This window comes from Globicephala melas, chromosome 5 (genome assembly GCF_963455315.2).
Source record: "Globicephala melas chromosome 5, mGloMel1.2, whole genome shotgun sequence".
In the NCBI taxonomy this organism is placed as follows: domain Eukaryota; kingdom Metazoa; phylum Chordata; class Mammalia; order Artiodactyla; family Delphinidae; genus Globicephala; species Globicephala melas.
The window spans coordinates 73,668,180-73,740,268 of NC_083318.1; positions in this window are offsets into that span (position 1 = coordinate 73,668,180).

The window sequence follows — 72,089 nt, forward strand, 5'->3', positions numbered from 1 at the left end:
TTTTTACTTTATTTCTTTTAAGTAAATATAATAACAAAAACTAAACTGATAAAAATTCTTTAAGTAGAAGTCCTGCTGGAATACTCTTTAATAAGTGTGAGAATGTGTACACATTCTCACATATATAACGTGCACATATATATAACGTGTGCACACAGATAGTGTGTGCACATTATCGCTAAAGTGCTTTTAAAAAACATTGTGCAAAGAGAATTTTTTTGAGAGTGTCTATGTTATTAACTAAATTGGTACATGGAAAAACCGCAGTTTCACAAAGTCTGTGTTAGCGGGTTACAATCAATGATGGTGATTTTCCCTCGGTGTTACAAGGCTTGCCCGCTTGTCTAATTGAGGTGATCCCTGTGACAGGGGATGATATTTTAAACATTTTAAACATTTTAAACATAAATTAAGGTTAAGAATAATAGAAATAATCATAAAGGGTTTTTTAAACTTTTTTTTCAAATTTATGCTATAGGTCCATTAAATCATAAGTTTATTTTACCTTCTTAAATTCAGATAAACTAAGCATTGCTCTGCTTTTTGTTTTCTTCATCTGATCAAAGAAACACAGATAGAATTGCTTACATTATATTCAGGGTCTAAGAACTGAGGTCTTCACTTCTTTACCACATCCTTAGCAAAACCACTGCCTAGATGGCTTCCTAATTCCCCCAAACCACATCTTTATAGACATTTAGGAGACTTGTAGAACCTGTCCAATAGAACTTCCTGCAATGACAGAAATGGTCTACATCTGCTTTGTCCAGTGGTAGCCACCAGCCATATGTGGCTGTTGAGCCCATGAAATGTGACTAGTGTTGATGAACTAAATTTTTAATTTTAATTCATTTTAATCTTAATAGCTACATGTAGCTAGTGACTACTCTACTACACAGCACAGATTCTAGGCCGTGTACTAAAGAAATAGAATTCTATATAAATGTAACATCATCCTTTCCCTCCTTCTTCTCCTCTCCATCTCTGCCATCCTTCCATCCTTCCTTCCTTAAACATGCTATGATTACCTACCACATGCAGGCTCTGTGCTTGGTACCAGAGAGTAGATATTAAAGTGATTTGTCTGCCCTCAAGGAATTAACAAAGGTCGGGATGACAGTGACAGGTTGTAGGAAGAACAGGTGTATAGTCAGAGCCCAATAAGCATGCAGGTATGGTTCTCTTCTTCAACTATATCTACATCACAGGTACCCATTTTTGCTAAATGTTATTTTTTTTAATGTTGAATATTCATCAAAATATTCATCAAAAGTAGCCCAGTGAGGTTTATCAAGAAAACTAAGTGAAAGATGGATGACTTTAAGATCTTAGGAATGTGGAATAAAGAAACAGACATGGGAGCAAGAGGCACTAGGGATTAGTCAGGGAGAGAAGGGGAAGGGGAGACTCTGGCTAGAGGCATAATGTAGTGGTTTTATTATGTATGTATGTATGTATGTATGTATTTATTTTTGGCTGTGTAGGGTCTTCGTTGCTGTGCACGGGCTTTCTCTAGTTGTGGCAAGTGGTGGCTACTCTTTGTTGTGGTGTGTGGGCTTCTCATTGCAGTGGCTTCACTTGTTGCAAAGCACGGGCTCTAGAGTACAGTCTCAGTAGTTGTGGCACATGGGCTCTAGAGCACAGGCACAGTAGTTGTGGTGCATGGGCTTAGTTGCTCCGCGGCATGTGGGATCTTCCCGGACCAGGGCTCGAACCCATGTCCCCTGCATTGGCAGGTGGATTCTTAACCACTGTGCCACCAGGGAAGCCCAATGTAGTGCTTTTAAATGAGTGAGGATGAAGAAGACCAGGGAAGAACTGGTGCAGGAGGCTTCAGAGCATGAGGACGGAAGAATCTGGAGAAAAGCATGAGTGCCTGGGTCACAGTTTGTCTTGGCTTTGGAATTAAGCCTAGAAACCTAGTCAGTAAGGTCTTTGGCTCTTCTGTATACATTGTCACCAGAAGAGTGTTCTGATTGGACCCAGAATAGCCAGGAAATAAAATAGAAGCTAATGACATGTTGGCCCACCAGGCAGAAGAAAGCTTGGGTCATGTTCATGATTGTCCCTGGAATGTACTGTGGGCTCCAACTGTGATTAACTATATATATAGTCCCTGCCTCAGGACTTCCAGTGCTGTCCTTGTTCTTTATACTCCAATGGCTGTCTGAGTGTGACATTTCCAATGAGTCATCTCTGAAGAGGACAAGCAAACGATTCTGCTTTGAGCACACATTTATGGAATGAGGGAATAAAAAGAAAAGACCTGGATTCCTGTGACTGACTAAGTTAAAGATTACACTACCCAGTACTTGAGCAATGGTTATGAAAGAGGTGGAGGGCCTAAGTCAACAGATGTCCTGTTGAAGTTTTGCTGGAAACCAAGGGTTCTAGTCATCATTCATTCATTGTATTCCACATCCATGTATTCATTCAACTAACATCTGTTTAATATCTTTATGCCAGTAACATGGACACAGTAGGGAAGAAGACTTATGATATATTGGGGGAGATAGATGTTAAGCAAATAATTATAAAATCTAAAATAATTGATTTAAACTTTTAATGTCAGCTCTGAAGAAAAGTTACAGGGTACATTACAGAGAAATTGGATCTAATCTGGGAATCATGGAAGGATCTCTGAGGAGGTGACATGTTAGTTGAATAGTTGCTTAGGCCAGGTTGGAGAACAAGGCTTTTTAAGCAGAGGAAACAATGCACTGTACTCTTCCTTCTTAGCCCCTTTTGTGACTGGCATTATGTAGCCATTTATTTAATTACTTGTTTACAATTCTCTCTCCTCATCTAGACTGCCCCAGGAGATCAGGAACTGCATTGGTCTTGGTCACTGCAGCACCTTCAATGTCCAGCCCAGTGCGTGGCACATATCAGGTACAGTAAAAATTTATTATCTATAAAAATTTATTATTATAAATAAATAAAAATGTATTATCTATAAAACATGTATCACATGTGTAGAAGCTCAGAAGTAAGAAGGGATTTGGAGCATTTAAGAATCTGAAAGGAGGCTGGTGTGGGAAAGCATACAGTGAGGGATGGAGAGGTTCAGATAGGGATATAGAAGTTATTCTGGGCCCTGTAGGCTATGTGAAGGATCTGGGGACTCTGTCCAAAGACAAGTTGGGAAACTATAGAAAGGTATTAAGTAAAGAAGTGATACAATCAGATTGCACTTTAAAAATATTTGTCTGCTTGCTGTATGAGGAATAGATTGGAAGGGAGCAAGGGTGGACACAGCAAGATTAATTAGGATGCTTATGTAGTGGCTCAGGTGAAACATGATGGTGTCTTGGACTATGGAGATGGAAAGAGAAATGGATGGATACAAGAGATCAACTAAAAAGACAAATATCCTGATTGAAAAATGGTCAAAGGATCTAAATAGACATTTCTTCAAAGAAAATATGCAAATGGCCAATAAGCACATGAAAAGATGCTCAACATCATCAGCCATCAGGGCTATGCAAATCAAAACCACAATGAGATACCACTTCACAAACATTGGGGTAGCTAGAATAAAAAAGACAAATAATAACATGTATTCATGATTATATGGAGAAATTAGAACCCTCATGCACTGCTGATGAGAATGTAAAATGGTACAGTCACTTTGGAAAGTAGTCTGGCAGCTCCTCAAAAGGTTAAATATGGAATTCAATATTACCCAGAAATTTCAATCCTAAGTACAAAGTCAAGAGAAATGAAAACGTGTCCACACAAAAAGCTGTACACACATGTTCATAACTACATTATTCATAATAGTCAAAAGCGCTAATAGCTCAAATGTCCATCAACTGATGAATGGATAAATAAAATATGGTGGAATAAGAGTTTTCTATCATATTCCCGCCACAGAACACTGATTTGGACAATCAACAGGTGAGAGAGACTTTGGAAGCCCAGGAGTCCAGGAAAGAAGTTCCAGCACATCAAGATGCAAGGATGGTTCAACATTCACAAATCAATAAATGTAATACACCACATTAGTATAATGAAATATAAAAATCATATGATCATCTCAATAGATGTAGAAAAAACATTTTAAAAACCCAACATTATTTCATCTTAAAAACTCACATGGTGGGCTTCCCTGGTGGCGCAGTGGTTGAGAGTCCGCCTGCCGATGCAGGGGACGCGGGTTCGTGCCCCGGTCCGGGAGGATCCCACATGCTGTGGAGCGGCTGGGCCCGTGAGCCATGGCTGCTGAGCCTGTGCACATCCGGAGCCTGTGCTCTGCAACAGGAGAGGCCACAACAGTGAGAGGCCTGCGTACCGAAAAAAAAAAAACAAAAACAAAACTCACATGGTAACAATAGTTAATACAATTTTATTGCATATTGAAAGATGCTAAGAGATTAAATCTTAAAAGTTCTCATCACAAGAAAAAATTTGTAAGTGTGTATGTTAGCTAGACTTATTGTGGCGATCATTTCACAGTATATACATATATGTTGTTCACCTGAAACCAATAAAATGTTAAATGTCAATTGGATCTCAAAAAAGAAGATTCAAAAAATTGGGTATAGAAGGAACATACCTGAACATTATAAAGACCATATATGACAAACTCACAGCTAACACCATACTCAACAGTGACAGGTTGAAAGCTTTTTCTTTAAGTTCAGGAACAAGGCAAGGGTACTCATCCTCATCACTCCTTTTCAATATAGTACTGGAAGCCCCTAACCAAAGCAATTAGGCAAGAACAAGTAACAAAAGGCATCCAAATCAGAAAGGAGGAAGTAAAATTGTCTCTGTTTTCAGATGATATGATCTTATAGATAGAAAATCATTGATTCCACACACATCCAAAAAAAAAAAAAAAAAAACCAAAACCAAAAACCTGTTAGAATTAATCAACAAATTCAATAAACTTGCAGGATATAAAATCAACATACAAGAATCAGTTGTATTACTATACACTAACAATGAAATATTTTAAAAAGTAATACAGAAAAGAATCCCAATTCCAATAGCTTCAAGAACAATAAAAAACTTAGGAATAAATTTAACCAGTGAGGTGAAAGTTCTCTACACTGAAACTATATAACTTCAATGAACGTAATTGAATAAGACATGATTAAACGGAAAGATATCCCATTTTCATGGATCAGAAGAATCAATATTGTTAAAAATGTCCATACTAAAAATGTCCATACTACCCAAAGCTATCTATAGATTCAGTCCAATCCTCATCAAAATTCTAATGCCATTTTTCACAGGAATAGAAAAAAAATCCTAAAACTCATATAGAACCACGAAAGAACCTGAAGAGCCAAAGCAATCCTGAGAAAGAAGAACAAAGCTGGAGACAATACATGTCCAGATTTCAAACTATATCACGAAGCTATAGTAATCAAAACATATGGTATTGACTTAAAAATATACAAATAAACCTATGGAACAGAATTGAGAGCCCATGCATATATGGTCAACCAATATTTGACAAGGGAGCCAAGAATCCTCAATGGGGAAAGGATAGTCTTTTCAATAAGTGGTGTTTGGAAAACTGGATATCCACATGTGAAAGAATGAAATTGAACCTCTATCTTGTACCACTCAAAAAATTAACTCAAAATGAATTAATGACTTAAATGCAAGAACTAAAACTAAAACTCCTGGAAGAAAGAAAACATAGGGGAAAAATCTCCTTGACATTGGTCTTGGCAATGATCTTTGGATATAACACCAAAAGCACAAGCAACAAAAGCAAAAATCAGCAAGTGGGATTATATCCAGCTAAAAACCTTCTGCCCAGCAAAAGAAACAATCAACAAAATGAAAGACAACTTGCACAGAAAATATTTTCAAACCATCTCTCTGATATGAGCTTAATATCCAAAATATATAAGGAATTCATACAACCTGATTGCAAAAAACCCCAAATAATCCAATTGAAAAATGGGCAGAGGACATGAATAGACATTTTTCCAAAGAAGATTATGTACATGAAAAGATGCTCAACATCGCCAATCATGTGGGAAATGCGAATCAAAAACACAATGAGGTATCACCTCACACCAGTTATAATGACTATCATCAAAAAGATAAGAGATAATAAGTCTTGGCCAGGTTGTGGAGAAAAGGCAACCCTTGTGCACTGTTACTTGGAATATAATTGGCATAGCCACAATGGGAAATATTTTGAAGTTTCCTCAAAAAATTGAAAATAGAACTAGCATATCACCCAGCAATCCCACCTCTGGATATATATATCCAAGGAAAAAAGATATATATCCAAGGAAATGAAATCACTATCTGGAATAGCTATTTGCATCCCCATGTTCATTGCAGCATTAATTACAATAGCCAAGATATGGAAACCATCTTAGTGTTCACTGACAGATGAATGGATAAGGAAAATGTGGTATATAGATGTATATGTGGAATACCATAAAAAAGAAGAAAATCCTGCCATTTTGACAGCATGGATCAACCTTGAGGGCATTATGCTCAGTGACATAAGTCAGACTGAGAAAGACAAGTACTATATGATCTCACTTATATGTGGAATCTAAAAAAGAAAATGACAACAGGAGAGAAGGACACAGGAAGCAGAGATGGGAAAGCATAGAAGAGAAAATGAAAGTAATAAATCCAAATGCTTTGAAAGTTGTCTCTAAGAGCCCCAGGAAAGTGTATCCTCACATGAAGCCTGTAGTTTGGGCACAGAAGTTGAGGTTGTGAGGAAATCCCAGTAATAGCTACAGCTTGGTTATTTAAACTATCGTTCACTGAGGGGAACAGTTTTGAACTTTCCTGGAAGCACTTCAACTTTAAAGACACTCTTATCTGCCATGCCATTAGGGGAACCAGCATGGCAGCCACTAGATTCACTTAATAGACTTTTGTGTAACATTTATCAACATCCGTATAGCAGCAATACCATACAGAAATGCCAGCAGGGATGTACAAAGCATGTAACTAGTGAGAGTGAGATCAATGGGAAGCATCAAGGAGTTGAAGGCTCTTGATATGTATTAAGTAATAATAGCTTCCCCCAGGGTCCCCATGACATGGCAGATGAGAGGGTCTTTAAAGTTTAACTGCCCCCACCTGAGAAGCTAGACAGTTTCATCCCCAGGGCGAACAATCAGAGAAGGGACAAAAACACTCTTAGGCGGGCTCATAGATTAAAGAGACATGTCTACCTATGAGTGGCATCTGTGGTAGGTTTGCATTGGTTAATCCCTTTTCTGTCCTGAGGCCTGGGGATGCTCTGTGATGTTTACATGACTTGAGAGAGGGAAGAGTTAGAGGCTCCCAGAGAAAAGCAGCAGGAATTGGCTAAGTCAGCCCATGTCTGGATGCGTAAGTGTTGGACTCAAGGGTGAGTTATCAGGGGGCCATACTTGACCATAGATCCAGACCACATTCTCAATGGCTTTATTGGTGATAAGGGTGATATTCTGATCTCCATCTGCTCAAATGAGGTCACTATCTGAATATGGATGGAGAGCATGAGTGTTACTTCTTGGGCTTCCTAAAGCCCCACTATCTGTTGCAAGAACCCGGAACCATGAGATATTGACGAGGTTAAGCATTTGGAGAGCAAAGTAACGGTTGGAAAGTGAGGTTTCTGAAGTTGTATTGCTTTGGTAGGTGCAAGCCTTAGGCTTAGTAAGTGGGATTTCTACCCGGGTGGGGCGTTGCTCCTATGGAAACTATTCACAGGGAGTGGCTGGTTTTGTTCTGACATGGGTCTTAGTGGCCACTTGCTTTTTCAACCTCGCGGTGCTGAGCGCTGCCACTTGACTTGAAGCTTCGCATGCACTGCTTGGCATAGGGCCTGGTTTGTGGGCAAGGCTGTGTCAGAGATTAGATCATTTTAAGCATGAGCGGGCAGGATAATATTTGCTGCTTTTATTGCATTTCTCAGCTGTGTCTACAGGCAGAGTATTCAAACTGAAGAAAAGAAAAAAGCTGTTTCATGCATGCCATAGAACACTAAGATATGAGGTAATGGCTTAAATTGTTAGTTTCAGACCCAGGAAACAATGTGACAGAAGACACCCCCAAATCTGCTAACTGCCTTCGGGTCCCCAGGAGGCAACTGGAGGTGTAACTTACAACTGTCTGGCTTGTCTATTGGTTCCTAACATGTGATTTCATACTGACTCTGGACTTGTTGATTATATAAGCTCTGACCATGGCTTTAGATGGCTTCACCATAAGGTGATAGGTTTTGTTGATAAGCAGACCAAAAAAAAAAACAAAAGGAAGAAAAAAGAACTCTCATTATAAAGAGAATGTGCTATCCTCTTGAGATGAGGCGGAGAAACAATTAAATAACACTCTTGCACACTCCAAGTCCAGGAGGGCAATGAAAAGGACCCATGTCTGGAACTTTCTGTCTCTAGAAATCAGATTGCTCTGAAAATTAAGGAAGAACTAGAGTGGCATGAAAAATATGCCTCCTTCTTACCACCAGGACAGGAATATAGGTAGAATGAGAGTGAAACACAGGAGAGCAGGTTGATAAAGCTGGAGGAAGAGAAAGGTTTCCTTAGGAGGAAGGGTGCTATATTTCAAATACAGAAAGAAAGATAACCAAGAAGCCTAAGCTAGAGAAACAGGAAGAGGAGATGCATATAGGTGTGCTGACTCTTAACAAGGAGTTAGGAAGAAGGAGATGCTTCAGTTGTCATAAAATCTGAAGACATGGATCAGGGATCAATGAAATCTAACAGATGAAGAGAGGCAAGAGAAGTGTCCAGAATGGCTTCTCCAGAAGGAGCTAAAATGTAGAAAAACTGGGAGGAAGCAGTCTCTTAGAGATGTTGATAGAACCCACAGTAAGAGCAATCAGGGAGCCAACCTTGCAAATTGAGACAACTATCCAAAGTCGTTATATAATATGGGGAGGAGGGCTGACTAGAAGCATCAACATAAAACATCATAGTATTATTGGGTGTGCACCCATGATTAATGCAAAGAAGCGTGCAGGTTGTACCTGTTACCTGGGGATTCTTGACCAATAAATTTCTAGAATTACAACACTAAAGGAAGACCTAGCAAAGATGGGACTTACCTAAGGGCGGCAGACAAGCGTGGTTTAGATGTTAGTCTGATAGGTCTCCTGCATCACTCCCTGAGTAGGTCACCCATCCCTACTCAGTGAGTGACAATGGCCAGATTTGAACAATAATTGTTTTTGCCAGTCTTACAACTCTCTGACTTTATGTGTCTTACCTTGAAAGACCAGATGTGAGAAATATGTTAGAAAACATAGTAGGGGCCGTGCAAGAGAGGAAGGGAGGAAGGAGGACACTTGAATCCTGCAAATGTGCTAGGTCTTCTCAGGGAAGAGGAAAGGGGAACAGCTCCAAAAGTAGGTTAAACTGTTAGAAATTCACTTCTCTGAGAGGAGCAGGGGAATAGTAGAGGGAAATGGAACATGGTGTGTGTCCCTTGGCTGCAACTAAGGACAGAGCAGGGAGCTATGGTCCTTGAAGCCTGGAACCATTAAAGTTTGAGGAAAACTGCATCCTGGGAAGCACGCAGCAGAGGTTTGGATCCTCACTCACTGCCCCAGGGCACAGGTTCTGGATTCAGCTATGGCATGTTCAATTCAGGGATCTGCCAACGGTAGTTCTTCACTGGAAATAAACGCGAAGGCGAGGGGGACAGCTCCCCAGGAAGCAGGTTTTACCGGCCTCAGCAATTCTGATTGTCTTCTAGATGATTGAAGCACCATGGTGACCCAGTATTAACTGACTACTCACAGTTCCAAGAGAATCTGGAGCCAGTGTCCTACCCTCTGTTCATGATGGAGATGTCGACACACAGGACTCAAAGAGAAATGGACGCAAACAATATTCCTTTTTCTCCTCAGATATCAAGTCTCTGCTATGGTCTTTGGCAATATCACACACTAATTCTAGAAACCTACTTTTTCCTGGAATAGCTCAGAGTGCTTTTGTTTTTTAATTTTGTGGGTATAAAGCTAGTGTTATAATAATTATATGTCTTATTAAATCTCTGGATTCTTTAGAAAGATGACATTCATGAGAGACTTTGAGCCTTGAAGAAACTATATCCATCCTAATGAGAGGAGGATACAAGATAGTTGTAGAAAGAATCGGAACTGCCTCCCACCACACCCAATTTTTTTTTTTTTTTTTTTTTTTTTTTTTTTGCATTAAGTACTCTCTGATTTCAGCTCGAAAATTTTGGACTTTGGGCTCACAAGGACAACTTGTTTTGCTTTAAAGATGGATTCCTTTGGATTTTAATCTGCAAGAGGATTTAGTCCTTGGACTTATATTTCTCCCCAAGAGTTTGATAATAAAAAGACATTTTTATTACTGGAATATCTTTACATTGTCAATACATCTAATTTCTGAGCCTTGGATGAGCTGTATTGCATGACATGTTTTGCTATGGGAAATAGAAGAGAGAGTGAATTTTCAGCCTTCGATTGATGCACTATTTGATCCTTGGTTCAGGTACTAGTTAGATCCATCTGTGAACTTTCTGGTGGCAAAATCTGTACTCCCACCTACAGATGCAGAGGCTCCATTAAGGAATGATGGCAAGTGGTACCATTGAGGTAGACCTCAGGAAAGTGGAAAAGGACTTTCACCAGGACACAGTGTGTTCCTCCTCCCATGCCTCTGTTCTGGAAACTTCCACTGAGTAACTTTCCTGGCTCTTCTCTGTCCTATGTGAGTGGTGAATTTGGAGCAGGATCAGTTTCCTTCAGCTTCTCTGTCTTGGGCTCTACCTGCCTGCAGAGCGGGCACACTCTGGAATGGATGCCCAGCTACAAACTAAGTGTAGTGGGGCAGGCCCTGTCCAGCAGGGGATGCCGTGTGGTCCAGCACTAATTATGGCTGATGGATTAGTTGAATTCAAAGAAGCAGAATCAGTTAGTTCATTTGGCAGACATGGGGTCATATCCTCCAAAATTGCTTTTGATCAGCGATCTCCATCTGTCTGACTTTTGTGTCTACCCATTTGTTCTCTTTCCTACAGAAAAATCATAGTGTGTACATTGCACTATTGACTCTTGCATATTCGGCTCTGACTCATCAAGGAGAAGAACATGGAGATTACAGTGAAGGAGACATTTCCAAGGTTGTAGCCAGCCCAGAGGTTCTTGGTGGCAGTAGAGGCAACCCTGATGACTAAAAGAAATTCAAGACTCTCATTCTAGAACTGGTAAGCATAAGACACATGTGATATTGTGATTTATAATAAGAAATATGTAACTGGTCTTCATCCCCATTTCTGGCACAGAAATCCTTGGAATTTCACTTGAAGAGAGTGATAAATGTCTTCTTATTATGTTAATGAAACGACTTTTGGAAGGCACCTAAGGATAGGAGCTGGTTGCCAGGAGAACCAACCAAAGTGACTGGAGGGTTGGAACTTTCATTCCCACCTCCCTGACCTCTGGGGAGAAGAAAGGAGCTGGAGGTTGAATTGATTGCCAATGGCTGATGATATAATCAACCATGCCTATGTAATGAAGTCTCCATAAAAACCCCAAAGAGACTCTTTGACCTATGGGGGGTCAGAGCTGTCATGGTGGCATCTCCAGACTCTGAGTTTCCAGGGAAACACGATGAAATGACTCCCATTCCCACTCCTAATTTTGAGCAAAATGCACGTAGAAAACTCCCAAATTCTTCATTTTCGAATTGTCTTACAAAGTCTACTTTTTATGCCAGTCTCCATTCTTCCTTTCAGCAAAATTGATTAAGAGAACATTCATTTCTTGTGTAGGCTGTCTTGCGGACTGTATATGCCCTCAGGCTAGGTTATTCTAATTTTGACTAAACTGAGAAGATTGGAATCTGGGAAGGAGAATGATATACCTCCAGGTGCCCACTCCAAATATTCGTTCCTTACTGTAAAACTAGGAGATAGTATGTTCTCTCCCCCAACATGTATATGTGCTGCCCACATCCCCTCCCCAACTCAGTCTTAGGGTAGGTGGGACATTCTAGTCAGGTCCTGCAAAGATGCTCTTTGTCACAAATGCCACATCCCACACTGTGCTATTTCTGTCCTGCTCTGTAACGGGGTAATTTCTCTGTAACAGGGTGATTTCCCCGAGGAAAAAAAAAGCTTTTCTGGACCCAGGACATACATAGGATCCAGCACTGGGTTGTTGCTGTGGACTGAATTGTGTCCCCTCAAATTCACATATTGAAGCCCTAACCTCCCAATGTGATGGTATTTGGAGATGGAGTCTTTGGGAGATAATTAGGTTTAGATGAGGTCGTGAGGGTGGGACCTGCATCTTAGGATTAGTGTCCTTATAATAAGAGGAAGAGACAGAAGAGCTCATTTTCTATCCTGCCATGTACAAGCCGGGAAGAGAGCTCTCACCAGAAAACGACCATGCTGGCACCCTGATCTCTGACTTCCAGCCTCCAGAACAGTAAGAAAATACATTTCTGTTGTTTAATCCACCAAGTCTGTGGCACTTTTCTGTGACAGCTCTGGAAATCTAATATGGTCCCTCATCCAAGTACAGTTGTCCCTTGAACAACATGAGTTTGAATTGTGCAGGTCCACTTATATGAAGATTTTTTCAACAGTAAATACTATAGTACTGCATGATTCATGGGCTACAGAGGGCCTTCTGTAAGATGCTCAGATTTTCAACTGTGTGGAGGGTCTGCACCCCAAACTTGAGTTGTTCAAGGGTCAGTTGTACTTCTGAAGCCCAAGCACATTCCTGTTATTGGAGTTCATGAGACAACACATTAGCCTGATGATAAATTCTTATTTTATCCCAAGCTATTTTGAGTTGGGTTTTATCACTTGCAACCAAAGGAGTCTTGATTAATACAGTACTGATAAACAAGAAGAATCCAATCAGTAAAGGAAGGAGGGAAAACACATTCTGAAAGTGCACAGAAGACCAAGGATGGCTGGCGTTTGGGGCTTCAGAAGCAGGCAGGAGCCGGGTCACAGAGGGTCTTTTACACTATAGCATGAGATCTCTGGGGTAGGTAAGCACTCACTGAAGTAACCTAAGCAGGAAATGAGATGATCATATTCAGATTTTTGAAAAATAACTGACCCCAGGAGGATGTAAACTGGGAGGAAATAAGTTAGAATGCAATACAGGATTCTACATGAGAAATGATGTTGCCTGAACTAAGAGTCTAACCGTAGGGAGATGGCCAGATTCAAGGGCACTATTAGAAGGCAAAGCTGACAGGTCTTGGTGACCATTTAGTGCTCAAAGGTGAGAGGGAGGGAGAAATCAAGGGCGACTCCCAAGCGTCTTGCTCAGGTAATGAACGGTGCTGCCTATCGTGGGACAGAAGCTGCAGACAGAGGGCAGGTTTGAGAAGTAGATGAGATGGACTTGGTTTGGCACATGTACCTTGAGAAGGGCTTTGGGGACTTTTACTACGAAGTTGTTCAGTATGACATATGAGGCTGCAGCTGTGGAAAAGTCCAGGCTGGGGGGTAACCATGGGCACAATGAGACTGTCCAGAGGGAGGAGGAAGGAGAACAAGAATGAGAAAGAGGAGCCTTAGATGAGACAGAGAAGAAGCGGCCAGGGGGAGGAGGAAAAACAAGAAATAGAGGTTTCAATGAGGAGGAGTTGTACAGAAGTGCCAAGGACAGCAACAGAGCAAGCCAAGTAAGGATGGAGGAGTTTCCACTGGCTGTCAGAGGACCGCTGGTGACCTTGGAGAGGTAGACCCCTTTCACAGAGCACAGAAGGGTGAGACAGCAGGGGTCAAGGTATCATGGGTTGAGGAATAAACAGGGGAGTGGGGTCTTGGGATAAGACAATGGCAGAAGTGAACGTGGACAGCTCCTTGGAGAAATTTGGTTGTCAAGGGAAGGAAGGAGATGGGGGCTAGAAGGCTGTTCATATGCTGAAAGAACATTTGTTTGTTTGTTTGCTTAGCCAAGAGTATTTTAGCATATTTTTAACCTGAGAAGATAAAATTTGTATAGAGTATTTGAATGCAAGAGGACGAGGATGATGATAAATAATTTATAAATAGTTATTGCACACTTACTAAGTGCCACACAGTTGGTGAACACAACACACAGGGTCTTGAGGATTCTACATGCTAGCAGCTCAAAATTAACGAGGTGGAGTAGTGAATGGCAGAGGACATGGCAGGGAAAGATGAGACTTGTGCAAAGGGAGGAATTCCAAGTTCACTGAGGGGAAGAAGGAAATGATGGATGGGGATACAGGTAACTTCATCAGTGCAACAGCAGGAAGTTGATGGTGCCTCTGCTCTTCTGTGAAGCAGGTGCTGAAGTTATCTGTTGCATGGAGAATGTGGTGTGCAAAGTTTGAGAAAGGCAGAGTTGGAATTCTTGAGAGGTGTGGGGTAAGAAGTTGATTAAATGACACAGATCGCTAAAGAGACATTTGCAATAACGAGGGCCTGGCTGAAACAAATGACTGTAAATGTGTAATGTCCCAAACTCATGAAGTCATTTGATTTTCTCCAGCAGAGCCTCCTTACCTGGTACAGGCTCTGAGAAGGGGGTCCACTGACTTGCTGTGTGCTTGTGTTCCTAAGTTCACTCATTTTAATCACCACCTCAATGGTTCAATGGCGGATGCCTAGAATTTGGCATTGAGGATTTGGCAAGCAAGACCAGGGTCCAAGGAAGAGACTGCTGTGATGGACTAGCAATGCCTCCAGGGTTTTGGTTTTTGGAGGCAAGAATGTCACATTTATGGTGACTCTGATCCAAGTGACCCCGTAGCTCATCCAGCTGAAAAAACGATAATGCTTGTGTCAGGACCCCTGACGACATTGACGCCCTGTGAGCTTACTATTACCATGCAGCTTGGGTAATATTTTGAGATATTAATCGATGGGTTTGTTTTTCTTGCTCTACTGTCCCCTTTTTCTTTTTTCCTGTTTAAGCAAGTAGCAGGCCCTGTGCTCACTGTCTTGGGGGACATGTGTGTCTAGCAGGAGAACAGATAGCAAGCAGGTCTTTCTGCCTTTGTTTTCCAAAAGCCTAAACCCTTGGAGTAAGTGGATTGGCCTGTAAAGACAAAGCATCTTGGCCAGAAGAAGGGGAAAAACTGAATGTGTTAGTTTCCTAGGACCGCCGTAACAAAGTTCCCAAACATAAGTGAATTGAAATAGTAAAAATTTACTGTCTCACGTTTCTAGAAGCTAGGAGTCCAAAATTAAGGTGTCAGAAGGGCCAGGTTCTCCCTGGTAGCTCTAGGGAAGAAGACTTCTTTGCCTCTTCCAGCTTCTGGTGTTTGCTGGAATGCTTGGAATTTCTTAGCTTAGAGAAGCGTGACTCCAGTCATGTGACTGTCTCCTACCTGTGTGTCTTCACATAGTCTTCCTACTGTGCATGTCCATCTCTGTTTCCAAATCTCCCCTTCTTATAAGAACACCAGTCATATTGGACTAGGGCCCACCCTAATTACCTAATTTTAACTTCATTACCTCTGTCAAGACCCTATTTCTAAATAACGTTACATTCTAAGGTACTTAGAGTTAGGATTTCCACTTTCCTTTACGAGGGGGACGCAGTTCAACCGAAAACACTGGAGTTACCATCCTCCAGCTCTGTACTGACTGGCTTTCTGGCATAGTGGAAAGGGTAGCAATTGGATCCAAGAGAGAAGGGCTTCAATGATGGGGCATCCAGTTAGAAAGACCATGGGCCCTCCAGGAGCTGGGGGGCCAGGTCAACAGGGCCACCTTAATGCCCATCTGTGTGGACTGAGTGCCTTCTCCATGGACCCCCAGATGCCCTGAAACCCTGGAGCAAAAACATGGTGGAGGGGATGCTTATCTCACAAAGAAATGAGGGTTATCCTTGACAGTCATGACAGATAATTTAAAATGTTATGTTTCTTATATAGTTAAGCTTGTGAACCAAGATTTATGCCCACCGCACCTGTCGTTGACATGCCCCCCAGCAGAGCTGTCATTACTGCCTGTACCTCTTTTCACCCAGGCTCTCAATAAGCCAGATACTGATCTTGCCAGCAGCTATGTTTTCTAGGAAATGTTTATCATCGACTACTTGCTTTTTCTCTCCCATACAGATTTTTCTGTTTAATACTGCTAGAATCGATATTGGTATATTCTACACACACAAAAAAAAACCTATTGCATTTTAAAAAGAAATTTCTAGGGTGAACCCTAGAAAACAATCTGCCTGGTCACTTTATCTCTTTCTTTTTCTTTCTCTTCTTTTTTCAAAGAGTAAAATCTTTTATTTGATACATACCACAGATAGAGTCAAAGGGAAAAATTATCTATGGAAAAGAATATGATTTCATAATTGGAGAAGGAACTGTGTTCAGAGATGGAAGGCATACAGTAATTTTCTAGAGTGAAAAGCAATTTCCCTCAAACACAAGTCATAACTTTTTATCCTGTTCACAATTTTGCAGTTTCCATATTTCCCCAGAAAAATAAACCCCAATTTCCTGACCTTGCTTTAAAAGTTAGTTTTGGGAAACCTGCCACTCAGCTGGCCCACAGTCATTGATTTACAGGAGGAAGCCTCATCTTGCAACAAATCAATAGCTGGGGGTGCCTCAGGCCTTGGTCTCACCCCCTTTTATGTCTAATTGGTTGTGTGATCTCAGAGGGAAAATAAAATTAGGGCCTCAATTTTGCTTATCTCATCAGAAAATGCAATTTTAAAAAAACAAGGATTCATTCTTCTTCAATCATTCTTTTGTCAAATATTGAGTACCTCCTATGAGATGGGCACAGAGCTAGGCGCTGGGGATACAGTGAAGAGGATGGAGCTCCCCATCTGGGAAGACAGGCATACATGTTAAATCAAAACCTTGATGAATGCCAAGAAAGGAGGTACCAGCTGTTATATAAAGGAGTAAAAGGAAAATTTGAGCTTGTCTGAGATTCAAGGAAGGATTCTAAGGAAGGACCCTTCATGCTCTAATCTGTAGACAAGTAGGAGTTAGTCAAACAAAGGCCTAGGAAGTGAGCATTTTAGACAGAGCGTCCAACGTATGCAAAACTGTGATGTGGGAGGGAACACAGTGTACACAAAAGACTGAAAGATGAGTGCAGAGTGGAGCAACAAGGCTAAGAGGTAGGCAGAGCCAGCACGTGCTCGTGCAGGGCCTTCCCAGCCATGAGGAAGACTTGGTCTTTATCCCAAAGCAGTGAATGGGAACTGTGGTGCCCATGTGGGGTGTGTGTGTGTGTGTGTGTGTGTGTGTGTGTGTGTGTGATCATCTGTCCACATCATCCTTTGGCAACAGGTGCCACTCATAAAAAGTGAGTCTCCACAGACATAGAAAACAAATTTATGGTTACCAAAGGGGAAATGGAGGGGGAGGGAGAGAGAAATCAGGAGCTTGAGATTAACAGATACACACTACTATATATAAAATAGATAAACAACAAGGACTTACTGTATAGCACAGGGAACTGTATTCAATATCTTGTAATAACCTGCAATGGAAAAGAATCTAAAAAAGAATGGGTATATGTATATGTATAAATGAATCACTTTGCTGTACATCTGAAACTAACACAACATTTTAAGTCAACTATACTTCAACCAAAAAAGACTCAGATTGATTCAACCTATGAATAAATACTTTAGGGAAAAAGGAGTGAGTCTTTAAAATTCTTTGAGATTCTAATTTTGAAGACAGTTTTTGGTTCGTGAGATCCTCACGTGTGTCCCTTAGTTCACCATCTATCACAGAGAACCAAGACTGAACCGTGATCAGTATATGAGCCCACTGCAGCTACAAGCTTGCCTGTACTGGATGATACCATCTTTATTAAAAATATAGACAAGTAGATAATTACATAGATGATCTGGAAAGATGCACATCGAAATGTCATCTCTGGATTATGGGATTTGTCAGTGAATTTCAATTTTCTTTTTTGGTACATGTCATATTCTCCAAGGTTTGGAGAGTTATTTTTTAAAGAGCTCCCTGAAAATAGAACTGAGAGTAGGTAAGTGTCAGATTCACATACAAGTCACCAGGCACACAGGGCCTTTCTACTTGGGAATTGAGTAGGATGGGATCAGGTTACCATGAGGGCTGGAGCTCCAAAGAAATACAGAGAAAGGAGGGTGCTATGGACTGAATTGTGTCCCCTCCCCCCAATTCATACGTTGAAGCCCTAACCTCCGAGAGGCTGTATTTGGAGTACAGAGGTTATTCAGGTTAAATGAGGACAAAAGGGTGGTCCCTGATCTGATAGGTTTAGTGTTGCTATAAGAACAGACACCAGAGAACTTGCTGTCACTCTGCCATGTGGGGTCACAGCAAAAAGACGGCCATCTACAAGGCTTCCATCTATAAGGAGGTTGGCTCTTGCTAGAAACCGAATCTGCTGACATCTTGAAAGGGCCTCCCTCCCATTGGACTTCTCAGGCAAGTAATAAATGTTATTTAAGCCAGCGGTCTATGGTATTTTGTTATGGCACCTAAGCTGACTGAGACAAAGAGGGTTAAACTCCAGGGTGGCACTCCCTCTGGGAAGACTTCACAGAGAGGGAGAAATGTAAGTTGCACCTTGTTTGATGTCATTACATTTCAAGTTATCTATGTTCTTTTTATGAAGAAAAATCATGTCACCATCCAACCAAAAAAACAAAAACCAAAAAAACCAATAGATCCCAGTAAGAAGTACTTAAAGCATAGTAAGTGTGTCCTAATGTGCATCCACGTGTAAGTAATGCTTAGAGGGACAGAAACACTGGCCCCAAATAAGATTTGAGCCAAGTTCTCTATCCACTGAGACTGAAAGAAACAGGGATTTTGAACTGCACTCTATGCTGAGGGATCTTGGCACCCAGACTCCTAGAGGACTTCATTCAGTGAGTAGAACAACATTACAGGGGTAGCACAGACATAAGAGGGGACTCTTGTCCAGGCAGAAGCAGAGAGCATCTCAGAGGAAGTGGGGTTAAAACCAAATTCTGAAGAATGGATAGGAGTTCACCAAGTAGATGAGGAGAGAGAGAGAGAGAGAGAGAGAGAGGAGGAAAGAGAAAGGGGTCTCTTACAAGCACATGAAGGCAGGAACTGTATCTTCTTGTTCTCTGTGCCTGGTACATTAGCTGATGCTCAAAAACAGTTTGTAGAGTGAATGGGTAGAGGGACACGGAGGGCAGAGGAGGCAGTATGTGCAAAGGCACTGGGGCCAGAAGCAGCATAAGATGTTTGAAAAATTCCAAGCTGTCTGATATTGTTGGAGCTGTGGAAAGTGGGGGTGGGGTGGTGTGGAGGGTAGGAGGGAGGCCAGGGAAGAAGGGAGTGGAGCACAGTGGAGACAGGGTTGGAGAGGTCAACAGGGGCTAGGTCATGCAGGGCCTTGTACGTTGCACTTGGAAGTCTGGACTTGGTTCTGTGGGCAATGGCATCATAGATTTGTTGGCAGGTGGCCGAATCAGGGTAGTGACCCAGGTCTCAGGATCCTAGCCCAGGTTCCCCCCATTTCCACCCAACACCTTTCTCTTTACCCACCTTTACCCGTGACTTTGCAGGGAGGTGCCTGCCACCAGATGCCGGAAGGCAGGGCCAGGCAAGGACATATATCCAGGCAGGTTTTCCAATGTCTGGTCCTCAGACAGAGCTGAAAGTTGTAAGCTGTTTTCTCTTTCTTTTTCCCTCTGTCCCTTTTCCTCAGCCCCAGTGTCCCCACTGCTCACTGCGCCGACACTGTGCAAGCTGCTCTCTGACTGGCACATAGCAGTTTGGGGGTTGATGGGTGAAAAACTGGAGAAGCTCCGAGGCCGGTCCGAGGCAGGGAGGTGAGAGGTACCTGAGAGGTACCATCTGTGACTGTAGGGAGGTTGTGTAGAGCAATAGCCAGGAGAGGAGCTGGCATTGCTGCAGCCCTGGAGCCAGTGGCAGATGCTGAGAAGAGCATGGAAGCCTGGCTGAGAGCGGGAGGCTGTTCTGAAGAAAGGCAATACCATACAGCTTTGTCAAGTACGTTGAGTGAGAAGGAAAGTCTTACCTGTCTGCCTCTGTTCCACCCCCGCCCCCATGCACCAGCCACCACCCATAGCCAGCTTCTGCCTTCACCTTCCGATCCCAGACTGGCAGAAACAGTGATAGGAAGGTTCCCACCATACATGCCCCACACAGTGTGCAAACCCCAGCCCTGTTGCTAGGCCATATGGTGCCTTCTGCAAACTAGTTAAAGACACCCATTCTCTAGACCCTACAGCTGCCTGCTGTGAACAACCTTCATCGCCACTTTTGCCTGTCCCCCAGTGCTCTCCAATAAGTCCCCTGTCCAAAGGAGACACTCTCGGGAAATCCCGAGGCCCAAGAATAAAACAAGGCAGGTACATTTTTAAAGTGCATTTTCAAGACTGTACTTCAGTTACATGTGAAACAGAAGCCCAAATCAAAGATGCCGTAGCCCCTCTCCCTTCATCTCTGTCATGACTCATCCTAGTATCTGAGCCCCAGGACGAGGCCCCAGATGCTTCCATGGGACTCATTCTCTGCATGCTACAGATGGTTCTGGCTTCATACATATTTCATCTGTCTGATTGTGTGTGGTTTGGGGCGAATGAAAGCAAAGTGATTTTTTTGTCTCCAGCTTTGCTTTCAATATTTAGAGACTGTATTTCCACCAGAGCCTCCGAGATGTAACTAAATGCAAACAATCCCTGCCAGCGTGCAGTCGAGCTTTCTGCAGAGAGGGGGGCTCGAGGTTGTAGATTCCCATTAGCAAATTGACATCTCATCCTCTCTTCTCCCCAATGGGCTCTTGTATGAAGCTGAAATGCCAAGTTCTTTCCCCGGAGAAATGTTTCCCTCCCACAGTACATTTCGATCAGACGTGTCACATGTCCCCAACTGTAACCAACTATCTCTCCACCAGCCTCCTGTATGGTATAACTGACATCAGATGAGCTCATCACATGCAGAAGTGCTGGGGCCATAGATCTTTCAAAAGATTAAACGGAGGCACCAAATCAGGCACCAAAGCGGGGATTAGAAAGTACGGTGAATGACAGAGACAAAGGCTGTTCAGATTCCCTGCAAGATTAAGAAACTATCAGAAAGGGCTAGATGTTCTGTAATTGGGCCGGGCCTATCTCATTCAGATCTCTGAAGGTGTTTATCAGTCCCTTTTTGTCTCCCAAGGAGATTAAAAAAAGAGCAGTAGAATAGAAATAGTCATTTCGGATATTTTTATTTCCACATATATCTCCTCTGAAGCAGTCAGATCTCATCATGTCACTATACTGCTTATAATCTGATGGCTCCGGGGCTCACAGAAAATAGCACACGTTTCTTAGCATGAAAGACTCTTCCAAACCCATCTCGTTGCACTTGCCTTGTCTCCTTGCCGGTTGCTCACTTGTGCTTGAATTATATTTGACTCCTTGGGACTCTCATGCATCCTAACACCACGTCTTTGCTTATGCTGTTTGCAGTGCCATTCCACAAGTCGTGTCCATGGTCTTCTCCAGCTCATCCTGCAGGAGCTCCCTCCAGGAGAAACTCCCGTTGTGGGAGAATTCGTACTTGCACATCTGCCTTACAAAAATCTTCATCAATTCCCTTATTATAACATTGTCAGATGGTATGGTTACCCTTTGCTCACCCATCTGCTCCCTTCCTGGACTCTGAGCTCCTGTATTGATATCTGAGCCTATTCTTCTTCTTTTTTTTTAATTTGTTTATTTCATTTATTTTATTTTTGGCTGCGTTGAGTCTTTGTTGCTGCACATGGGCTTTCTGTAGCTGCGGCGAGCGGGGCTACTCTTCGTTGCGGTGTGCGGGCTTCTCATTGCGGTGGCTTGTCTTGCTGCGGAGCACGGGCTCTAGGCGTGGTGGCTTCAGTAGTTGTGGCACACGGGCCCAGTAGTTGTGGCTCGCGGGCTCTAGAGTGCAGGCTCAGTAGTTGTGGCGCACGGGCTTAGTTGCTCCACGGCATGCGGGATCTTCCCGGACCAGGGCTTGAACCTGTGTCCCCTGCATTGGCAGGCAGATTCTTAACTGCTGCACCACCAGGGAAGCTCATGAGCCTATTCTTCTTTGAAACCCTGGTTCTTAGCAGGGGGTCTATGAATATTTGCTGGATTGAATGGAATGGAGTGGAATTACATTTCAAAGAAGAGATGGAATACCCAATCTGTATGTGACTGGTAAGACCCAGTGGAATGTTCTAGCAGGGTTTAGAGTAGGTTTACATTGTTACATAAGTAACTCTGATGAGGAAATTCATTGCAGAACTCTTAAGGAAACAAAACTATAATATTTTACTTGAATATTTACTTGTATTATTCATTCATCCAACTACTGCTTATTTAAGGGATGCTACAATGTTCTAGATACCAGGGATTCAGCAGCGAACCAAACAGATAAAAATTCCTGCCCTCCTGGGACATATATTTTAGAACTCAGAGTGCAGTGGTTAGGGTAGGCTCTGGGTTCAATTTCTAGCTTGGTCACTTACTAGCTGTGTAAAATTACTTAACCTTTCAGTGTCTCAGTTTCCTCATCTGTAAAATGGAGATAGATAATAGTGTCTACTGCACAGCGTTGTTGCAGAGATAGATAAGTTAATACACGTTAATACACTTAGAATAATGCCCAGCATATAGTATACATCCAACAAGTGTTAGTTATTATTATCGAATAGTTCATTTTACAGCTGAGAAAACAGAGGTACAGACTCCACACTGGGTGGTTGCTCTACTCTGTCACTCAGGTGCCCCCAGAAGAAATCAGCCTGTAAATACCTGTTTTCCCTCTGTCACTTTCCTGGAATTCCCCCCTCCATCCCACTCTGGGTCCTCACCCTTTTCCTTGATTAACACTTACATGTCCTTAAGGTCTTAGTTTAGAATCATTCTGTCTGGAATGTCCACGAATATAGAAATCAGAGCTATTGGAGTAAAGTGAAGTCGGGTTCATTGCGGAGTGTCCATCCAGATACATATACTGACATATTTAGAGGTGGATTACTCAGAGCTCTCTGCTGTGCATCAATCTCATTGCTCAACTTCATGTTCTCCAGAGAGAGCCAATGGGAGATTCTGGGCAGTTTCTGTAGGAACGAAAATCACCTCTCTTAAGTACTCAGCCTAGGGTCCTGTCACTTCCTACCTGTGTGATCTTGAGCAAGTTATCGTTTCTCCCTATCTTAGCTTTATCATCTGAGAAAGGGGAGCTGGTTGCACAAATAACTGCCTATCTAAGTCAAAGTGAGAATTAAATGGAGCAATTATGCAAAGCCTTCAGTACAGTGCCTGCAATATAGCAAGCATTCAATAAATAACAATAATTCTTATTAATTCTTATTTTTCAATGAATCAAATTGCTGCCTTATCCAATCACTTGACTCCATGGTATGTTACTTAAATGCCAACTCTGGAAAGGAGCAAGCATTGCAACAAATATTGTCCTTAATATGAATTGCTTCCTTAATTATCGTAAAGGACTTTGCAAAACACACAAATCTAGTGCTTTTTACCCCCAATCCCTTTCTTCTTCCCTTCAATAAACACTTTTTGAGGATATTGGTAGAGATCGGCCAGGTTTCCTGCACTGACAATCTCTAAATCTAGTTTAAAACACCGAAGGTTTATTTCTTGTTCATGCTACGTGCCCACGGAGGGCTGGCAAGGGAACTCTGCTCATTGAAGTCACTCACTGACCCTGGGGACCGGGCAGCCATCATCTGAAATATTGTTGTTGTTGTTCATGGCCAGAGGGAAAAGAGAGCTGTGGATGGTTTCAAACCAGCAAATAAGTGCCTCAGCCTGGAAGTGGCCCTCAACACTGTGTCCGCCACTCACTAAGCACAGGTCACCTGCCCACTCACGCCCAAGGGAGCCAGCAGTGCAATTCCAGAAGGGGGCTGGGATCCCAGTGCAATTCCAGGAAGGCCACATTTGACTAGGATGACAATTCCGAGATACCAGCTATATGCAAAGCACTCTGATGGCCCAGCTGAAGATAGCATGATACATAAATTGCGACCTTGCTCCTCAGGTGACCTACAATCTGGCAGGAGAGATAAGGGACAGCAGAAGGCAGAATAAGACAGATACTACTTCTGAGCTTCCAGCCGCATTCCACTGAGCCTAGAGGATGAGCAGAGTGATTAATTCTCACAGCACTGCCGGGGACACAGAAATTCATTACAAGGGGACTGGCAGGGACTGCAGAGATGTTATCTGGGAGAAGAGAACCGGGGTAGTAATAGCTCATCATTTTTAAAGTTCTAGTGAGGGCTGTCATCATCAACCCCATCATTTATTTAAGCATCTGTATGTCTGTGTGATGGGCCAAGCAAGCAGCAGATGTGGTCCTGCCCTCTTGGAGAGCTTGGGAACTAGGGAGCCTCAGGCAGACCGTCCACGGGGGGTGGGGGGGGGGAGGATGGGGGTGGGAATCGGGGATAGGGAATGACACACACCGGGACATGCTCACATTCCATGTCACACATGATTCAGCTTTTCAATCATAGTTACTGGGCACTAATTTGGTGGAGAAGACAGGAAAGACAATTGGGGAAACAGAGAAAGATGTGGAAGCCTGGGTCTTACCTTCAAGGTGTTTATGAAGTATGTAGAAAGATAACACTGAGATGCAGGGGAAATAGCACAATCAAAATACAGTAGATGGGACTTCCCTGGCGATCCACTGGTTAAGACTCCACGCTGCCAGTGCAGGGTGCGGGTTCAATCCCTGGTTGGGGAACTAAGGTCCTGCATGCTGCGCAGGATATCTAATATATATATATTAGAGACTAGTGCCTAAATGAGGGACCCAGACCTGTTCTATAGCATCTGAGGAGAGAAAGAAAGCTCCTCTGGTGAGAGTCTGGGGGCACAATCAGAGGAGGCAGACCCCTTTTACCCTGAAGATGGGTACGTTTTTGGTTGAGGAGAAAAGAGACGGCATGGGCAATGGTAAGTGAAAAGTGGTTAGGAAGGAAGGTGAAAAGTCCAAGTAGGGTTTCGCCAAAAGAGGGGCTTTGTGTAGATGAGCGGTAGTCAGAAAGGAAGGGAGGCTGCAGACATGTGGTAGCTTCCAGGGCTGAATTATCCACAGGGCAGTGGGAGTTCTTTGAAAAGACGCAAACTAACATTTATGAAGCATCAACTATTCAAGGTCAAGTTCTGTGTTAGACACCTCACATCTATTAGTGTATTTTATCTTCGCACCAATTTTCAGAGGTTAGCAGGTGTATCGATGAGGGAACAAGCTCAGAGATGACCTGGGAATAAGGGGCAGGGCTGAGGATCACGCCCAGGACTTCGTGGCACTGAACTCTGTGCCTCTCCTATCACGCTGCCCTGATTGTTCATCAAGACAGTGGCGTGGGACTGTCAGGAAGTTACACGGCGCGCTAAGATCAAGCAAACTGTGGCAGCAAGAGACACTAGTGGCAGGGAGATGGATAAGGAGGCAATTATGCAAATCAAAATTTGGGTAAGGGCCTGAATTGAGCTAATGACGGGGAAATGGGTGTGACCATGAGCTGTGGGGAAGTCACAAGAAAGTGCCGCATTGGGAAGAAAGATGGTGATGTGTAGACACATGAGTTTGAAGAAGACAGAGAGCCAGCTTGTTATCTGGTGTTATGAGACCAGATGAATGATGTGTTTATGGATAGACACACAGACACTGAGGCCTGAGGCAAGCTACTTCACCTCCATAAGCCTCAGTTTCCCCCTCTGTCAGGATTACTGTAAGGGTCAATGAGGGAAAGCATGCAAAGCATTGAACAGTGTCCAAGAAACCATCAGAGCATCTGAGTAGTGGTAGCTGATACTTTAGTAGAAAGAGAGGTGTCAGGGTTTAGGAGTGTGCCTCCTTTCCCACAGTGAGTTGCCTGGTGGGCTCTGGAAACTGCCTACAGCTTCCATCATGACAATTTGTGTGATTGATTCTCTTGAGTTTGCCCATTTGGACAGTACACCTGCCCTTCTGCATCCCCACATCCATGGGGGTCCACCATGGTTTGGGGGGAGGCTGACCTGCCCTGCAGTGTGGTGAGCTTGGGGTGTCTGGGTCTCCTAAATGAGAAAGAAATGGACCAACCTTCCTAATCCCCTGTGCTTATGGAACTGGCTAAGCCTCTTCTGTACATCACCAAAAGATACTCTCTTTACGTGGAGTCACTGCATGTACTATACCAGGTGAGTGTTTGAGAAAAGAGACCCTCAACCCCAAACCACTGTCCCCACAAGGTCACATAAACACTCCCCGCTCTTATCAGACAGCAATGTGCAGAGAGAATTTCATAAACAAACTTGGATGTGCAATAAAAAAAAGTCCCCACGCTAGGCAGACAATCAAATTTCTACATCTTAAAAGCCCCAGTGAAATACATACATAGTAACCAGGTTTGTCCTCATGAAAGTCATCCTGCCACCCTCCGGCTCATCCTAAAAAGATCTATATTAAAAATCAGCATCATCGTGTCCATAAAAGATTAAAGCAAAAAAATGTAATGTTGAGTGTGATTCTTGCAGAGCCTAAGGCAACCTTAGCACAAGGCAAGGCTCCCAGGAATGCCAGGGTAACCAAAGCCAGCTAGTTATTTAATAAAGTCAAGGAGTACCTGAAACCGTGTACTTGTATGTAACTCATTAGAGACTGAAGGACAATCAGAAAAGCATAGCTGAAGTTCCACTGTTCTGTTAACACTCTCATCACCCGCCCCCCCCAGCCCCAAACAAGTCTTGAGGATCTAAGTATTCCCAGCTTTGATATTTATTTTATCCGTACATGCCTGCCTGTTTCATCAAAATCAGACTTCAGTTGCCAGTGACGACTCCTGTTGTCACAGTCACCTGGCTTTCTCTCTTGCTTTCTCTGCTTGTCCCCTTCATTAAAGCCAGTTTGAATTTCAGTCCCCAGGCCTGAGAGAGTTCTTGTAATTGGGTAAATTGACACAGAGTGAGTTGGTAACTTCGCTCACGGTGGTTACCTTCTTGACCTCTCAACAGGCCCACCTTGAGAAGAGGTTCAGGGACACCTGCCGTGGGGCCCATCTGTCATGGGCAGAAGCAGATGGCATGGCCTCATGGGATAACATTTGCAGGACTGTGCAAACAAGTGTAGTGGATGATGGCGTGATATGGTCCCCGTGGAAGTCCCAGCCTCGTGGAACATAAAAGCTAGAACATACTGGAGACCTATTTAGTGACAGGGGAAGATACTGGGGCCAAGAGGGTCGCAATGACCTGTCAATCAAAGCTCAACTTCTAAAAGCCTCAATTCCCTCATCTAGGAAATGGTGGGACTGAAATAAGAATGCAATGAGATCACTTGTAAATTCCACATGTAAGGACTTGTCTTCCCTCTCAAGCATCACCTGGTCCTGCCTGCATCCTAGAGCCTGATGCAGAGATGTTAGTATCCCAGGTCCCCCATCACCTCCTCTTCGGGGGTCACTCAGTGCTACCTACCACCTCTCCTGCATCCCCTTGCTCTTCCCCTCCGTGAGGTAGAGGAGATATCTGCGTGGTAGAGGGTGGGGTCCAGTGAGCCTGGACGGAACCCACGTGCCCCAACTGGGGCCTGTCTGTAATCAGGGAAGACCTGGACCAGCTGCTCTAAGAGGACATCAAGGGCAGGAGGGAGGTGCGGCAGCACCCAGCACTCGCTCTCAGGGTCCCTCTTCCACACTCCCCTCCCCCTGACATTTGCTGTGTGCTCTCCTCAAACCAAAAGGCCCCCCTGCCTTCTTCAAGCAGGAGTGGTGGGCTTGGCAAGGGTAAAGGTGAGTTCGGGGAGGCCAAGTGCTATGAGGGGAAGATGGGTGTTTTATTCCTTCAGTGTTGGGGGCTGACTTTTTAGAAAGAGGAGGCCTGTACCTCAGAGCTGCTGATAAGGTCACTTCTGCAAATTTCAGTTTCTGGAGTGGCTCAGGTGTGCCACAGATCAGAGCTCACACCAAAGCCCCCCACCTCATGGCTGAGCCTCCCATCCCGGGTCCCAAGGGCAGAGCTGACTGTTCATCCCCCTCCTACTTGACCACAGGCAGGGATGAAGCCACTCCCTGAGTTCTTGTGCCTCTGTGCTGGCTACAGCCTCATCTCCAGCCTGTAGGAGGAGGGGAGGAGATCTTTCTGGATGAGATACCCTCACACAGCCTAGGTCACATGGGACAGTGAGGGAGACCCTTCTCTTAGCTCCATCTTAATTTGTAGTGATTAACTTAGAACAAGATGGAGAAACAGCCACTGGTCCCTTCATCCCAATCCTTGCAGTGTCCAATGATTGTGTCACAGGCACTGCTCTCTGGCCCGCAGCCTTTCATCTCGGTCCCAGCTGTGTGGGTCCACACAGTCCAATGCGCACATCAGCTTTGGCTGTGGACTCAAAGCCCCTCCCCTCAGGACATTTCTGTCAAGTGCTGCCATCAGCCCTGAGATAGGGAAGTAGGAGAGGGTTACACTTTACCCTCTGACTTGCTTGTGGGACCATGGGAAACTCCATAAGGTTTGACTAAAACCCTGGGTTACAGTGAGTAAAAGCAGGACAAAATATTTGGATTTGAGATTACCACAGGAAATCTCTGACCCGGAGCTGCCCATAATTCTCCCAACCTGGCTGCTTTCCCAGAGGGTCTCTCTGAGTTATCAGTGGGACCTGGGCTTCCAGAACTAGGACAGGGAGAACTCATAATTTTTCCTTGTCCCTTTTGCCCATAATTATCATCACGCTAGCCAGGCTGGATTGAGGAAATAAGCCAAGACAGGGGGAGAAAATTAGTGTGGGCCATGAGGCAGGGGTCCGTTTTTTTCTTGGGGCATCGGATGGGAACATCATCTTCTCCCTTCAGGAAGCCCTCCACCCTTTTACCTATATACATCCTCTCTCACTTCTGACTGTCACCACCTTCCAAGGCATGCTCTAAAGCAGAGAAGAAAAGAAAACTTTACACCAGCCTTGAAAGGGCTGTAATTCTGAGATTCGAGGAGAGTGTGCCAAGATACCTCTGTTAATTAAACTCATTTTGACTGTAATTTATTCCTTATCCACTTCCTAAGATGTTATTGACAGCTTCCAACAAAAGATGCAGATATAAGAGAGCAAAAATTCAATTATTTAATCAAAATTCAATGAGACCCTAACATGTGCAAGGTACGGGGTTGAGGGGAGTTCATCTTTGTGCAGAGAGCAGGGGCTTTGGAATAGCTTATAGCTGTGTAATGTGGGCAACTTATTCAATATCTTTGAGTATCAGTTTTCTCTTCTGTAAAACAAAGTTGATAATCATAGCACCTACTTCACAGGACTGTTGTATGGATTTAAGTATATGTGAAGTGAAGGTAAAGTGCAGTCTCTGACAATTAACTGAGCACTTAATACACAGTAACTACTGCTGTGATTATTTCTGAACCAGGAAAGAAAATGATGGTGGGGACGTTGTCCCTGCTCCGTAGGAGAGACAGAGGTGGGGAAGGAGTTGAGGTATTTGGAGAGAAGCACACAGGGTGCCCAGTGAGTAGGGTATGAGCAATAGGAAGAAGGAAGTAGGTAGGAAGAAGGATGTAGGTGGGAAGAAGGAAGTAGGTGGGAAGAAGGATGTAGGTGGGAAGAAGGATGTAGGTGGGAAGAAGGAAGTAGGCTACCTCAGTACAAGGTCTATCTTTGAATTTATCCTGTCAGCCGTGAAAAGCCACTGAAGCCACTTGACAATTTAGAAAGATCATGTTGTTAATAATGTCGAGAATGGATTAACGTAGGAAGAGCCAGGAGGCAGTTATGGACCTGTCGTAAGACATGAGGTAGAGATAAAATAACATTTTTAGGACCTTCGCAGTGGAGAGGGAAAGTCAGGGACAGAGTCCAAGGCTTCTGGCTTGTGTTATGTGGGATGCTTCACTAGAATGTCAGCTCCATGAAAGCAGGGATCTCGGCTTTATACACTGATGTGTCCCAATCTCTTAGAACAGTGCCTGGCACATAGTAAGTGCTCAATAAGTATTTGTTGAATGAGTGAGTGGACGAGAGTGATATTAGCCAAGGAAGGAAATAGAGAGGGATTAGCGAGTTTGAGGGTGAAGATAATGAGTTGATTCTAGGTGTGCTGAATTTAGAGTGACCTCTGGGACCTTCAAGTGAAAATGTCTCAGGTGAAAAATGGAAGTTTGGGCTTGATACTCAGGACAGAAAGCTGGGCTGGAGCAGAGTTTTGGAATCACTGGCCTAGAGAGATGGTTGAAATCATAGAAAGATGAAAGTCAACTTGGGAAAGTCTGTAGAACAGGAAGAGAAAATGGTCAAGAATGGAAACTTGGATGAAGACTCACACCCGGGAAGGGATGGGTGGATATAGGAGGAAGAGCCCAGGGGATGGAGGAAGGACAAAGACCAGACGCAAAAGCAGGAGACAGTACAGGGTGTTGTTTTACAGACTCTGAGACGTAGCTTCAAGAGAGGAGTAGTCGTGCTAGCTGCCACAGAGGGTTAGGGTAGGAAGAGGTCACAGAGGGCTACCTGATCTGGTGGTTGGGTCGTCGTCAGCGAGCTTGTGAGCTATAGGGATAGATGTTGGCTCTTGGGGACCAACAGAAAGGATTTCTGACTGGTTTACACTTCCTTTTTCCAAATAATCAGCAAATTATTCTAAATTGTTTTAATTAAATGCAAAACCAAATAGGCACATTCGTGCAATACGAAGGAGTGACTTCCAATTTATAATGTCCTTGACCAGCAATAATGTCACCAATTTAAACATCAGATTAAAAAATAGAAATTTTCAAGTTCTAATAATATTGTTAGCTTTCCCCCTTGGCTTCCATGTGATATTTTAGGCTATTCCTGTAACTATTAAGAGTGCTCTTATCTACACAATTTGGGAGCAAGTTGTCACCTCAGAGAACTTTAAATTGGGTGTGTGCTTGCCTCTGTGTCTATGAGAACTTCATCTTTCTTAAATGTCATTTTCTGAACTTTAGATATGCAAACTTAGAGTGAAACTCCAAAATGCAGTGATTTCTCTTTACAGCCATGATTAGATTTGTCTAAATCATTTGGTCAGCTCAGACAGTTGTATTAAAATTTTTCAGAAAAAAATGATAGAAACCAGAACATGCTATCTAAAGTATACATCCTCTCCTAATGTTTTGGAAAGCCGATGGCACGTACTTCATATGCAAGGCCCTTGTCCTCAGGACTGTTCCGTATGAATAAGCAAGTACTGGTTATGCATTTTTACATAAACTCGGCCTCTCCTAGCTCAGCTTGCTCGGCCGAGGCCTGGCCCTGAGGAAGGTTGCCCAGATTTGCAGCCTCGTGTAGCATTTGATTGATAGAGTGCAGTATTCCTGTTCATATAAATATTTTAAGTTGGAAAAAACCCTTTTGTTATTTTTCCCCCTGCCTAAGAAATACTTCTACGAACGCTTCCCATAACAGAGCCTTCAGTAACTCTGGTTTCAGTAACTCGGCCCCGGGTGACAAGGAAATAGCTTCTTGGCACTGTTGGTTTTCCACAACTGTTTTAAACATGGTGAGAGAAGATGCAGAGCCACACCGCTTTGAGGCAGACAGAAAAGATCCTCATTTCCTGTAAGCTGTTCATCCTTTCTCCTTGCCATTTCCAGATGTGGGAAAAATTAACAACTGCTTTAATATGGAAGCAAGTATACCCATTATACTATTAACCTCAGAGAGTCCAATTGCTTTGAAAGTTTCTAATTTCCACCCATTGTGTTATGGTGCAACCTGTAATTTGGATTTTTATCCAAGAATTGTTTCTTCTAGGAAGCCTTCTATGACTAATTCCAGGCCATATGTGTCTTCCTTCCAGTAGTGTGTGTATGTGCCCAGGTATGTGAGTACGTGTCCGTGTGTCCGTATGTGTGTGTGGCTTGCCTTTCCCCCCTTTATCCTTCTGTGTTATTTTCTTTTTGTTTGTTCAGATATTTGCCTCCCCCATCCCTCTCATTAATCTGCAAAATCCTCCAGAGCAAAGATTATATCTTCTTTTTCTTTTGTTTTCCAGTTCAAAGTATCTAGCCAGAGATTAGGCATCAAAGAAGCATTTAATCGGCACTCTTGGAGGAAGGGATGTTAGGACAGAAAACCAGATGCCAGGATCTGGGATGGTACCCCTTCCTCCTGACTAGTACCTTTTGCTCTGTGATTCTTATCCTATGCTGCTTCAAAGGGGATTCGTGAATCCTCTGGAATTGTAGCAAAGTGTTAGTGAGATTGTGCTTGTGTGTGTGTGTATGCCCACTTTTCTGGGGACAAAGTCTTTAGCTGTCATCAGATTCAAAGGGGTCCAAGATCCTCAAAGTCTTGAGGAATGAGCCCTCTCCCTCCCCTTAGTGCTGGCAACTGCACAGTGCAAGGACCCAGTGCTTTTCTAGAACCAGTAAAAGGTCTTCCAGACATGAGGAATTTTACCATTAAAAACCTGAGGGATGAGATGGAGTTGGGGAAGAAGTGTTCTAAGTTGGCCGGAGGCAAGTTTGGCTGCAAGTCCTAGTAAGCACGGATCCCCCCTCCATGGTTATCAACACGACGCAAACACCCAGTGTGTTTGGCATTCATCTTCTTCCTCTCCCCATCCCCAAGCTTTTACTTCTATTGGTTTTGTTTTGTTTTGTTTTTTTGCGGTACGCGGGCCTCTCACTGTTGTGGCCTCTCCCGTTGCGGAGCACAGGCTCCGGACGCGCAGGCTCAGCGGCCATGGCTCACGGGCCCAGCCGCTCCGCGGCATGTGGGATCTTCCCGGACCGGGACACGAACCCGTGTCCCCTGCATCGGCAGGCGGACTCTCAACCACTACGCCACCAGGGAAGCCCTTCTACTGGTTTTTGCATGCTGTATCCCAGTTATGAATCCTGATAGCAATGATTTCCTTAATACATTCTGGACGGTGACTGCTGACGTGGAAGCAAACCCTTAGGAAGAAAAATTGGCAAAAGGGGAAAAGAAAGAGAAAGATATAAAAATATAAAGACAGACTATGAAACCGGCCCCCAAATATATATATATATATATATATATATATATGACAATTGCGTAGAGAGCCTCCTTTGTCACTTAAAGGGAAAAGAGCTCGCTAACCTGGAAACAGAAAGATGAGTGATTTTTAAGTGCATGTTTCAAACAAATTATCTGAGTTCATTAGTACCAATATTCCTAATGAACACTTAGGACTGGTGTGAATCATGACTCTGCTGACTCCATTAGGGAACCGATGAGCGAACAGTTGAAGTGGGATCACAGAGAGAGACACTGAGAGATCTGTGATTTAGAAGGTGGGCAGCTCTCCTCTGAGAGGTTTGAGTGTCCTCTAACTTCACACAAACGGGGCCTCCCAAGCTCAGCTGCAGAGGCAGCCTCTGGTTAAGAGATGCAGAGTCGGGTCCTTCACGGAGGCTCGTAGGAAATTTGCACTGGTGGTTCGCTCATTGCCATGGCAACCACTCAAATGCAGAGGGGCACATACATTTGTTCATTTTTACAATTATTCTATTATTTATATTGAGGTATCTCTGAGAGGATGATATATTTCTGGGGAGGAGCCAGAAAAGCTATTCCTGAGACAAAAAAGACAATTAATCACAGGTGCCCCAAAGTGGAAATACATGTTTGCTAATCACTAGGGGCACCATCCCTTCCCACCTAGCCTACAGGGAAATCTTCAATACACAGTGGGATTTTCTGCTACTCACAAAAGAGGGAAATTGGCAGGTCTCACTTATCAAACCCCGTTTTCAGCAATCTGCAGACATTTCTTCTTCTTTGCCAGATCTGTTTCTTTTTTGATCTGGAGTTTTCTCACGGTGCATGATTCATTATACTTAATTATCTAGAATATGTCACTACATCCAAAAGGAAGGTGGCTTTTTGAAAACTCACCTGAGAAAACTTCTTGTTTGACTCTGAAAACGTAATGCAAAATCTAGGCTTAAAATGTAATGAATTTTGTTTTTTGACAAATCTTGCAGAATAAATGAATAAATAAACAAGCAAACACATGAACAAGCAAATAAATAAATCCCCAAACCCTTTAATATTTCGTGTGGATAATTTGATATGCTTCTAATTTTTGCTGATTTGATTCCAAGGATTTAGAGTAAAAAGTATAGGAATGGGGGCAGTTCCTGCGGAGAAATAGAGAGTGAGAGAAAATTTCAATCAAGGGTGCAGAGATATGTGGTCAAAGATATTCCTCTTAGAGCATTATTATTACAAAATTATGTGATAGACATAGCTGCATATATAATAATTTAACACATATAAAATGTAGTGCATATGTAATACATATATACTAGAACTAACTTGAAAGTTCAAAAATGGGAAATTGGTTTAATTATAGTTTATGCAAACAATGGAATATCTGCAGTCATTAGCCAGTAAGAATGATGATGTAGGCAAATTTGTTGACATAGAATAATGCCTATGATGTATTGAGTGTTTAAAAACTAAGAAAGCAAGAACAAAGGGCAGATTAAAAAATGTGTATTTTATCATCAAATTTTGCTTTCAAAATCTTCTATGTCTACTTTGTATTTATAGAGAAAAAAATTAGAAGTAGCATCGTTGAAAGTTTAATAGTCATTATCTCTGGTGATGGGATTGTGTGTGATCTTTCTGTTTTTTCCTCTCTTCATAGAACATTAGCAGAATAGGGATAATTGCAGTTGTATTCTATGATTTATTAATTACCTATTATGTGTCAGAGGGAGTTGAGTAGGGATAGAACATGGCTCCATAAGTAGGTGAAACTTACAACCCTGATGTTTTTCACATCATGCCCCATTCAACAGAAGTGCAATTTGCCAGTGTTAAATATGCTCTTTTTTGTGTGTCACACTCCTACTAAGTCTTCTCTTGAGATTCTTCTGAATTCTACACACTTTAAGGATTTTAAAAAGATAGCAGATCATTTGATCTCATTTAAATCAAAGATTTTAGTTCCAATAAGCAAACTACAGATGAAATGAACATATGGGTGACAGAATGGATATAAATGCAATGTCTGAAATTGACAGGAATTAGTATCCAAATCGGAGGAACTCCTAAAACCAAAACCAGTAAAGGATGTGAATAGGAAGTGAGTTATTTTATTCCAGAGATACCCACAAACAGGTCCATAAGGTAACCTGCAGAAGAATATTCCTAGAAGTAATATTATATTTTTTGGAAGTTGCAAGCAACCTAGATATTAATCAGTAGGGTTATAGATATTGTTTACGCAGTAAACAAAAGCTATGCACTAGATGTACAAACAGCAACATGAATAGATCCTAAAAACAGTGTCGAGTAAAAAAATAAGAAAAAAATGAGATCTTTAAGTCAACAGCTCTTGGTAAATTATAAGTGCGAATATAAATAAAATAATACTATGAATTTCACAAGGATATAAGCATGTTTAAAGACATAAGGATATAAGCATGTTTAAAGACATAAATATATTAGAGTGGATGTCTTTGGGAAAGGGCAATGGGAGAGAGAAGAGAATTGAAAAGAAAAATAAATGGAAAACAGCTTTTGTTTCCATTATTTTCTGAAACAGAAAGTGTATGTATGAGAATTTCTCAAATCTTAACCAATTCAAAGGCTGAAATGTTGGGTGAAATGATATTTTGGAGGGTAAAAAAGAGTTTCGTATGTGTAAAACCTGGAAATACTCTCACATCTGATATCCAGTTTATTAGTATAACCCTTTGTCTCTTCCTTCAGACTATATACAGAATCTGCCTACTTCTTTTCACCTCCACTTCTACCATCTTAGTATAATTCATTGTCTTCTTTTGCCATAACTAATGCAATTGTCTCCAAACAGGTTTCCTTGCCTCACCAGGCCCCTTACCCAGATGTCCCTGCACCTCACTGCCCCGCACCGCCCCCCCCCCCAGCAAAATCAAATCTCCAAACAGAAGCCAACGTGATGTTGTAAGTGCCTCGTTCAGGTTATGCTACTGTTTAACCAAGAACCCGACAATGGTTTCCCATCTAACAGAATAATGTTTTGTTTTTTTGTTGTTGTTGTTTTTCAATTTTTTTTTTTTTTTTTTTTTTGGCTGCGCCGGGTGTCATGCGGGACCTTAGCTCTCCGACCAGAGATTGAACCCGTGCCCCCTGCAGTGGAAGACCGGAGTCTTAACCACTGGACCGCCAGGGAAGTCCAATTTTTTTATACATAGGTCTACAAGGCTCTCCATGACCTAGAACTGCCCCCATCCCCAGCACACCTCTACGACTTCAAATCCCATGTCAGGACCTTTGTATTTGCCACTTCCTCAGCCCAGCCCGGAACCCTAATCCCTGCTCAAGGTCACCTCCTCAGAGAGGTCTTCCCTGATTGCCCTGTCTAAAATAGCAAAGCCACTTTTCTCCTTTCCATCTAACCTCTTTACCTGTTTAACTTTTTTTATGGCATTAATTATCACACAACAGAGCATTTGTCACCAGATGCACTTACCCCACTAGAAAGAGAGTGCCTTGAGGTTAGGGACATCCTTTGATGTCCGAGTCAGTTTTCAGTGCCCTCAATAAATACTACTTGAGAGAATCAATGAATGAAAGAATGAAGAAAATGAGGTGGAAGAGAGAGAGAGATAGAGACAGGCAGACAGAAAGAGAGAGAAGAGAGACATGCTCTCTGTTGGAGCCACCATGCTTGAAGTAAGAATGATTCTTTTGGACTAATCCTTCACTTTCTCCTTCCCTTTCTGACTTCCTCCCTGGATTTCTTTCTTTCTTTCTTCTTTTAACATCTTTATTGGTGTATAATTGCTTTACAATGGTGTGTTAGTTTCTGCTGTATAACAAAGTGAGTCAGCTTTATATATACATATATCCCCATATCTCCTCCCTCTTGCATCTCCCCCTCACCCTCCCTATCCCACCCCTCTAGGTGGTCACAAAGCACTGAACTGATCTCTCTGTGCTATGCGGCTGCTTCCCACTAGCTATCTATTTTACATTTGGTAGTGTATATATGTCCATGCCACTCTCTCACTTTGTCCCAGCTTACCCTTCCCCCTCCCTGTGTCCTCAAGTCCATTCTCTACGTCTGTGTCTTTATTCCTGTCCTCGCCTAGGTTCTTCAGAACCATTTTTTTTTTAGATTCCGTATATATGTTTTTTTCTTTTCTCTTTCTGACTTGCTTCACTCTGTATGACAGACTCTAGGTCCATCCACCTCACTACAAATAACTCAATTTCGTTTCTTTTTATGGCTGAGTAATATTCCTTTGTATATATGTGCCACATCTTCTTTATCCATTCATCTGTTGATGGACACTTAGGTTGCTTCCATGTCCTGGCTATTGTGAATAGAGCTGCAGTGGACATTGTGGCACATGACTTTTTGAATTATGGTTTTCTCAGGGCATATGCCCAGTAGTGGGATTGCTGGGTCATATGGTAGTTCTATTTGTAGTTGTTTAAGGAACCTCCGTACTATTCTCTATAGCGGCTGTATCAATTTACATTCCCACCAACAGTGCAGGAGGGTTCCCTTTTCTCCACACCCTCTCCAGCAAGTATTCTTTGTAGATTTTTTGATGATGGCCTTTCTGACTGGTGTGAGGTGATACCTCATTGTACTTTTGATTTGCATTTCTCTAATTATTAGTGATGTTGAGCATCCTTTCATGTGTTTGTTGGCAATCTGTATGTCTTCTTTGGAGAAATGTCTATTTAGGTCTTCTGCCCATTTTTGGATTGGCTTGTTTGTTTTTTTGATATTGAGCTGCATGAACTGCTTGTAAATTTTGGAGATTAATTCTTTGTCCGTTGCTTCATTTGTAAATATTTTCTCCCATTCTGAGGGTTGTCTTTTCGTCTTGTTTATGGTTTCCTTTGCTGTGCAAAAGCTTTGAAGTTTCATTAGGTCCCATTTGTTTATTTTTGTTTTTATTTCCATTTCTCTAGGAGGTGGGTCAAAAAGGATCTTGGTGTGATTTATGTCATAGAGTGTTCTGCCTATGTTTTCCTCTAAGAGTTTTATAGTGTCTGGTCTTACATTTAGGTCTTTAATCCATTTTGAGTTTATTTTTGTGTATGGTGTTAGAGAGTGTTCTAATTTCATTCTTTTACATGTAGCTGTCCAGTTTTCCCAGCACCACTTATTGAAGAGGCTGTCTTTTCTCCATATATTCTTGCCTCATTATCAAAAGTAAGGTAACCATATATGCATGGGTTTATCTCTGGGCTTTCTATCCTGTTCCATTGATCTATATTTCTGTTTTTGTGCCAGTACCTTACTGTAGCTTTGTAGTATAGTCTGAGGTCAAGGAGTCTGATTCCTTCAGCTCTGTTCTTTTCCCTCAAGACTCCTTTGGCTATTCGGGGTCTTTTGTGTCTCCATACAAATTTTAAGATTCTTTGTTCTAGTTCTGTAAAAAATGCCAGTGGTAGTTTGATAGGGATTGCATTGAATCTGTAGATTGCTTTGGGTAGTAGAGTCATTTTCACAATGTTGATTCTTCCAATCCAAGAACATGGTATATCTCTCCATCTATTTGTATCATCCTTAATTTCTTTCATCAGTGTCTTGTAATTTTCTGCATACAGGTCTTTTGTCTCCTTAGGTAGGTTTATGCCTAGGTATTTTATTCTCTTTGTTGCAGTGGTAAATGGGAGTGTTTCCTTAATTTCTCTTTATTGGCATAGAGTTGCTTGTGGTAATCTCTCATGATCCTTTGTATTTCTGCAGTGTCAGCTATTGCTTCTCTTTTTTCATTTATAATTCTATAGATTTGAGTCTTCTCCCTTTTTCTCTTAATGAGTCTGCCTAATGGTTTATCAATTTTGTTTATCTTCTCAAAGAACCAGCTTTTAGTATTATTGATCTTTGTTATTGTTTCCTTCATTTCTTTTTCATTTATTTCTGATCTGATCTTTATGATTTCTTTCCTTCTGTTTGACTTTGGGGTTTTTTTGCTCTTCTTTCTCTAATTGCTTTAGGTGTAAGGTTAGGTTGTTTACTTGAGATGTTTCTTGTTTCTTGAGGTAGGTTTATATTGCTATAAACTTCCCTCTTAGAACTGCTTTTGCTTCATCCCATAGGTTTTGGGTCATCGTGTTTCATTGTCATTTGTCTCTAGGTATTTTTTGATTTCCTCTTTGATTTCTTCAGTGACCTCTTTAGGTACCTTCAGTGTACTATTTAGCCTCCATGTGTTTGTATTTTTTACAGATTATTTTCCTGTGATTGATATCTAGTCTCATGGCGTTGTGGTCAGAAAAAATACTTGATACAATTTCAATTTTCTTAAATTTACCAAGGCTTGATTTGTGACCCAAGATATGATCTATCCTGGAGAATGTTCCACGAGCACTTGAGAAGAAAGTGTATTCTGTTGTATTTGGATGGAATGTCCTAAAAATATCAATTAAGTCCATCTTGTTTAATGTATCATGTAAAGCTTGTTTCCTTATTTATTTTCATTTTGGATGATCTGTCCGTCGGTGAAAGTGGGGTGTTAAAGTCCCCTACTGTGATTGTGCTACTGTTGATTTCCCCTTTTATGGCTGTTAGCATTTACCTTATGCTCTGAGGTGCTCCTATGTTGGGTGCATAAATATTTACAATTGTTATATCTTCTTGGTTTGATCCCTTGATCATTATGTAGTGTCCTTGTTTGTCTCTTGTAATAGTCTTTATTTTAAAGTCTATTTTGTCTGATATGAGAATTGCTACTCCAGCTTTCTTTTGATTTCCATTTGCATGGAAAATCTTTTTCCATCCCTTCACTTTCAGTCTGTATATGTCCCTAGGTCTGAAGTGGGTCTCTTGTACACAGCATATATACGGGTCTTGTTTTTTTATCCATTCAGCCAGTCTATGTCTCTTGGTTGGAGCATTTAATCCATTTACATTTAAGGTAATTATCCATATGTATGTTCCTATTACCATTTTCTTAATTGTTTTGGGTTTGTTATTGTAGGTCTTTTCCTTCCCATGTGTTTCCTGCCTAGAGAAGTTCCTTTAGCTTTTGCTGTAAAGCTGGTTTAGTGGTGCTGAATTCTCTTAGCTTTTACTTGTCTCTAAAGGTTTCCATTTCTCTGTTGAATCTGAATGACATTCTTCCTGGGTAGAGTAATCTTGGTTGTACGTTTTTTCCCTTTCATCACTTTAAATATGTCTGCCACACCCTTCTGGCTTGCAGAGTTTCTGATCTTTTTCTGAAAGATCAGCTTTTAACCTTATGGGGATTCCCTTGTATATTATTTGTTGTTTTTCCCTTGTTGCTTGTAATATGTTTTCTTTGTATTTAATTTTTGATAGTTTGATTAATATGTGTCTTGGCATGTTTCTCCTTGGACTTATCCTGTATGGGACTCTGCACTTCCTGGACTTGATTGACTATTTCCTTTCCCATATTAGGGAAGTTTTCAACTATAATCTCTTCAGATATTTTCTCAGTCCCTTCCTTTTTCTCTTCTTCTTCTGGGACCCCTATAATTCAAATGTTGGTGCATTTAATGTTGTCCCAGAGGTCTCTTAGACTGTCCTCAATTCTTTTCATTCTTTTTTCTTTATTCTGCTCTGTGGTAGTTATTTCCACTATTTTATTTTCCAGGTCACTTATCCGTTCTTCTGCCTCAATTATTCTGCTATTGATCCCATCTAGGGTATTTTTAATTTCATTTATTGTGTTGTTCATCATTGCTTGTTTCATCTTTAGTTCTTCTAGGTCCTTGTTAAATGTTTCTTGCATTTTGTCTATTCTATTTCCAAGATTTTGGATCATCTTTACTATCATTATTCTGAATTCTTTTTCAAGTAGACTGCCTATTTCCTCTTCATTTGTTAGGTGTGGTGGGTTTTTATCTTGCTCCTTCATCTGCTGTGTGTTTTTCTGTCTTCTCATTTTGCTTATCTTACTGTGTTTGGGGTCTCCTTTTTGCTGGCTGCAGGTTCATAATTCCCGTTGTTTTTGGTGTCTGCCCCCAGTGGCTAAGGTTGGTTCAGTTGGTTGTGTAGGCTTCCTGGTAGAGGGGGCTGGTGCCTGTGTTCTGGTGGATGAGGCTGGATCTTGTCTTTCTGGTGGGCAGGACCACGTCCGGTGCTTTGTTTTGGGGTGTCTGTGACCTTATTATGATTTTAGGCAGCCTCTCTGCTAATGGGTGGGGTTGTGTTCCTGTATTGCTAGTTGTTTGGCATGGGTGCCCAGCACTGTAACTTGCTGCTCGTTGACTGGAGCTGGGTCTTAACGTTGAGATGGAGATCTCTGGGCTTTTGCCGTTTGATATTACATGGAGCCAGCAGGTCTCTGGTGGACCAATGTTCTGAACTCAGCTCTCCCACCTCAGAGGCACAGGCCTGACACCCGGCCGGAGCACCAAGACCCTGTCAGCCACATAGCTCAGAAGAAAAGGGAGAAAAAAAGAAGGAAAGAAAGAAGAAAAATAAATAAATAATTAAAATTAAAAAATTATTGAAAATCAAAAAATTAAAAAGTAATAGAGAAAAAGAAAGAAAGAACAAAAGAAGAGAGCAACGAAACAAAAACACTAATCCACTCTTGATAATACATGCTAAAAACTATACTTTAAAAAAAAAAGGACAGACAGAACTGTAGGACAAATGGTAAAAGAAAGGTATACAGACAAAATCACACAAAGACGCATATACATACACACTCACAAAAAGAGAAAAAGGAAAAAAATATATATATCTATATATAAAAAAAATAAGGAGGAAGAGAGTAACCAAATCAATAAACAAATCTACCAATGATAATGAACTCTAAATACTAAACTAAGGTAAACATAAAATCAGAAACAAATTTGATGCAGAAAGCAAACCTCAAGTCTACAGTTGCTCCCAAAGTCCACTCCCTCAGTTTTGGGATGATTCGTTGTCTATTCAGGTATTCCAGAGATGCAGGGTACATCAAGTTGATTGTGGAGGTTTAATCCACTGCTCCTGAGGCTGCTGGGAGAGATTTCCCTTTCTCTTCCTTGTTCGCACAGCTCCCGGGGTTCAGCTTTGGATTTGGCCCTGCCTCTGCATGTAGGTCGCCTGAGGGTGTCTTTTGGGAAGTCTGAGGTCTTCTGCCAACGTTTAGTAGGTGTTCTGTAGGAGTTTTTTCACATGTTGATGTATTTCTGTTGTATTTGTGGGGAGGAAGGTGATCTTCACATTTCACTCCTCCTCCATGTTTAAGGTCTCTCCCCTCCCTGGCTTTCTTTCAAGTGTGGGTATTGATCGAGAAGTGACTGCAACAGGGAGTGGAGGCTTATTGTGACTCTGTCCAGGAAGTAGCACCTACTGCCTATTTCTACCAACCCTGGGAAGAGCTTGTACATTTGAGGAAGCTAAGTACCTTTTCAAACAGGTATAGACAGCTCTAAAGATAGACATTACATTTCTTTTCTATTTTAAAAGCACGTCTATTGCAGAACATTTAGAAAAGGCAGATAAGCAAAAAGTAAAAAATACAGATATCCAGTAACTTCAGTATCCTGAGATAACTTCTGGTAATATTTTTATTTATTCCTTTGCAATTTATTTTTCTCTACATTTTCACTCTGATATGCTCATACCTACCTTAAAAAAAAGAAAAAGTGGGATTAAAAAAAAGGAAACTTTATAAGAATGGCATTTCACCTCTCTGGTTTTCCTTCCAAAAGAACATAACCCTAGTCAAATCACAAACAAAATATCAGGCAAATCCCAACTGAGGGACATTCTACAAAGTATCTGACCATTAATCCTCGAAACTTCCAAGGTCATCAAAAAGAAGGAAAGTTTGAGAAACTGTGACAACCAAGAGGAGCCTGAGGAGACATGATGACAATGTTATGTGGGGTCCTGGGTGGGATCCTTGAACAGAAAAAGAACATTAGGAGGAAACTGAGGAAATCTGAATAAGACATGAATTAGTTAATAATAAGACATTTATATTATTTCATTAATTGTGATTGACATACCACAGAAGTGTAAGATATAAATAATAGAGGAAACTGTGAGTGTGTGTGCGTTGGGGGGATGGAGTGCATGGGAACCGTTGTACCATACTCACGATTTTTCTGTAAACCTAAAACTTCCAAAATTAAAAGTTTAGTTTTAAATTGGCATTCGACATACTATACCTGAAATATATTGTGCGCTGCATAAGGAAAAGAAAGATTGCTCTGGAAATGCGTCCTGTTTAGCAGAACTTTTCATCCCCATTCAGAATAAACCCTTGCTTTCCAACCACTGTTGAGTGAGGCAGGTAGATAGAGCTTTTCTCTGGGATAGGAACACATACCACCCACTCCCCGACCCTGAGTTGTGTAATTAGCTTTCTGTCAGGTATAGCCTGAGGATTTACATGTTTTGCCATGTTTAGGTTTCAGCTTAGAGCTCAGTCGTGTTATTTTAAGATCCTTGGCCTTTACAGGAAAAGGGAAACATGGAAAACACATCAATTTTTATAAAACTACATGTCTAACAAAAATAATTTACATGGAAGTGAGCAATCAGACGAGACTTGGAAGTCAGCAGTCCTGTTCAGAGAACTGTCTGCATGGAATTTCCTTGTTTTAAGAAAAGGTCTTTGTAAATCAACTATACTTCAATTAAAAAAAAAAAAAACTATCATTAAAAAAAAGAAAAGCTTTTTACGTAGTCTGTGAAAAGAAGGAGAGTTTCTCTATCAGTTTCTCCTCTGAAAAAGGTAGAAGGGTGAAAAATTGGATCTATTTTGCAATCAATTCAAATAGGGACTTCCTGGGTGGTCCAGTGGTAAAGACTCTGCCCTTCCAATGCAGGGGGCAAGGGTTTGATCCCTGGTGAGGGAACTAAGATCCCACATGCCACACGGTGCGGCCAGGGAAAAAAAAAAGATATGATAAATAATGCATGTGTATTTATTCTATACATAAATGTGATAGAAAGATAAACTGATAGATATAGATATTTTAGAGAGCTCTAACACATTAATATGATCAAACACATCTATATACATATTACATGTTAGATCATATTATGTGTTAGATCTCTCTCTCTCTCACTCTCAAGTATAATACAAATACCTATAAAACAAACACCCCACACTCATCACACAGTTCGAGAGAGAATATTTCAGTATCTTTGAATTCTCCTCTGTAATCCTCGCTAATCACATCCCTCATCCTTTCCCTGGAAATAACCACTGTCCTGAATTTTATATTTCTTATTCTCTTGTTGTCTTTATAGTTATTACCAGACAAAAATGTACCTCTAAAGAATATCTTTTTAGTTTTGTGTATTTTTGAGTTTATATAAATGGAATTAGATGGTATGAATGAATACCTCTGTGACTTGTTTATTCACTCAACAGTATGGGCATTTTTAGTGTGTGTTTATTTGTTGTTTAACTTTTCTGTAAAATATCTTTTTATAACATATCTGCTTTTCTATTTTTTTATACTTTTTTTTTAAATTGGAGTGTAATTGCTTTACAATGTTGTGTTAGTTTCTGCTGTACAATGAAGTGAATCAGCTATATGTATACCTATATCCCCTCTCTCGAACCTCCCTTCCTGTCCCCCACCCCATCCTACCCATCTAGGTCATCACAGAGCACCGAGCCAAGCTTCCTGTGCTTTATAGCATGTTCCCACTAGCTACCTATTTTACGCATGGTAGTGTATATATGTCAATCCTAATCTCCCAGTTCGTCCCACCCTACCCTTCCCCCACCCACCATGTCCACATGTCCGTTCTCTATGTCTACATCTCTATTCCTGCCCTGCAAATATGTTCATCTGTACCATTTTTCTAGATTCCACATATATTATCTGCTTTTCTATTGAGTTATCATTTTCTTATGAAATTTTAGGAGCTTTAAAATATTGAAATTTACATTCTGGATACTAATCATTTGTTGGTTATATATATGGTAAGTATTTTGTCCTAGTTTTAGCTTATGTTTAAACTTTCTTTGTAGTCTTTTGAATAAAGAGCTTTTAATATTAATTTAATCAAATGACAATTTTATTTTTAGTAAGTGCTTTTTGTCTTGTTTAAGAAAGTCTTCCCTGCTTCAAAGGTCTTAAGATAGTCTCGCTTATTTTCTTTTTAAAGTTTAAAAAATTTTAGATTCACATTTAGGTGCTTGATCCAACTAGAATTCACTTTTGTGTAAGATGAGAGAAATAGTCCCATTTCATTTTTTGAAAATATTTCTCTGTTGTCTTCTGAGTCTCAATGCTGCCGTTGAGAAGTCAATTTTTTATCTACCTCTCCTTTCTATATAATACACCTTTTCTCTCTTAAAGGATCTTAAAGGATCTTTTCTTCGTTATTGTGATCTGAATTTTCACCAGCATGGATCTGGCTGGGTTTCTTTGCTTGTGATTTGGGCTTCCTGAATCTGTCATTCGTGTCTTTCATCAATTATAGAGAATTCTTGGCTAATATCTCTTTAATTTTACATCTTCCCCATTGTCTGTATTACTTCCCTCTGATATCTTATTCCATGTATTTTTAGCCTCCTGAGTCTACCTTCTAGGTATCTCAAACCATCATATAGTCAGTCCATGATATAGTGTCTCTACTGCATTCTTGGCAATGCCTTCAGATCTGTTTTCTGGTTCACTAATTCTCTTGTCAGTGGTTTCTAATATGATATATACTATGTCCACTAAATCTCTGATTTTATTTAGTATACTTTATTTATTTTTAGAAGTTCTATTTGGCTTTTATTCATACTTCCCTGCTCATTAAAAAAAAAATCTTTATAATATGAAAAACTTCAAACATACCAAAGGAAAGAGAATAGTATAGTAAATCCTGATTTATTCACTATCCAGCAACAACAATGAACAATTCATGGCTAATCTTCTTTCCCCTGTATCTCTGCCTACTTCCTCTCCCACTCCAGATAGCAGTGAAGCAAATCCCAGACATCACACCATTTTATCTGTAAGAGTTAAATATGTATCGCTAATAGACAAGGATTCTCCTTTTAAAACAAACAATACCATTCTCTTACCTTCCTAAAAACCCATTGTAATTCCTTAATATCAAATATTCCAAGTCTCTCAAAAAATATTTTCTGGTTCCTTGGTCATATTTTTTAACATCCCTTTAATTTCTTTGAATGTAATTAAATACATTTAATTTAAATTTTATATCTAGTTTATCCAATTCATGTGGTTCTGATATTATTTTATTTATTTATTTATTTTTTGCGGTACGTGGTCCTCTCACTGTTGTGGCCTCTCCCGTTGCGGAGCACAGGCTCCGGACGCACAGGCTCAGCGGCCATGGCTCACGGGCCCAGCCGCTCCCCGGCATGTGGGATCTTCCCGGACCGGGGCACGAACCCGTGTCCCCTGCATCGGCAGGCGGACTCTCAACCACTGCGCCACCAGGGAAGCCCTGATATTATTATTTATTGTTCCTGCTGCTCCTACTCATAGTGGTTTGTTTCCTCGTTGTGTCTGCAATTTTTTTTTTTTTTTTTTTACTGTGAGCTTATGGTCATTGAAACGTTTGTGTAGAAATTTTTTGAGACTTTGATTAATACCCATCGGAATTAATAATTTCCTCAGAGATTTGTGATTGCTTCTTTAGGCACCTTGGGTCATTACTAACCTGTAATCATTTAAATTCAGTTCTCAGGCTGGGTTTTTCAGGCCACTCAAGTAAGATGAATTTTGACACTAAACCTATATGATGGTCACCTTGTGGTTAGTAATTCTCAGAGAAGCATTTATTTTCCTTTTTACCCAGAGTCAAAGCTGACAGAGGCAAGAGTTTCTACTGGGTTCTTGCTGTGATATTAAATTTCTTTTTCTAGTTTGTCTTCACTGGGGCTGTTGCGTTTTGTAGGACTGGCTCTATGTAAGGGTCTCAATTTGCCTTCCTAGCTTGTGTAAACCCCAGGCATTGTCTCCTGTCCCCAGCACATGCTTATATCCTGTTAAAAAATTCTTCACAACCATGTATTGGCAGATTTCCTGAAGACAAGATTTAACTTTAATGCCCAGTTACTGCTCTGAATTCATAACTTTTTACTATTTTATCCTATGAGTATTTCTTTCATTTTTTTTAAACTCAGCTAAGCATTTTAAATTATATTATGGATATTTCATCCAGAATTTTGAGGAGTTCTGTACTGGGATTCCTCAGGATATCCAGTGTACTATCACATTCCCAGAAAGAGGATCCAAATTATGCCTTAAGCCTGGCCAGACTCTCCACCTGGAATTAGCCTCCTTCAGAGTGTCTCCCAAGTGTACCTGAGACCTTCCCATTCAGGGGGCTGTCTGATGGACTCCTAGGTTCAGATCTTTGACATCCCGCACTTTTCTGTTCTGGCTTCCTCATCTGACCATCACACCTCTACTGCTGATGACCCCCATGAGTTCCTCGCTCTGCTTTGGGAAGTTGTCCTTCACTGGACCACCACTGTCACTACCATTTTTGGTCTTTGTCTGAGACACTTTTCTTCCTGTCCTTATTTTATCCCTTGTCCTCAGTTTTCTAAAGCACAGAAGGTATGTGAGAGAGAGTATCATAACATAGAGATCTGCTTACAACTACCACCCGGTGCCAGACCCATCCTCAGGGCTTCTGGGTCACCTACCTCTCTTCATCTCTCAAGCCTGTTGCCATGTGACAATGGCTAGTTTACTTTCCAGTACCTGGGGTCCTGTACTCATGGGTGAGGTTTGGAATCCAGGCTAAAATTTACAGTCCTGGAGAGTGGAATTTTCACTCTCCTCTTCCCAGGCCAGTCCCCATCTCCCCAGTCCCTATTTTCCTTTCCAGGAAGGACTGCCTTCCATAGTCCTTGGAAGGAGGAATTTTTTTTTTTCTTTCAGAAAAGTCCAGGGAAATAGGGCCTTACCTTATGACCTCCCACTTCCAAGACACCCCAATACTAGTCTGACATTAGTACACTGTCCAACATCTGGACATTTTAGTCTCTAAAACAGGACTTTATCAGTCCTTTTTAGTTTAGACTACATTGAGCCTAGTCCATTTCTTTTTCTGATGCCCTGTACACGATGACTTAGAAAAGAAACATATACAAACTTCTCTAAAGATACATAATACTAAAGAGGTACTGAGCAGTGTGAAGTCATATTTAGAAGAATAACTACTCTTTAAGGGACAAATTGTCTGCAGAGATGCAACTCTCTTTAAGACATCTTCCACATTTACCTGACTAAACAGAACACTACATTTTGAAATTCAGGTTACTTCCCTGTGTTGGGGCTTTTCCCGTGAACAATGAGTGGAATATGCCTTAGATTTGCATAATTAATAGTCCCCAAAGTGATGGTTGTTCCAGAAACAAACAAACAAATAAATGAACAAAAACAATAACCAGCCTCAAAAGTAAACTCAAGTCTTCACCTGGGACCTCCTTCCCCTATAAACACACTTATAAAGTAAAAGCTGCAACTTTTTAAGTTGTAGTTTTCCAACCACTGTACTCATATATTTTCTAATAAGAATCTTTGTTTCATCTAAGATACCCCCTTACATATCTTTCATGATATGCTACAGAGCAATGTCTTACTCTGAGTGGATTCTTATTAAATGTATGTTTATGCCACACATCAGTGTGAATAATTTCACTCATACTTCTTTTTTCCTACTATGCCATGGAATTGGGGGCTTTGATGGAAGCACCTGAGATCTTTAAATCCCTGCTCTGGCAAACATTGCATGACCTTGGCTAGCTTATTTTCTCTAAGCTTCCGTGTCCTTGTGAAAATATTGCTATATTAAAGAACTTAGCCAAATGTTTCAATGAATATTAATACTCTCCTCTCTTTCCTCTGCCATGGCTCAGCTTCAAGATGCTAGAGGCCACTCGGCTCTGGGGATGGCCAGGGGAAGCAGGGTCCCAGACCACTCATGCCCACACTTTTTTTTTAATGTTATTATTTTATTTAAAAAATTTTTATTGAAATATAGTTGATTTACAATGTTGTGTTAGTTTCAGTTGTACAGCAAAGTGATTCGGTTATATATATATATATACATACATACATATATATGTGTATATATATAGGTTCCTTTTTAGACTCTTTTCCATTATAGATTATTGCAAGATATTGCGTATAGTTTCCTGTGCTATATAGTAGGTCCTTGTTGGTTATCTATTTCGTATATAGTAGTGTGTATATTTTAATCCCAAACTTCTAATTAATCCCTCCCCCTCCTTTCCCCTTTGGTAACCATAAGTTTGTTTCCTATGTCTGTGAGACTATTTCTGTTTTGTAAATAAGTTCATTTGTATCATTTTTTAAGATTCCACATATAAGCAACTTCATATGATATTTGTCTTTCTCTGTCAGGCTTACTTCACTTAGTATGATAATCTCTAACTAGGTCCATCCATGTTGCTGAAAATGGCACGCCCACACTTCTGAGTTCTATAGATCATTTGTCATTGTACTCTAACACTCCCAATTCAGAAGTTCTACTTGGTGTTTCTTCTATACATTTGTGAGATGTTCATGAAAACAAGGAAAGGATCAGGGAGGGCTAAAGCCCTATAAATCAGTATTTTTCAAACCATTGGTTTTGACTCATTAGAGAATGCTGAAATTAATTTCATGGACAACCAACAGTTTGAAAAATTAAATAGTAAAATAGAAAGAAATGTTCATAATAAGAGGAAGTAATATTTAGTGAAAATTTATATAAAATGAGTCACATTGTGTGTCCAGTCTATTCCTTATAGTAGGTTGCAATCAAAAAAGTTTGAGAAACACTTCTTTAAATTGTTCTGATACAGTCAAAATTCCTTTTAAATTCTGCAAAAATAAAGTAACAGAGGTGAATATTCCCAGATAAACAATAATAGCATGTGCCATGTAGCAGTTTGATTGTGTCCCAGTTCTTCACTCCTCTGTGGCTACATTCTTTCCTGAGAAACTTGTTGTGTGTTCCCATTCTGACCCTGCACTCAGTCATGTGACTTGATTTGGCCAATAAGATATTAGCAAATGAAATGCAGGAAAAGAACTCATGAAATTGAGCTCGCACTTACTCTTACCCTTTGCTGTCACCATGAGAACATGCCCAGGCTAGTCTGTTGGAGGATGAAAATCACATGGAGAAGAGTGGAATTGCCCTAGTCTCCCAGCCAAGGCCATCCTGGACCTGCTGACAGCCAGCCAACCACCACACCTGGGAAGGAGCCCAGAGAAGACCAGAAGAACCACCCAGCCGAGCCCAGCCCAAATTGGCCAACATGCCTACTCATGAATTAAATAAATGTGTATTTTTATATGCAATGAGTTGTTTGTTATGGAACATTATTGTGGCAATAGATACTTGATATACCTCATTGGGCGATCTTAGTCAATAATAATATTCACAATAATAATAATCATTACAATAAAATATGCACCAATTTTTCAAAGACCATCTCATTAGGTAATTTCAAAAAATGCTTCTCATCTTCATATTTCACATTGCAGTGGGTGCCACAAATGGACTTTTACTTAGGAAAAGGCTTATTCAGTTGCTTTAATAGAAGACAAGATGGCAGAAGAAGTATTCCTGTCCAAAGCTATTCAACCAGGTTCTGTTACCAAGACAGCTGGATTCAGCCACTCAAGAATTCTCTTTATCAGGGCGACCAAAGGTTGCAGACCTCACCCATTTTCCAAAATAAAAACCCCAGTTCCTGCCCATTCTTCTGGATCTACCTCAATTTTCATAAAAGTTCCTGTGAGATGTTGGTTTGAATAATTAGAAATGACATTTTGCTTGCAAGCAAAACAGAGGCCCTTTCCTCAGGAAACCACAATGACATGAATATCCTCAGAGTGCATATTGTCCTCCAAATAACCTGATTTGTTTTCCCTAAATTTGCATTTTCATTTGATCATTAAAGGTGAGTTCGCCCAAGACGAAAAGACAACCCTCAGAATGCGAGAAAATATTTGCAAATGAAGCAACTGACAAAGGATTAATCTCCAAAATTTACAAGCAGCTCATGAAGCTCAATATCAAAAAAACAAACAACCCAATCCAAAAATGGGCAGAAGACCTAAATAGACATTTCTCCAAAGAAGATATACAGATTGCCAACAAACACATGAAAGGGTACTCAACATCACTAATCGTTAGAGAAATGCAAATCAAAACTACAGTGAGATATCATCTCACACGGGTCAGAATGGCCATCATCAAAAAATCTACAAACAATAAATGCTGGAGGGGGTGTGGAGAAAAGGGAACCTTCTTGCACTGTTGGTGGGAATGTAAATTGATACAACCACTATGGAGAACAGTATGGATGTTTCTTAAAAAACTACAAATAGAACTACCATATGACCCAGCAATCCCACTACTGGGCATATACCCTGAGAAAATCATAATTCAAAAAGAGTCATGTACCACAATGTTCACTGCAGGTCTATTTACAATAGCCAGGACATGGAAGCAACCTAAGTGTCCATCAACAGATGAATAGATAAAGAAGATGTGGCACATATATACAATGGAATATTACTCAGCCATAAAAAGAAACGAAATTGAGTTATTTGTAATGAGGTTGATGAACCTAGAGTCTGTCATACAGAGTGAAGTAAGTCAGAAAGAGAAAAACAAATACCGTATGCTAACACATATATATGGAATCTAAGAAAAAAAATGTTCATGAAGAACCTAGGGGCAAGACAAGAATAAAGACACAGACCTACTAGAGAATGGACTTGAGGATATGGGGAGGGGGAAGGGTAAGCTGGGATGAAGTGAGAGAGTGGCATGGACATATATACACTACCAAATGTGAAATAGATAGCTAGTGGGAAGCAGCCACATAGCACAGGGAGATCAGCTCAGTGCTTTGTGACCACCTAGAGGGGTAGGAGGGAGGGAGACACAAGAGGGAAGAGATATGGGAACATATGTATATGTATAACTGATTCACTTTGTTATAAAGCAGAAACTAACACACCATTGTAAAGCAGTTATACTCCAATAAAGATGTTAAAAAAAAAAAAAAAGATGAGTTTGCCTTTGTAACAGGAGACCTGTGATTCCCTTGACTAGTCTAGTTTGTCCTGTTGGCTATCACAGCAAGATCCTGGGGTCATTTGCTCATGGAACATTCAGTTTGCAGGGACTACCAGTCGTCTAACAAAAGATGCCCCTAAGAATGAGTGCTCAGCCCAGCCATCAGTGAGAGCATAAGGAGTGGCAAAGTGGCAGTGAGATTGGAGTGGGGGAGTTTTGAGGTTCTTTTACAGACCCCATATCAATAGGTTAAGAAAATATCAATTGCCCATGCTAAAGAATTGGGTGTATGTATATTGACGGGGAGAGAATGGAACACAGGGCAAAATCCTTCAAAGCCATCCCCTGGCACCAGCAAACTTTCATCAGTTAGACAGACCTGATAATTTTGGATTTAAAAACCCCAAATACCCTGTGTCCTATTGATAATGGGGCTAGTAAGAAGTGACTTCACACATATCTCAAATATAAGTGTCTAGCAATGGCTTATGATCTTGAAAGAAGGCAAATTTATCTGGGCATCTTTGATGTGCTGGGCTGCATGCAGGGTGCTGGTAAGCTACAGACAAATGAGACCCAATCCCTGCCATCAAAGAGGACCTACTCTGCAATTGCTTGATGTGTTCATCTCTGTGACCCCAGGGAAGGGGTCAATATTTTAGCTCTTTGAGGACTTAATTTCAATAGCACACTGAGGTTTTACTCATCCCTTACAAAATTTTCTCTGATTCTCTGACAGCTCGGTTATCATTTGTGTCTTCTGACGCTTTACTTTTGAGTTATTTTGGAGTTTGCATTCGGTACAGATAGGTATCCAATACAAAATCTTCATTAAATGAATGTAGAAACAGTCATTTTTTTAAATGTCTCAAAATGAGTGGTCAGTTGGTTTGGCAGAATTCACAGGAAAGAACTGCATGTTTTGGTATGCGCACACACCAAAATGCTTACCAAAATCTCATCTAATATATATTTTTAAGAACATAAATACTTTTCCAGCTAAGGATCTTAGGTTGACTTGAATCAAATTCGACTTACATTTCTTGCAGTGCTTAAAGCTTGGTTTGAAACTTAAATACTTGGGTTCAAAATATTTCAGCTTTTAAGTAAAATCCTTTGGATTCCATCAAAATGGTAGATTAAGTATGCTTACTCCAATCCCCTGCCTCACAAAGTGGGCCTGCAAATCTATTTTAGTGAATGTTTTACATAAGCCCTTTCTTGAGAAATAGTTAATAAGTAAATTTAAGATAATCTGTTTTAGTTAGAAAAACAAAACATTTCTGAGTGCATTGAAAGTAAGATTTGTTTTATTAAGGGTATTTTTCATTACCCTTGGAATCATGTAAATTATACAGACATGAAATTGTTTAAAACAATAATTTTGCCCTACTGGTGCACTTAAGTGTTTCTTTTTTCTTTCATATGTTACTTATCACATGTCTTTATGTGTTAAGAATTTATTATTTTTATGAAATAAGAATCTTTATAAGAGAGCCCATTTTTACATTATCACCAATATTTGTAATAACAGAATGATACACACATACATCATTTACAGTTTTGTTTAGGGTTAGATTCTTTTTACTCTAAGTGACTGTAATACCTAAAAGAGCTCATAAAGGCTTTTAAAATTAATCTGTATCAATATCCCCTGACTATAGATATAATTCATCATCAGCTATTCTAAGACTGTCTTCTACTTTCAGGAAGACCAATGGGTTGGGTGATCATGTAGCATAATTTAGTTATAGTATTGTAGAGCTGGAAAGAACTCAACATAATCTAAGTCCATTTTACACAGGCAGTGATTTGGCTTATAAAGTTTAAGTGATATGTTTGCCCTTCTAACCTTACATACAAAGATGATTTCAGAATTGCTGAGCCTGGAGATGGCAGTTGGGGTAAATTATACATAATTATCCCCAGTGAGTCTTTTACCAACCACCTATCCTCTTCCCAGAATGCAGGACAAGAGCAAAATACCAGGCTGCCTGCAGGAGTTACGGATGGGTAGTAGGGTTGATGTGAAACTATGGTGTGTTCTCCATCACTCATAGAACACACCCGATGCTGAGCGCTTACACCAGAAACCAAAGCAACAGGAAGGAGATGTCCAGGGGGAATAATAAATGACTCCACAGGGGATGACGTGCTGATTTTATTCTTGCAAATATTGACTTAGTTGTATGGCCTGAAAGTTTGTGTCCCCTCAAAATTCATATGTTGAATCCTAGCCTCCAAAGTGATGATATTTGGAGGTGGGAACTTTGGTGGTTAGGTCTTGAGGGTAGAGCCCTCATGAATGGGATTAGTGCTCCTATAAAAGAGACCTCAAAGAGCTCCCTCCCACCTTCCATCCTGTGAGGACGGAAGGGAGAAGAGGGAGAAGAAGGCCTCTGTCTATGAACTAGAGGCCAGACACCAGACACTGAATCTGCTGGCACCTAGATTTTGAACTTTCCAGGCTCTAGAACAGTGAGAAATCAATGTCTGTTGTTCAAGCCATCCAGGCCGTGGTATATTTTGACAGCATCCCAAACAGACTAAGGTACTTATGAATCAAACTTTTTGCTAGAACTGACAGATGATAGTTTCTCAGAGTCAGAGGGTTTCACAGCCATCTGTCACCCAAGATCAGATGTATAGAATGACCCAGGCATGTCTAAGGCTTGTGGGTCCCATTGCTGAGACAATGAAGCATGGACTTGATAAGGTTCCTGACTCATGATCATTTATGATGACATGGCAAAAGTTGCCTTCAAAGAGGTTGGCAACTATCAAAATTTCCTTGAAGAGGAAATTCCCTATTGAAAATGACCAGTGTTCAGGCGACTAGTTGAATCTGTTTCTTGGGTTTGAGGAGACAGTGAAGAATAGCAGAAAGAACCCGGGCTTTACAGGGAAACAAACCTGGATTTGAACCTTAACTCTACTGCATGGTCGCTGTGTGGCTCATCTGTAAAATGGGGGTAATAAGATTGCTCTTGCGACGTGGTTTTAAGAATTAGATGCTGTTGTATACAAGATCCGTAATAAGTGCTCAATGAGTGGTAGTTATAAATTTTCCTCCATCCACGTGTAAGAGGACAATAATGGCATAATGATCTCTATTCCTTGTTAGATGCCAGGCAAAAACTTTATAAACTCTCTTGTGAATCTTCATAACAATCCTTAGACCCAGGTAGTATTGATATTTTTCATAAATAAGAAACTTAGATTCAATGAGGTTAAGTAGCATACCAAAGTCACTTGGAAAGTAAGCTGCAGAGACAGGGTTCAAACCCAGATATGTTCCACTTATCACCACTATTCTACACTCTCTCCTCACATCCTTTGGAATCGGGATGCTGATTCTACTCTATGGATGGTCCTTCTCTGCATGTCTTTTTAGGCTGAAAGAGAAGCCATGATTGACTAATAACGATTTTAAAAAATCTCAGAACTAATCCTTTGAAATGCATGTGAGGGGGAAGAGCTCCATATTTCTGCAGTTCTAGTGGAGACCCTCAGAAACCAAGGTGAAACTAGAAAGCAGTGAGACAGATGTTTGACTTTTAGCTTAAACAGTGGAATTTTTAGTGCTCTGTGTTTGTTTTAGAGCATACTTTATAGCAGTTGCTGTTGAAATGATGGGAAGATAGAAATCTCTTTTAGCATTTGGAACTTTCTTTTTTCATTTTCTTTGAGTGACAGTGTTATGACTGGCTTCAGAAGATGAAGTTTTTAAGACATTTATGCTAACTTCCGACGTTAGCAGATTTCCTCTAGCTCTGCTGTAGTAAAACTCGGGTAAACAATTTTATTCCATGCCTTCCATTAACAAGGTCAAAAGATTAAAACATACAAGGCTGTGTTCCTTTCAGTCTAACAAAGCATCTAGCTGGGATTACACTTACCGTCTTGGGGTTTTCTTGCTTCTTAAAGACTGTTCTGATTTCCTTGGTTGAAGCTGTCTAGTGACTCTGTTACCTGGACTTGTAGTTGGAGACAGTGGTTGAAGGGGACCCTGAAGTCTCTTTCTTCTGTGCTGGGGTCCTGCAGGTCCTAGCATGCTAAAGCTTGGGAAATGGCCTTATAGCCTGATTTGTAGACTAGAATGCCAATTGTAGAATTACAAAACCGAATTTGTTACTTTGCTGATTTGTCCTTTTGTCAGTGTTACTATATCTGGAAAGACAAATAACCATCAGTTACTCCATCAGCAAATAGTTTAGGAATGTTTAAAGAGTACCTACCATGTTATGGATACCATGGCGGTTACAAGGAAGTGTAATATACTGGAATGAGCACGAGATCCTGGAGAAGAAAGCTCAAGTTTGATGATGATGATGATAATGACAATGACAATGATGATAGCGGTGGTAACTATCAATTACTGAGCAGCTTTCATGTATCAGGATCAAGAGTCTGCCTGTTTCTAAAACTCCTACTCTTTCTAACATGTCCACTTCCCTGTAACTGCCACAGGGCTATAGCATGGTAAATATTCTGTAGGTAGCTCGCAGAATAATGTCCCATGGTTAGGAAGTAACAGGGTCAGGGACACTAGTGATATGACATCAGAAGTATAAATTAAGTCCCTTCACCCCTCTAAACCTTATTTTCCTAGGAATGATTATACCTATGAGGCATCAAAAGGTAGTTGTAAGAGGCTTATACAAAGTACCAGGTGCGTGGAAGATGTTTCATAATTGGTAGTAATTATTAATATTATTACTATTATTAGACATAGCCTTGCCCTCTAAGAAGTCTCCATGACGTGGAAGGGAGTTTTAAGAGGAATATGGTCAACAGTGGTAAGTGCCAGAGAGAGGCCAAAACTTCAGGATAGTAAGAACGGGTAATAATGTTTTGTTACCGTGGAGTTACTGGAAAAGGAGCTCAGGTAGGTCATGAGGCTGGGCCAACTGGAAATTCATACACCTCTTTCCTGCATACAGTGCCCTAGTTAAGGTCATGTGATATTCTGTTTTTCACTAGCTCCACACTGGGACTGCACTAATACTGATTCCCCGTGCCTCATCTCCCTGGTCCTTGAGTGGCTACGTTTATGTCCCTATGGCAGACTCAGATCCATCATTCCGTTCATCCCATTCTTCTGAAGCTGACCTCTACGCCATAGCTCCCCTTCTGCCCAGGAGAGGCTGATTATGTTCCCAGGGAAGCTGTCCGCAGCCTTAACCTCGGGGTTTGTAAGTGAATAGAAGACACTAAAAAGTTATAGTCTACTGAAGGCTGCACCAGGAGACTGAAAGGATGGGAACCTTCTCCTTCCTCTGTGACTTGCTGAACTGTAGTTGTCATTAACTTTGTTTTCTAGCTCGTTAACTGCGGATGGAGAAGCGATAAAATGCTGCTCCATTTTGCAGAGACAATTGTGCCAGCAAATTTCAGTGCTTGCTTTGGTCTTCGTTTAGGACAAATTTAAATTTATGTAAACAAAATCTTCCTTCTCCTGAATATTTCAGCTTTTCCTTTTTTCCCCTTGATTGCTCTAAGTCTGAATGAGAGCAGCAGTGCACCTCAGATGCCCTTTTATCGAGGCATCTCAAAGAACTTTGCTGAAAAGCATCTCAGAGGTGATTTTTAACTAATCAATTAACTATTGAGTGGGCCAAAAGATTAGTTCGTTTTTTTCCGTAAGATGGCTCTAGTAGCACTTAGTTGTGTTTAGCTTCATTCAAAACAATTTTGTTAGATTGTATGTGACAGCTGTCACATCAGCGTGCATTTAAAAAAAGACATCAACATTGGTGAATTTTTGTGTAGCCATATTAATATTGAAGATGGAAGAAAATAAGCAACACTTTAGGCCTATTATACTTTACTATTTCAAGAAAGGTAAAAACACAACTGAAACGCGCAAAAAAGATTTGTGCAGTGTATGGAGAAAACTGTTGTGACTGATCGAATGTGTCAAAAGTGGTTTGCGAAGTTTCGTGCTGGAGATTTCTCGCTGTGTGATGCTCCATGGTCGGGTAGACCAGTTGAAGTCGATAGCGATCAAATCAAGACATTAATTGAGAACAATCAACGTTATACCACGCGGGAGATAGCCGACATACTCAAAATATCCAAATCAAACATTGAAAACCATTTGCTTCGGCCTGGTATGTTAATCGCTTTGAAGTTTGGGTTCCACATAAGTTAAGCGAAAAAAGCCTTCTTGACCGTATTTCCACATGTGATCCTCTACTTAAAGGTAATGAAAATATTCCGTTTTTAAAACAAATTGTGATGGGAGATGAAAAGTGGGTACTGTACAATAATGTGGAACGGAAGAGATCGTGGGGCAAGTGAAATGAACCACCACCAACCACACCAAAGGCCAGTCTTCATCCAAAGAAGGTGATGTTGTGTATACGGTGGGATTGGAAGGGAGTCCTCTATTATGAGCTCCTTCTGGAAAACCAAACGATTAATTCCAACAAGTACTGCTCCCAATTAGACCAACTGAAAGCAGCACTCGACGAAAAGCGTCCAGAATTAGTCAAGAGAAAACTCATAATCTTCCATCAGGATAATGCAAGACTGCATGTTTCTTTGATGACCAGGCAAAAACTATTACAGCTTGGCTGGGAAGTTCTGATTCATCCGCTGTATTCACCAGACATGGCACCTTCGGATTTCCATTTATTTAGGTCTTTACAAAATTCTCTTAATGGAAAAAATTTCAATTCCCTGGAAGACTGTAAAAGGCACCTAGAGCAGTTCTTGGCTCAAAAAGATAAAAAGTTTTGGGAAGATGGAATTATGAAGTTGCCGGAAAAATGGCAGAAGGTAGTGGAACAAAAGGGTGAATCCATTGTTCAATAAAGTTCTTGGTAAAAATGAAAAATGTGTCTTTTTTTAAAAAAACGTAAAAAACAAAGGTACTTTTTGGCCAACCCAGTAATTAATTATCTTACAGAATTTTAAAAATAGGTAATACATATTTATGGTAAAGTTTTCAAACAGAACAAAAGGGTAAACAGTGAAAAGTATGTCTCGTTTCCTGATTCCCCCCCCCTTTTTTTTACAGCATGTTAGTGGCAGGATACAATCCAATCTGAACACAGATGAAATCTGAAGTTTTGTATTATAAAAAATGAATGTTTCTACTTTATCAATGTTGTAAATTTGCAAACTGTGAAATAATGAATTTACCGACAAAGAATGACACCTGTAACTAAATATGCTATGATCAATGACCACAACAGCAAAAGCCATAGAGAAGGAGAGCAGAGAGAAATAAAGAGAGAGCACATTAAAGGTGGGTGAAGCGCAAGGCCCAGACTCTGACAGGGCTCCTTGAGACCTCCTTTGTCATTTCCAAGTTACCATGTGACCAGCTCATGGAAGTGTGGTACATATATACAATGGAATATTACTCAGCCATAAAAAGGAACAAAATTGGGTCATTTGTAGAGATGTGGATGGACCTAGAGTCTGTAATACAGAATGAAGTAATCCAGAGAGAAAAACAAGTATTGTATATTAACACATGTATGTGGAATCTTGAAAAATGGTACAGATGAACCCATTTGCAGGGCAGGGATAGAGATGTAGATGTAGAGAACGGACATGTGGACATGGCAGGGAAGGGGAGGATGGGACGAATTGGGAGATTAGGTGTGACATAAATACACTGCCATGTGTAAAATAGCTAGTGGGAACCTGCTGTATAGCACAGGGAGCTCAGCTCCGTGCTCTGTGATGACCTAGATGGGTGGGATGGGGGTGGGTGGGAGGGAAGTCCAAGAGGGAGGAGATATAGGTATACATATAGCTGATTCACTTCATTGTACAGCAGAAACTAACACAACATTGTAAAGCAATTATACTCCAAAAAAAAAAGAACTCATTAGGGAACTTCAGGATGAAATGTAACATGGATGCCAGACTCTTCCTCCAATGAACACTTCACAAAAACTACCGCCTTTGTCCACCCCATCAGAATAATTCCTAAGGGCAGCCAAGGTCCTCTGCCCTAGCTCTACAAAATAACTTCAAAAATTGTTTAGAGGAAAATATAAAATCTACATGATCATCTCAAATTTCAAGAAAAGTTTCACATTTCATCCTGGCCATCCTGACATTCTTATTACTTCCCAGCACGAAACTAAAAACAGAAGAATTTGCTTATGATACTTACCCTTAGGTGTTTCTTCCAAATGTCTGTTCCCATTAAATAAAACCAAAATCAAACAAAATGAAAACTCTAGAAGTCCAAGGAAACCTCAAGAGTATTTCTGTGCCCCCCAGGCTGCTCTAAATTTCCTCATAAGCCTGATTTCCTTGGGTCTACTGGGTTTGGCCCAGAGAAAATACAAACCAATTTCTTCTCATGGCTTTTGTTTTTCATTCACTGCCTAAGAGTATTATGACCAAGATGGTCATTGGAAGTTCAGCTGAGCATCTGAACAAAAGATTTCAAAAGTTAAAATATTTCACACATGGATCATAAATGATAGATTCTACCTCTACCCCACTTCCACTCCCTTTATCCTCCTTATATTCTCCAGGCTTTGAAGCGTTTCTCCAATAGAACTAATAAACCAATATGTTATGAACAGATTTAATCTCGGGCCAACCAGAACCAGGATTTCATCATTATGAATTAACTAAATAATAATATAATTAACCATGTCTATTCCAGTGATTATTCTACAGTAGTAAATAAGCAATGCAGTATGTATTTGTCAGATCAGTTAGTCTCTCCAATTCTCTGCTCTCTTCTCCATAACTTTTTTTCCTACTTAATTTCTAAATTTACTTAAAATTATGTACCGCAGCAAGTGACTCATCATGGAGAATCTGGCTCTCCAGCAATATGTAGTTCCTGGCATATAAATTTCATTTAAGGATTGATTCTAAGTTCCTTGAGGCCAAGCTCTGTGTCTTACATTATGTTACATCTGCCGTCCCTAATGTGCTATGAGTTGAAGACAACTGAGTGAGTTAGTACGTTGAGGAATAGAGGGAACCAGGGGTGGACGAGCGGGTGGATGAGAAGGATGCTATGAAATTTGAATTTGGCATGTGAAATAAAAGGCTCAAAATTTAGGAAGGTCAGGGGCTCCCCTGGTGCCGCAGTGGTTGGGAGTCCGCCTGCCGATGCAGGGCACACGGGTTCGTGCCCCGGTCCGAGAAGATCCCACATGCCGCAGAGCGGCTGGGCCCGTGAGCCATGGCCGCTGAGCCTGCGCGTCCGGAGCCTGTGCTCCGCAACGGGAGAGGCCACAACAGTGAGAGGCCCGCGTACCGCAAAAAAAAAAAAAAATAGGAAGGTCAAAGGAGTACTATGGACCTCAAAGATAACCATAAAAGGTTGAAGCAGCAGCTGAGAGATAATACATGCAGATTTCTTAGAAAAGTGAAGACCATAACAAACCAGTAGAAGTTTCCAACACTTTTTTAAGTTAGAGGACTAAAACTGTATATTGCTTCTTTCCAAAATTTTCAGTTGTGAAAATTAGTCTACCTTCCAAACATGCTTGGAATACATGAGTTGCCCATCTGCCTTCTTTGCTATTTATTGAGAAAGACTATGCTGAGTCATCGGAAAAGTAATTCTCTCTTGATTTTTCAAGAAAATCCCAGATGTGACCTGCACATTGATAACAGAGAATTTAGTTTGCTGGCGAGAACCGAATTGGATTTTGGTTGTATTTTTTTAAGTAGGGTTCTATACTTTCTTCTTTTTTCAAGGACAAATTCAAAAATCTTCATTCCCCCTGTCCATGACTATTACTCTGATGGGAAACTCCACTAGAATAGAAATATATTTCAGATGGCAAAAAATCCAACTGACAAATATTTCTTAAAAATCCACCTGTGAGATCAAAGCACCAAATTCGACTCTAAGAACGTATTCCTGGAAATGTAGGATTAATCCCCTAATCGCTCAATCTATAATAGTACCTGAGAGAGTCTGAGTGATTATGCGCATCAGCTGCTGGAAATTAAGTTACTTTGTTTAAAATGACCAGTTCTGTAGTGGAATTTATCACTTGAACCCTGGCATTATTTAAACACCAGACAGCATGATCCAATGCTACAAACTCTCAATCATGTACTACCCTGTATCTATTAGTGTTGCTGGGAAGATGCTTTGCCCTGAAGTAATGATAATAAATTTCAGTTGGTTAATACAAATGATGGGCCTTATTGTTAAAGTAATTTGAGAGTGAGAAAAGGAAATTATTATGAAATATATGTTGCCACATAAATTTGCATTTGGACCAAGCAGTGGGCTCTGGGTGGGAGTTGAGGACACTATTAATAGGTTCTTTTTAACTTGAGTACAATTTGTAAAGCAAAAATTTTGCCCAGGAGATAAACTTCTGAAATAACTCCCAAAGTAAATATAAAATGACCACCACAGGAACAAGAATGTGATGATATTGAAACTTTTCTTTTGAAATACTTGATAGAATTCAAAGAAAATAACTGCATCTCAGGGATTTTAGAAAAAACATGCATATTAAGAAAAACTGGAAGGGAAATAGTCATGTTGGGCTGGTAGTGTTATGCATGTGTTTTGTTCTCTTTTATTCTCCCCAATTTTATAAATTGTTGTAATAAAGAGAAAATGGCTCAATTGTTCTCTTAGTTCCAGGGTTTGATTGATGGAGTCAGAGTGCTCGGGGCATCTGTTTGTTCTCTGTAATGGTCTACTGTTTGCAGAAGCTGTTGTAGGGTTTTTATTAAGACCTGGAGGAAAAGAAGAAGGGATGTGTGTGTGTGTGTGTGTGTGTATGTGTGTGTGTGTGTGTGTGTGTGTACAGTTCTTTCTTATAAAGCTGTCCTTTTTGCTGCGTGAAGGAGTATTTTTGGGCTTCCCTGGTGGTGCAGTGGTTAAGAATCCGCCTGCCAATGCAAGGGACACGGTCTTAGCCCTGGTCCGGGAAGATCCCACATGCCACGGAGCAACTAAGCCCGTGCACCACAAGTACTGAGCCTGCGCTCTAGAGCCCGCGAGCCACAACTACTGAGCCCACGTGCCACAACTACTGAAGCCCACGCACCTAGAGCCCTTGCTGCGCAACAAGAGAAGCCACCACAATGAGAAGCCCGTGCATCGCAACGAAGAGCAGCCCCTGCTCACCGCAACTAGAGAAAGCCCGTGCACAGCAACGAAGACCCAACCCAGCCATAAATAAATAAATTTATTTATTTATTTATTTTAAAAAGAGTATTTTATTTGTACACATTCTTTCTCCTTCGATGCCTGTTCTCTAGGACAACTTGATGAAAAAATCTCCAGTCAATGAAAGATCCCCTGGTTACAAGTAATTATGTTTTCCTGTACTACATTATTGTCTCTACATTTGTAAAACCAATATTATATTCTGTAGAAAAACACATGATTGTTACACCCTTCAGCAAACTTTCTTCATTAAGACAACTTTAAACTTAGTAGGTTTAGATAATTTTCAAGTCACTTGCAAAATACAATAATAATATAGCACTTAGCGTTTGTAAAATCAGTGCTTTACAGTCATTCTAAGATAATAAATTATGGCCTTATATTTTAAAATAACATTGAGAGAGAAGATAATATTAAACAGTGGATGAAGAGGGGAAATATGTATTCAAGACTTTGCTACTCTTAGTCTCCTAGCAGGTTTTCGACTCAGTTTCCCCATCTGTGCAATGGTCAAAATGTTTCTTCTCTGACTCAGACAACTGATGTAATAATGCTCTACAAGGATTGGCTGCTTTCCCAGTTTTGTGCAGGTATTTTTCTTATTTTTTTCTTCTGAACTCTCTGCAAACCACAAGGAAGAATTTTTCATTCTCTCCAAGAACAGGTCCTGCTCTTCTTAACTCATTCTACCATGTATTCTAGCTTAGAGAACAAAAGGTTTCATCCTCCCTTGTCCTCGGATTCACAGACATGGACCTACATGCAATCAGAGAGCCCTTAAGCTGCTGAGAGAATTCTTTTCAGTGAATCATGATGCTCACTAAAGCCAGAGGAACCAACCAAAGCCACTGTCTCGGGCACTCAGTCTTTCCGCACGAGAGCTCCTTGCTGGCACTAGGCTGAATTGCTCTCTCGCAATAATATTCCGTGCACCAAAATGTCTCTGGAGAACCTTTAGCTTATTGTCATCTGTGGAAAATAGGAAGCCTGCACAGAGCTTTCTAAATTCCTGATTCATTTGGCAGGATCTTGAAACAAGTCATAGCCGAGGGCAGAAATAGTGGAAAATGAACCCCAGGCTAACTTATGAAATATGTGAGCTTGCAGTCGCCTTGACATCCAGTTTCTTTATGGTCTGTCTTTTTGATTCTCCAATATTTTCTTTTAAGCATTTTGATGTGATTTTGCAGTTGTTGTTCACAATAAAATGTAGGGATTTCAGGGTATCGACTTCCTTTCCTTCAAGGATATGGCAACAGAAACCCAGGGACTTCTTTGTTCTAGCCGTAGGACAGAGGAAAAATTCTGCTGGTCTCTGAAATATCAGGTGACGAATTAGAAGGCAGGCTGTGGGAGGTGGGAGGCTTGGGCACTGGATGAGAAGAAGGGAACACTGTCCAAAGGGGCCATGCAGCCTGGGAGGGGTTCCTTCAGGAGGAGCTTGTAAACAGGATCTAGAGAAGAATTGTCTATATTTAAAGACAAAGTGGAACTAGGAGAGGTAAAACAGTGCTTGAAGATTTGGTTGAGGGCTGGGACTGAGTTTTTTAAGCTTGGGGCAGTATTAAATTCTTAATGACCTCATAGGTCATTAGGTGCTAGAGAGGCCAACACGCCATAATTTCTCCATTAAAAGTGGGCAAACCAGATCCATTTCTGCCAACATGAAACATATGGGGGAGCAGATATTAATCTTGTAATTATCCAGATCGATAATAATTATAAAATAAGAAAAGTACCCAACAAACACATGAAAGAATGCTCAACATCACTAATAATTAGAGAAATGCAAATCAAAACTACAATGAGATATCATCTCACACCAGTCAGAATGGCCATCATCAAAAAATCTAGAAACAATAAATGCTGGAGAGGGTGTGGAGAAAAGGGAACACTCTTGCACTGCTGGTGGGAATGTGAATTGGTTCAGCCACTATGGAGAACAGTATGGAGGTTCCTTAAAAAACTACAAATAGAACTACCATACGACCCAGCAATCCCACTACTGGGCATATACCCTGAGAAAACCAAAATTCAAAAAGAGTCATGTACCAAAATGTTCATTGCAGCTCTATTTACAATAGCCCAGAGATGGAAACAACCTAAGTGCCCATCATCGGATGAATGGATAAAGAAGATGTGGCACATGTATACAATGGAATATTACTCAGCCATAAAAAGAAATGAAATTGAGCTATTTGTAATGAGGTGGATAGACCTAGAATCTGTCATACACAGTGAAGTAAGTCAGAAAGAAAAAGACAAATACCGTATGCTAACACATATATATGGAATTTAAGAAAAAAAATGTCTTGAAGAACCTAGGGGTAAGACAGGAATAAAGACACAGACCTACTGGAGAACGGACTTGAGGATATGGGGAGGGGGAAGGGTGAGCTGTGACAGGGTGAGAGAGAGGCATGGACAAGTATACACTAACAAACGTAAGGTAGATAGCTAGTGGGAAGCAGCCGCATGGCACAGGGATATCAGCTCGGTGCTTTGTGACCACATGGATGGGTGGGATAGGGAGGGTGGGAGGGAGGGAGACGCAAGAGGGAAGAGATATGGGAACATATGTATATGTATAACTGATTCACTTTGTTACAAAGCAGAGACTAACACACCATTGTAAAGCAATTATACCCCAATAAAGATGTTAAAAAAAAATAATAAGAAAAGTACCCTGAATGACAGAAAACTGCAAGGAGCTCAAGGAATATACACAAATCTCACATACAACTGCTGCAGTTGTGGATCACTAAGACATTTCCTTAAGGTGGAGACATTTGGGCAGAGATCAGTAGGTTCTCCTGGTAATGAGAAACCTCTCTGTGAGCTGCAGAGACAGGCAGAGTCCTCAGGAGATGGCCTCAGAGGGGTGATTCTGAGATGAGGAAAGAGTGTTGGAGAGAAGCTTTTCTCATGGATTGTGGGTTCCTGAGCACTGGGTGGGAGCATCTGGGAGGGGAGGAAATCATGGGAGGCTGAGTGAAGGCCTCACCCACTCCCACCCCTTCCCTTACAAGGGGTTGATGAAGTAATCCATTCTCCAAATTTGCTGCATTGTTCCAAAGTGGATCTGGAATTTCCATCTCTTGACCTTTGCTCAGCCTGACCTTTTGTCAGGAAGAACTAGAAACCCTTAAAAGTAGCTGTGAATATCCAGAGGAGCCTTTTCTTTTTTAAACAACTTTATTGGAGTAAAATTGCTTTGCATTGTTTTGTTAGTTTCTGCTGTATAACAAAGTGAATCAGCTATACATATACATATATCCCCATATCTCCTCCCTCTTGCATCTCCCCCCCACCCTCCCTATCCCACCCCTCTAGGTGGTCACAGAGCACCGAGCTGATCTCCCTGTGCTATGCGGCTGCTTCCCACTAGCTATCTATCTTACATTTGGTAGTGTATATATGTCAATGCCACTCTCTCACTTCGTCCCAGCTTACCCTTCCCCCTCCCCGTGTCCTCAAGTCCATTCTCTACATCTGCATCTTTATTCCTGTCCTGCCCCTAGGTTCTTCAGAACCATTTTTTTTTTTAGATTCCATATATATGGTATTTGTTTTTCTCTTTCTGACTTGCTTCACTCTGTATGACAGACTCTAGGTCCATCCACCTCACTACAAATAACTCAATTTCGTTTCTTTTTATGGGTAATATTCCATTGTATATATGTGCCACATCTTCTTTGTCCATTCATCTGTTGATGGACACTTAGGTTGCTTCCATGTCCTGGCTACTCCAGCTTTCTTTTGAGTTCCATTAGCATGGAATATCTTTTTCCATCCCTTCACTTTCAGTCTGTATGTGTCCCTAGGTCTGAAGTGGGTCTTTTGTAGACAGCATATATACAGGTCTTGTTTTTGTATCCATTCAGCCAGTCTATGTCTCTTGGTTGGAACATTTAATCCATTTACATTTAAGGTCATTATCGATATGTATGTTCCTATTACCATTTTCTTAATTGTTTTGGGTTTGTTATTGTAGGTCTTTTCCTTCTCTTGTGTTTCCTGCCTAGAGAAGTTCCTTTAGCATTTGTTGTAAAGGTGGTTTGGTGGTGCTGAATTCTCTTAGCTTTTGCTTGTAAAGGTTTTAATTTCTCTGTCGAATCTGAATGAGATAGAGTGGGATAGAGTGGCTGCTGCCTCCTGCTGCCAGAAAAGAGAGCAAGTGACAGTTCAATTTGGGGATGAAAAACCTCTCACTTAGAAAGATGAATCTCAGATTGTCCCAGCCACTCAGATAGAAGGCATTTCATGGTTTGGCAGTCTGGATCCAGTTTTCTGCTTTATCTCATTTTCAAAGAAGCACAGAGTCCTGCTCTGTCCAAAATGGTAGTCACTAGGCACGTGTGGCTATTGGATGCTTGAAATGTGGGTGGTCCAAATTGCAATGTGCTGTAGGTACAAAATACACGCACTGGAGTTCAAAGACTTAGTATGAAGAAAAGCATGGAAAAGATCTTACTCATATTTTTAATTGATTACTCAGTGAAATGATGATGTCCTAGATATACTGGCTTCAATAAAAGCCATTATCAAAATGAATTTCTGTTTCCTTTTCTTAGATGTGGTTGCTAGAAAGTTTAGAATGACCTGTTCATATTTGTGCCTCATACTAGATTTCTACTGGACAGCCCTGGTCTAGTCAGACAGACCATCACCGTCTCCGTTTCATCTCTCCTTCCAGAGATCACAACTTTACCCACCACAGCAGCAGAGCTCAGAAGATCAGTAGTGGAAGAGAAGTGCCACCTGATTCTGTATTCATTTCAATATGCGGCATTCTCCTTACCTCAGCAATCTGAGACAGAGTGAAAAAATACGCATGGCCTGTCTAAACCCTAGGATTTAATATCTGCTTCCTTGAAGTTCTCTATCAACAGATAGAGGGAGGGATTGGCTGCTCTTCTGTCTGCTCCCCTGAGCTCTTCATCTGCCTGGCATCCCAGACACTTGTGCATTGAGAATTGTTCCTGCTGGCTCCGCCGCTCACAGATGTAGCTTTGGGAAAGGACCTGCAACAGTTCTCAGAGCATCAGGGAAAAAGGCGGCATCGGGCCAGAATTTTTTCCTTCCAAATGCAGTGTTTATAAATGCAGCTGCAAAGCGCTGGCTTCCCCTCGGCACAGAGCCCGTACACTTGCCACCTCTGTTTTCCTTGAGACTGGAAGAGGCCTCTCCCGGGGGAATCTGCATTTTAAGATGGAATTCTTCAAAGCCCCAGAGGCTTGCCGTGTACAAAAGAAAAAAAAAAGAGGCACTAAATGAGGTAATTTCAACTTGATGGCAGACAGCGAGGACAATTTTGCCCCCTACTCCCTCTCCTTGTCAAGTCAGCCCCAAGGAAACATCTCGGGTTAATCTTAAAATGACCTATTGGAAATGGATTTGGAGCAGAATTCTAAAGATATAGAGGGATTTGGATTAAGAGAGAGTAGATGAGATCCTGAGAGTAATAGGTAGCATTTATTAAGTCTTTTCATGGGCCAAGCCCTACTGGAAGCATTAATTCACCCAATCTTCATAACAGTCCTATAAGGTGAATACAACTGTTACTTCCATTTTACAGAAGTGTAAATTGAGGCAAGCCGTCGTTATATCCGTTGCTTAAAGTCATAGGCTGATAAACAGCAAGACTGCTGAGGGCCTAACTCCAGAGCCCATGCCTGGAACCTATATACGTCCCTGTCTCTCACGTGGGAAGGGAGGGCAGAAGTGAGCGAGCTTGGCTTCATCTATCTGCTAAAAGCAAGTTTAATCTTCCCTCATATAAGTTCCAAAAGTTTATGAGCCTGCAGACATTTCTGTAGCCTCTGAAATATTCATGATCCTTGCTACACTTTTTTTTTTTTTTTTGCGGTACGCGGGCCTCTCACTGTTGTGGCCTCTCCTGCTGCGGAGCACAGGCTCCGGATGCGCAGGCTCAGCAGCCATGGCTCACGGGCCCAGCCGCTCCGCGGCATGCGGGATCCTCCCGGACTGGGGCACGAACCCGTGTTCCCCGCATCGGCAGGCGGACTCTCAACCACTGCGCCACCAGGGAAGCCCTGATCGTCGCTACACTTAACGCAAGGGCTAGGATTGCCTTGGCTCCCCTCATCGGTGATGGAGAGTGTGTTGCGCGGCAGATAACTTCCTATCTGTGATACTTAAAACTGAAGCCCTCTAAAATGTAAGTTTCTTGAGGGAGGGGTTTTTCTGATTTGTCAGTGTGTTCTCAGTTCCCAGGACAGTGTCTGGCTTGTAGTCGGTGTTCACTAAACTACAACTAACCCTTTCCTTCCAGTCCTACCTGAGTAGAAATGAAGAAGAGTTAATACCATTCCTGTTCCAAAGAAGTAAGGGGACAGTTACTCAACAGAAAATCATGGTAATATATTTATCATCTCTTATATAATCTTTTAAATTATTTTCACCCCAGAAACTTTAACTACTAATGGGCAAATGTTTCTCTAATTCTTTGCACGTAATTCCGGTGTCACAGTCAAATAATTGGACTTGTAAATTTTAACCAGAATAACTCCAAGCAAGTAAACAAACTAAATAATGCAAACGTTCCTATTTAACAGACTTTCTTGGATTAAAAAGAAATATTTTTGGTAACCGATCATTTCAGAGAACGCACTATCTTCTATTCATTGCATTTATCCCTCCTCGAAAAGTATAAAACAAGTGTTCATTTTTTGTGAGTCAAAATTGCACCATGTATAAATAATTGGTTTTCAATGATGCACGCAAAAAACATCAGAATTTGTTTTAAGTGTAGGAACGATTGTGGGATATACTTACAGAGTGTGCAGTTCATCACCCTTTTGCTCATTAGTAGCTAAGGACCCTCTAATGGATGTTCATTGTTTCTTGGGAGTCAAATCTGGCAGGTCAAATCCAAAGAAGATAATATTCCCTGGTAGTCAAATAGTTTCAAAAGCAAATCAATTGCAACATTTAGAATAGAGGTCTACCCCAAACCCAAATCCCAATTTGATTAGTAGTACTTCAAAAGAAGTATTAATTACAGAGGTATAAAATATGCTACGTAAAGCTTACCTTTTCTTATTCGACCCCTCCTCTTTCGATTTCAGTGGGCAGTAGGCAAAAAGTGCACATTGGCTTTGGTTTCAGCGGTCGGGGATGGGCAAAAAAAGCTTTCTTACATAACTAGTGTGTATGTCTGTGTGGGCCTACTCACAACCATTCCTGGCATCGCTGCAAAATTCATAGTGATTTCTTCGTTTTGCAAATTTTGCAAACTTTGGCTTACATTTATAGTTCTAAACTGCAATTAAAATTCTGTGGCTTTGGGCCCTGGCCTCTAGAGCATTCCCTCTGGGTTAACCTGCAAAGATGAGGGAATGAGTGGGTCCTTATAAACGTATAAGCTAGCCAGCTGGGCTTCAAATGCCAGCTTTGGAAGTGAAAGTACATAGGTTCAAAAGCCCTTGGGCACCACCTGCCACACTTGTTATATTATTTACTGCTGTGGCTGCCCCTGTCCTCACCTCTAAACTAATGCGACTCGTAAGCTGTTCCAGAGAGTGGGAACAACCTGTGCCCGTGTTCAAAGGCCAGAGAGAGATGGCACATTTGAGGAGCTGAGAGTAGGATGCAAACAATGCAGCATTGTTTGCATGTGAAGATGAGGCTGGAGTAGCAGTCGCGGTGAGATCCTGGAGAGTTGGACATAACATACACCCCCATATCCCAATCGCTGGCATCATTTGGAAGGCCAGTGCCCACTCAAAACTCGAACTCCAGTTTGATTGGTGCTCAGAAAGAAATGTTCACAATAAATATCCAAAATATACTATGTACAGCTTACCTCATTTCATTGGCCCTTGCCCTTCTATTTTAGGGGGTAGCATAGGCTAAAGGGGCATACTGGATGAGGTTGAAACTTTATTCTGAAGGCTAAGGCCGCTGGTTGAAATTTTTTAAAGATGAAAACAGCAAAATTAGATTTTAATTTTAGAAAAGACAAAAACCATTCTAAAGATGTGGTAATGGAAAGGCAAAGAGAGAGAGACAGACACAGAGACAGAGAGAGAAGAGAGATGGATGGATAGGTCTTTAAGATGTAGAATTAACGGTCTTTGATGACCTGATGAAGGGGGTGAGTTTAGGCTGACACCCAGGTTCCCAGGTCAGGTAACTTGAAGGATGATGGTGCCATTGATCAAAATAGGTATTATTAACTATTACAGTTATTATTAAGGCACAAATATGGGTGAAAGAATAGAGACTTAAGAAGATAATGTAGGACTGCCCTGGTGGCGCAGTGGTTAAGAATCCGCCTGCCAGTGCAGGGGACACGGGTTCGAGCCCTGGTCCAGGAAGATCCCACTGCCACGGAGCGGCTAAGCCTGTGCACCACAACTACTGAGCCTGTGCTCTAGAGCCTGCAAGCCACAACTACTGAAGCCCACGCACCCAGAGCCCGTGCTCCGCAACAAGAGAAGCCACTGCAATGAGAAGCCCACACACTGCAACGAAGAGCAGCCCCTGCTCGCCGCGACTAGAGAAAAGCCCACACGCAGCAAAGAAGGCCCAATGCAGCCAAAAATACATTAAAAAATTTATTTAAAAAAAGATATTGTAGCTTTATATTTTCCTGTAGCCTGTAACTCTAATGTGCACAGCTGAATGAGGAAAACCAACAACAACATCATTAAAAACAGCAAAGGGATGTCCACGTCCCACCCCCCAGAGGTTCTGATTTAAGTAGTTAGGCACTGTTTGTTTGTTTGTTTTTTCTCATGATAAAAAAACACAACATGAAATTTACACTTTTAACAGATCTTTAAAGGTACAGTACAGTATTTTTTAACTATCTGTACATGGTCGTACAGCACATCTCTAGAACTTTTTCATTTTACATGATTGAAACACTATACTCATTGAATAGCAACTCTTCATTTCTCCCTCCTAGTCCTTGGCAATCACCATGCTACTTTCTGCTACTGTGAGTCTTGTGAGTTTGACTACTTTGGTTATCTCATATAAGTTGAATCATGCAGTATTTGTCTCTCTATGACTGGCCTATTTTACTTAGCAT